At 39.0% G+C, this 71,721-nt stretch overlaps 5 protein-coding genes and 1 long non-coding RNA gene across 12 annotated transcripts in view; 3 read left to right on the forward strand and 3 right to left on the reverse strand.

Moving 5' to 3' along the window:
* The first annotated feature begins 6,070 nt into the window (after positions 1–6,070).
* On the forward strand, positions 6,071–10,332 carry FLS2 (Leucine-rich receptor-like protein kinase family protein). 4 transcript variants are annotated; one of them, XM_088975208.1, is made up of 4 exons: positions 6,118–6,439; positions 6,558–6,686; positions 7,191–9,008; positions 9,619–10,332. In XM_088975208.1, the coding sequence occupies exons 2-4, from the start codon at positions 6,656–6,658 to the stop codon at positions 10,002–10,004; spliced, it is 2,235 nt and encodes a 744-aa protein (XP_088831334.1). In that variant the 5' UTR covers positions 6,118–6,439; positions 6,558–6,655; the 3' UTR covers positions 10,005–10,332. The 4 variants fall into 4 exon arrangements, with proteins under 4 accessions (XP_088831333.1, XP_088831331.1, XP_088831332.1 ...); XM_088975207.1 differs by having other exon boundaries at positions 6,071–6,439; positions 6,558–9,008; XM_088975206.1 differs by having other exon boundaries at positions 6,104–6,686.
* A 9,577-nt stretch (positions 10,333–19,909) lies between these two features.
* Positions 19,910–21,108, reverse strand: LOC148866963 (chlorophyll a-b binding protein, chloroplastic). Its single transcript, XM_088975627.1, has one exon. The coding sequence runs from the start codon at positions 20,896–20,898 to the stop codon at positions 20,095–20,097; it is 804 nt and encodes a 267-aa protein (XP_088831753.1). The 5' UTR covers positions 20,899–21,108; the 3' UTR covers positions 19,910–20,094.
* A 1,159-nt stretch (positions 21,109–22,267) lies between these two features.
* LOC148866964 (chlorophyll a-b binding protein 40, chloroplastic-like) lies at positions 22,268–23,290 on the forward strand. Its single transcript, XM_088975630.1, has one exon. It carries the CDS (start codon positions 22,326–22,328, stop codon positions 23,127–23,129), a length of 804 nt encoding a protein of 267 aa, XP_088831756.1. The 5' UTR covers positions 22,268–22,325; the 3' UTR covers positions 23,130–23,290.
* A 341-nt stretch (positions 23,291–23,631) lies between these two features.
* Positions 23,632–53,422, reverse strand: LOC148866965 (putative starch synthase 4, chloroplastic/amyloplastic). 4 transcript variants are annotated; one of them, XR_016109375.1, is made up of 17 exons: positions 53,122–53,422; positions 51,521–51,743; positions 50,123–50,204; positions 48,891–49,983; positions 48,610–48,661; positions 41,751–41,873; positions 41,570–41,645; positions 41,190–41,374; positions 40,852–41,046; positions 39,468–39,539; positions 31,720–31,929; positions 29,449–29,530; positions 29,115–29,240; positions 26,954–27,103; positions 26,661–26,722; positions 24,449–24,524; positions 23,632–24,302 (listed from the first exon to the last, which is right to left on the reverse strand). XR_016109375.1 is itself a non-coding variant. In XM_088975628.1 (16 exons), the coding sequence occupies exons 1-16, from the start codon at positions 53,256–53,258 to the stop codon at positions 24,126–24,128; spliced, it is 3,039 nt and encodes a 1,012-aa protein (XP_088831754.1). In that variant the 5' UTR covers positions 53,259–53,422; the 3' UTR covers positions 23,632–24,125. The 4 variants fall into 4 exon arrangements, 2 of the variants coding, with proteins under 2 accessions (XP_088831754.1, XP_088831755.1); XR_016109374.1 differs by having other exon boundaries at positions 29,115–29,530; XM_088975628.1 differs by lacking the exon at positions 29,449–29,530.
* Positions 53,423–65,697: 12,275 nt separating this feature from the next.
* LOC148866966 (uncharacterized) lies at positions 65,698–68,738 on the forward strand. Its single transcript, XR_016109376.1, has 4 exons — positions 65,698–65,859; positions 65,951–65,985; positions 67,698–67,763; positions 68,397–68,738. It is a non-coding gene; the product is annotated as an uncharacterized LOC148866966 (long non-coding RNA).
* A 2,937-nt stretch (positions 68,739–71,675) lies between these two features.
* Positions 71,676–71,721, reverse strand: part of LOC148866967 (26S proteasome non-ATPase regulatory subunit 14 homolog) — an 8,714-nt gene continuing 8,668 nt past the window's right edge. The window contains exon 6 of the mRNA XM_088975631.1: positions 71,676–71,721. This exon is cut by the window's right edge and continues 444 nt beyond it. The gene's annotated coding sequence lies outside the window, so the exon portion shown is untranslated.

Below are 71,721 nucleotides of genomic sequence, written 5' to 3' on the forward strand. Positions count from 1 at the left end.
ATGTTAGTGTGCTTCTGACACTTGTCGCATTTTCTGACGAGCTCGACAGCTTCTGCCTTCATCGTTGGCCAGTAGTATCCTTGTCGAAGTTCCTTTTGGGCGAGTGCTCTGCCCCCCAAGTGTCCGCCGCACAGGCCTTCATGAGTGTCGCGGAGTACAAACTCGGCTTCAGTAGGTCGCAGGCACCGCAAATAGGGGAGCGTGTACGACCGTCGGTATAACCGTTCGTCTATTATGACATATTTGGCCGCCTGACGCTGCACCCTTTTGGCGGCATTGCGTTCTACAGGGAGGGTTCCGTCTATCAGGAAGCTCGCGAGTGGATCGATCCAGCTCGGCTCTGCTTCTAAGATGGGAGCGACCTCCTCTGTCCCCCCGAGAATACTAGGCCGAGGTAAGTCCTCTATGTACACAGTTCTCATATTGTTGTGACTCGTGCTAGCTAACCGGGACAGGGCGTCGGCCTCAGTGTTTTCGGACCTCGGGATTTGCCTGATGATGTGTGACCGGAAGTTGAGCAGGGCTTCTTTTACTTTGGCCAAATATGCGATCATGGAGAGATCGCGTGCTTCGTACTCGCCGGTAACTTGGTTTACCACGAGCTGAGAATCGCTGCAGATGACCAAGTGTTTTGCCTTAAACTTTCACGCTAGGTCCAGCCCGGCGATTAGCGCTTCATACTTTGCCTCTTTGTTGGATGTCGCGAACTCAAAGCGTAGCGCGTACTCTACTTTTGTGCCGCTCGGGCCGCACAAGACTATTCCAGCTCCGCTGCCCTGCCGATTCGAGGAACCATCCACGTGAAGGATCCAGGGCTCCTCATCCCAATTCGCTCTTCGCCTGATCAGGAGAAATGCCACACTGGATGCTACTTCACGGGGTTCGAACTCTATGGGCTCAGGAGCTCCGGGTTCGCCGCAATTGGGGACCTCGGGCTCAACCTGTGGGGCTTCGTGGCTGAAAGTGCACTCGGCGATAAAATTTGCCAAAGCTTGGGCCTTGATAGCGGTTCTCGATTTGTACTGGAGATCGTACTCGCTGAGTTCGATGGCCCATTACATCAGTCGACCGGAGACTTCGGGTTTGAGTAAAACTTGTCTGAGAGGTTTGTCAGTTAGGACGATGACTGTATGAGCCTGGAAGTATGGGCGGAGTTTCCGAGCTGCTATTACTAGGGCGTATGCTAGTTTTTCTATCTCTGGGTACCTTGCCTCTGCTCCCTGCAAAATTTTACTAACATAATATATGGGTCGTTGGACCCGGTCTGTTTCCTTTATTAGTACCAAACTGACCGCCTCGTCGCTCACCGAGAGGTACAGTTCTAAGACCTCGCCCACCTCGGGCCGGGCTAAGGTTGGCACACTAGCGAGGTAACCTTTTAGTTCATCGAATGCGAACTGGCAGTCCTGGGTCCACTCGAACCCTTTGCCTCTGACTGCCTTGAAGAAGGGTAGGCAGCGGTCTGCTGATTTAGATAAGAAGCGGCTTAGAGCGGCTATGCGGCCGTTTAGCCTCTAGACCTCTTTTACTTTCCGAGGTGGTTTCGTATATAGAATGACTTTTATTTTGTCCGGGTTGGCCTCAATACCGTGCCGATTGACAATGTAACCTAGGAACTTGCCCGAGGTGACGCCGAAGACACACTTGTTGGGGTTCAACTTCATGCTAAAATGTCGCAGGATTTGGAAAACAGAATCTAAGTCTTGTATTAACTCTTGTGAAAACTGAGTTTTGACGACCATGTCGTCTACATAGCACTCTATCTTCGTACCAATCAGGGGCCGAAATAGCTTATTTACAAGTCTTTGGAAAGTTGCCCCGGTGTTTTTTAGTCCGAAGGGCATGACTTTGTAGCAATACAGGCCGAACTCGGTAATGAAGCTGATTTTTTCCTCATTGGATGGGTCCATCCTAACTTGGTTGTAACCCGAGTAGGCGTCCAGGAAGCTTAGCAACTCGTTTCCCGAGGTCACGTCCACTAGGCGGTCAATTCTGGGGAGGGGGAAGCAATCTTTCGGGCAAGCTCGGTTCAGGTCGATATAGTCGACGCACATGCGCCACTTGCCGCTTGCCTTTTTTACCAACACCGGGTTGGCCACCCAGCTCGGGTAGTGGACTTCCCTTATGAAGTTTGCTGCGAGGAGCTTTTCAACCTCCTCGTCGACCGCTCTCCAGCGTTCTGGGGCTAAGTTGCGTTTCTTCTGTATAACGGGTCTGACTACAAGGTCAGTATTAAGTTTGTGATTTATCGGTCTGGGGCTAATGCCGGGCATGTCAGCCACGGACCAGGCAAAAATATCTAAATTTTGGAGTAAAAAACTTACCAGTTCGGCTCGTAGGGGATCTTCGATGGAAGATCCGATGCTTAGTGTGCGAGCTGGGTCCGTAGCTGAAGCCTGGATTGTGACTGTTTCCTCCGTGGGCGAAGCTCGCTCCTCACCTTGCTCCGCCGGCCGCTCCAGCTCGAGGTCGTCGGCCGCCTTGGTTTTTCCCTTTAGGGCGGCAACGTAGCACTTGCGGGACTCGAGCTGGTCTCCCCGCGCTACCCCTATACCGAAGTCCGTAGGGAACTTCATGGCCAAATAGTAGGTGGAGACCGCCGTTCGTAGGACATGCGTGATCGGCCGCCCTATTATGGCATTGTATGGGGAGGGGGTCGCGACTACCAGGAAATCATGGTTGAGTCTGACCGCACAAGGCCATGTGCCAACTTCCACAGGGGCAGTTATTTTCCCGAGGGGCCTAACTTCCTCTCCGCTGAAACCTACCAGGGGAGTGTTCGCGGGCTTCAACTCGCTCCTCTTTAACTGCAGCTGGTCAAATGCCGATTTGAAGAGGATGTCCGCTGAGCTGCCCGAATCTACGAGTACGCGCCTGACCTCGAAATCGCTGATCCTTAGCTTAATGGCAAGCGCGTCATCATGGGGGTAGTGGACTCCTCGCGCGTCGTCCTCTGTGAAAAAGATTGGCTCTTCGGTCTTTGGCCTCTTTGGGAGGTTCATTTCTTCGAGGGCCACTTCGCGAACTGAAGTCCGGGCTGCTGCCGAGGTACACCCTGCTACTACGGATCCTCCCACTATTACATGGATGGTTCCCCGAACTGACCTCTCTTCCGGAGGCTGCTTCTGCAACGGTTCGGCAGGTCTGTTGCTAGACTCGGGTGCATCCTTTTCTTGCTCCCCTTGCCGACCTGCTTTATTGTTATTGTTGTGCTGTACAAAATTTCTCAAGTATCCGCGACGGATGAGTCCCTCTATCTCGTCCCGAAGGTTATTACACTGTTCGGTGCTATGACCATGGTCTCTATGGAAACTACAATACAAATTCTTGTTTCTATCATTCGGATTTCCCTTCAGGCGAGGTGGCCACTTAACGTACGGAGCGTCTTTGATCGTCATTAAGATCTCTGTCCGCCTCGTGTTCAACGGCGTGTAGTCCGTCCGAACTGCTAAGGGGGCCCGGAAGGACTGGTTCGGCTTCGGCTCCCGGGTCGGGTTTTTCTACTCACCGGGTTGGAGAGCTCACCTTCTCTCTTTCTTTTCTCGTTCCCGCCTTCGGTTCGTTGGTTGATCTCTTCCTCAGTCCTCATGAACTTATCCGCGAGTTTGAGAAATTCGGCCACGGTCGCGGGCTGGTTGGCCACCATGTGCCATTTGAACTCTTTGTGCGTCACCTCTCTTTTGGCCGCCGCGAGCTGCACTGCGGGGTCCAACCGTGGTATTTGCAAGCATGCCTCGTTGAACCGCTTGATATAGCCCCGAATAGATTCTCCTTCTCTTTGGACCACTCCAAAGATGCTTTCCTCTGTTCTGGGGCACCGTCGGCTGGTGATGAAGTGTGTGGTGAAGACTTGCACGAACTGGGCCCAGCACTTTATCGACCCGGGGGCCAGGTTCCTGTACCAAGTGCGGGCTACCCCCCTGAGGGTGGTGGTAAAGGCCACGCACATGCACGATTCGCTAGCCCTAGCGATGTGCATTTGCGACTGAAAGGCGTCAACGTGGTCGTTGGGGTCGAAGGACCCATCGTACTTGTCTAGAGGTGGGAGTTTGAAGTCCCTGGGTAAGGGGACCGCCAGGAGTTCCGATGCGAGGGGGGAAGGAATTGAGAGAGCCGGGGTAGCCCCTACCTCGTCCGAGCTCGTGGCTTTGCCTCTGAGTTCCGACAAGGCGCGGGTGGTGGTCTGGCGACTTCGCCGGCGCCTTCGCCGTTGAGCGGGCCTTGTGCTGCCGCTGCTGGCCTCCGTGTTACCGAGCTCGATGGGCCCGGAGTGCTGGTAGTCCGCCGCCAGGGCACTGAATCGATTTTCGGTGAGCGGGAGCTCGGGCTTGGAGTGCCGGGGTGCCGACCTCGCGGGCGAGGTTCCCGACCCACCCGCGGGTTGCAAGGCAGGGATGACATTTCTCTCTCTTCGGCCTGGGGACGAGGCCTGGCTGTTGGGGTGGTTTTGGGGCCGGGAGGCCTTCGCCTGGCGGGGGCGCCCATCCTGCGGGGAGGCCTTGACCGGCCTCGGAGCGGGGTGGCGAGGTGGAAGTAGTGGTTGGTTCAGTGGTAGTTGGGGGAACTGCTGTTGGTAGTGATACTGGGAGATGTTGTGCAGCACTTGGTGCTGGTGTTGCTGGAACTGTTGCATTTGGGCTTGCATTGCCCGCATGCACTGCACCAGGTCCTCCAACTGGTCTTGGCTAGCTGCCAGGGGGACGGCAGTTGGTTCAGTGAAAGTTGTCTCAATGGGGAGAGGAAAGGGGACGTTTGTGGTAGGAGGGTTTACGGGTGCCACTGCTTGTGGCGTGTTCAAGATGGGGATCCCATCCGCCGAAAGGGGGATGGTGAACTGTCCAACGCACACTACGGGGACCTAAAGTTGCTCCCTGGTGGCGTTTGTCTCCGTGCCGCGTCCGGTGCTGCTGGAGGAGGCCATGAGTGTTGGGATTTTTGAAGAAGAAAGGGGGTATCGAAGTTTGGAGGGAGGCTTTTTGAAGCGGTTTCCCACAGACGGCGCCAATTGATGGAGCGCGATCCGGCTGGTCTTAGCTGTCTGCTGCCTTGCTTTCGAACGGGGTGGCAGGGATCCTGAAACGGGAGAGATGGGAAAGCTCCGAGGGGAATCCGGTGTAGAGGCTCCGAAGCTCAAGTTAGAATCTTTCAAAAGCAAGGTAATACCAGATAGCGCAAAGTTTGCATACCTCCGTTGTCAGGGGGCAGGGGGCTCTTATAGTCACTTCGCGTACTTGTCCCGAGGCCCTTGTCAGATCGGGTATGATTACCCTTGCGCTTGTCAACTCGGCCGTCGTCCTTCTACTGAGACAGAACCGTCACTGCCTAACCGTCTAACTGGAGATGGCGGCGTCAGTGGCGGTGGCAGGTGGCCGTTTAGAGTGTTGCTGCCAAAACGTCAGATCCCAAGTCAGTCAGGCGTGGCGCCCTCGGGCACGGACTTCCCTGGTGCCAGGCATGGTACGACTTGTTTGGCTTTGGTGCCTAGAAGATGATGTGAAGTGCTGAGCGAGGCGGTCTTGAGCTCGGAGGTATCCCGAACTGTAACAAGGTGGGTCAGTTCGGCGAAGTGTGTCCCGAACTGTTACAAGGTGGCAGTTTGGCGAAGTCTACCCCGAGCTGTTACAAGGTGGGTCAGTTCGGCAAAATGTACCCCGAGCTGTTACAAGGTGGTCAGTTCGGCGAAGTCTATCCCGAGCTGTTACAAGGCGGCAATTCGGCGAAGTCTACCCCGAGCTGTTACAAGGTGGTCAGTTCGGCGAAGTCTATCCCGAGCTGTTACAAGCGGCAATTCGGCGAAGTCTACCCCGAGCTGTTACAAGATGGTCAGTTCGGCGAAGTCCATCCCGAGCTGTTACAAGGTGGAATAGTTCGGCGAAGTGTGTCCCCTTGTTCCCGCCTAGGCTTGACCCCTTTTGCCGAGCTATCGTTTCTGGCACGTGTCTCATAATAAAGAGGTCGGGCCAAATCTTCCTTCATTAGGTTTATTTTCATAAGTCGACATGATTAAGGGAATGGCGGTATGACGTTACGAGAGCTTTAGTATAAAAGTGGTCCGGATTTGACTGTCATTGACCGAATCATCTTATAAATCTCTGTTCTGGGTTAGGCTTTAAACTCAGGTTAAATTATTTTCGTGGTAGCAATGGCATTTCGGGATGCTGTCCTGGTGTTGGTTTTGGTGTATTTTTCTGTTGCAGCTGTAGTTCAGTCCAGTGAGTTGATCTCTGTTGTCGAGCTTGAGGCTTTGAAGGCTTTCAAGAGTTCAGTCACCCACGAGCCACTTAAAGCACTTGCAGATTGGACTGATGCAAATCATCACTGCAATTGGTCTGGTATTGGATGTGATTTTTCATCTAACCGGGTCATTTCAATTGCTCTTGTCGAAAAGAAACTTGAAGGGAAGATTTCTCCATTCATAGGAAACATTTCAACTCTCCAGGTTTTTGACTTGACTTCTAATTCATTTACAGGTTCTATTCCTGTTCAGTTGGGGCTCTGCTCAGGGCTCATCCAACTAATCGTTTTTGACAATTCACTTTCTGGTTCTATTCCAACAGAGTTAGGGAGTCTGAAAAATCTGCAGATATTAGATGTTGGGGCAAATCTTTTGGATGGAAGCATCCCTGAGAGCATTTGCAACTGCACGGCCTTAACTATGTTTGGTTTCAACTCAAACAACCTCACTGGTACTATCCCATCTAACATTGGCAATTTAGTTAATCTTCAGCAAGTAGTAGGTTTTACAAATAAATTAGTAGGTTCTATACCATTTTCTGTTGATAGGTTAGGATCTTTGGAAAATCTAGATCTGAGTCAGAACCAGTTGTCTGGAATAATACCTCCTGGATTGGGAAACTTGTCCAACTTACAGTATCTTCAATTATTTGAAAATTTTCTTGTTGGGAAGATCCCACCTGAACTCGGTCGTTGTAGGAAACTTGTATATCTGAACCTGTACAGGAATCAATTTACAGGAGACATTCCTTCTGAGCTTGGGCAACTGGAAAACTTAGAAACATTAAGGTTATACGAGAATAATTTATCTTCCACAATCCCTGCCTCCTTATCACAATGCAAATCACTAACTCATCTGGGTCTTTCGCGAAATCAATTAACTGGAAGGATACCTATTGAACTCGGATCCTTGAGATCATTAATAGTTCTAAACATGCACTTGAATCGATTGACAGGGGAGATTCCTTCATCATTAATGAACTTGACCAATTTGACAACTTTGCAAATCAGCTCAAATTTCATGGTGGGGAGGATTCCTTCAAACCTTGGATCACTGTATAACTTGCAAAAGCTGCTTCTGTTTGAAAACTTCCTTGAAGGTCCAATTCCATCTGAGATTGGTAATCTAAGTCAATTGGTGAACTTAGAACTAGGCGTGAATAACTTTTCAGGTCAGATTCCTCCTGAAATATCAAAATTATCACAACTTCAATTATTTTCCTTACCTGTGAATAATCTAGAAGGTGAGATTCCAAAGCCATTATTTGAATTGAAACAACTCACTTTTCTCCGGCTAGCGCTCAACAGATTCACAGGTCCCATTCCAGATGCTTTCTCAAAATTCAGGTTCCTTTCATACTTGAATCTCCAAGGGAACAAGCTAAATGGGTCAGTTCCGAAAACCATGGAGCATCTTAAGCAATTAACAGTCCTCGATCTTTCCCACAATCATCTCAGTGGCTCTATTCCCGGATCAGTGATAGCAAGCATGAAAAGCATATCAATATATCTTAACTTGTCACACAACTTTTTGGAGGGTACTATTCCAGATGAGCTTGGAGGGTTTGAAATGGTTCAGGCTATCGACATTTCCAACAATAATCTCTCCGGAAGAATACCTGTGACACTTAGAGGCTGCCAAAATTTATTCTCTCTTGATCTGTCAAGAAACCAAATCTCAGGTCAAGTTCCAGGTGATACTTTCTCTCAGTTGGATTTGCTAACAAGTTTGAACCTTTCAGGCAATATGTTAGATGGTTTGCTCCCAGAAAACATTGCATATCTTAGGCATCTTAACTATCTTGATCTTTCTCTCAACAACTTCAATGGCACAATCCCTGAAAGCTTTGCGAACCTTTCCACCTTGAAACATCTCAACCTTTCCTTCAATTGGCTTGAAGGCCCTGTTCCCAATGGAGGCATATTTAGAAACCTAGATGTGTCTAGCTTGCAAGGAAATGCTGCTCTCTGTGGAACCAAATTTCTCAAGCCATGCAGCAATAGGAGTCGCTTGACTGCCTCCCATCACTTCTCCAAGAAGTTTGCTTTAATTTTGATAGTTATTGGATCTGTTTCTGGTCTTATAATTCTGATATTTGCGATCTTATCTCTTTACCGATGCATCAAAAGGGAAAAGTCAGAGGGTGATGGATGTCCAGAACCAGAATATGCTTTAATAGCCCCTATCCTGAAGAGATTCAATCAAAAGGAATTGGAAGTTGCAACAGATTTCTTTTGTAAAGATAATGTGATTGGTACCAGCAAAATGAACAGTGTTTTCAAGGGTAAACTTGAAGATGGGAAAGCAGTAGCTGTGAAGAAACTGGACTTGTATCAATTCTCTGCAGAGGTTGACAAGTGCTTTGGTAGAGAAATCAAGACCCTCAGCCATCTAAGGCATAGGAATCTAGTTAAGATAGTTGGTTATGCTTGGGAGAGTGGGAAGATAAAGGCTTTGGTCCTTGAGTACATGGAAAATGGGAGCTTGGCAAGCATTATACATGATCCTCATGCAGATCGATCAAGGTGGACAATTTCTGAGAGGCTGAATTTATGTGTTTCTGTTGCAAATGGGTTGGTTTACTTGCACTCTGGTTACGACTTCCCCGTCATTCACTGTGATTTAAAGCCCTCTAACATTCTTCTCGGTGGGGATTGGGAGGCTCATGTGAGTGATTTTGGAACAACTAGGATGCTGGGTGTTCACCTCGAGGATGAAAGCAGCCTTTACTCATCATCAGCCTTTGAAGGCACTATTGGCTACTTGGCACCAGGTATTTTCTGTGGTTGATTTTACAACTCTATATATTTAAATATGTAGCACCAAAATGGTCCCTCTTCCTTGCCTTGTATATTTCCCCTCATGCAGGGCGAAAATTACATCCTTCTCTGTTCTGTCTTCTGGTTGGTTCTGTTCTTGTTTATCATATTTCACATTGGGTTAAATATTTAACTCCTATTGCATCACATGAGTTCTTCCCTTTTGCTTCCAATACTTAAATGATATTTGGGGACTCTTCAACAAGTTGTTTTACTTAAAACATGAGATGTAATGATGCAGAATGAATGTTATTTTTTAAAAAGTTCTTATTATTCACTTGCAAGGATAAGCGTTATTTGAGTTTTCAAAGAAAACCATCTTAAACCAATAGCTGAGAATAAATTTTTCATTTCAATTAAGAATGTACAAATCAGTCGCCGTTTCAACGGACAATATGAAGCACTCTTATTTGACCTTCTCTGTGAGTTGCCTGTGAGAAATCTCATGATGTTTTGAGCATTTTCTTGCCTCCTCTAGGACATGTTATCCACTTCAGACTTTACTGTTTATTGTGATCAAATGCATTTATTTGCTTCTCTTATTTTTTTAATCTCATTCTTCAGAGTTTGCATACATGAGGAAAATTACAACTAAGGTGGACGTTTTCAGCTTTGGAGTAGTGGTGATGGAGTTCCTAACCAGAAGAAGTCCTACTGGGACAATAGAAGAGAATGGGCTTCCAATTACTCTTCGTCAACTGGTGGAGAAGGCTCTAAAAAATGGAGCAGAAAGGCTTTTTCAAGTGATTGACCCAGATCTAGCTCTCACTATATCCACCCAACAGGAGCAAGAGAAAGTATTCGAACTTCTTGAATTGGCTTTGTCTTGCACCTGCCCAGCCCAAGAGGATCGGCCAGACATGAATGACGTGTTGTCTGCCCTTTTGAAGATAAAGCAGGTAAAATTGGACCCAAGCCATGGTCCTTTCTTGCTGAAGACTACAGGGTGAGAAGGTTTAAGAGCCTCTAGACCAAGATCATGTGAAATCATTCTATTGATGCTATCAAAGCTATGAGCTCAGCAGTGAGACCTTTACAATCTACCAGCATTGGTTGGGATTCAACCATCATTAAGATCAGAGCATATCAACAATTGTACAGGATTAATGATCTTCATGCTAGTTTAATACATTTTGTTGTAATGGATTTGAAACTTGTAATCAACCAAGTTTCTTAAAAACTGCCTTTCATAATATTTGGAGGAGCACAAAGGTGATGCAGGCATCTTAATGCTAGAAATTGAAATCGATCTGATGAGATCAATTTTTAACCTTGCAATCAACAGACTGCTGCTTCACTTTGCAAACAAATACATAAATGATGCAATTACATTTATGCCTGATAAAAAAAATCATTCTCTCACATACTGCAGAAACAAACTCATCTACAGTGTGGGAACTCAAACACTCCAAAACCACTATAATCTTCACCAGCACAAGCTGCTTCATTCAAAAACAAGTGAACCAATCTTAAGGGTTCCTTCCTTTCTCCATTGTCATCACTTAAGTACTTAATCACCCATCGAACCTCTTCATTTCCTTCACACACTTGGGCCCCCTTACCCCAGCAATCTTTGAATAAAAACCCTTCATGAAAGAAAAGCAAACTTCACTCGCTCTTTATTTCCGCATATCCTTTTCTACATCTTCATTTTTCTACGGTGTAGTTGACAAACCCAGGAGTTCAATGGGGGGGTGGGTCAAATACTAACGAACATAGATTAGGGGGGGCCAAAAGTTAATAAAACAAGGGTGAAGGGTTGAAGTATAAATGAATCATCAATGGGGATTGTGGGGATTTTCAAAGCATAGGGGGGCAATGGCTCCCCTCCGCCAACCCCCTGGCTCCGCCCCTGCCTTGTTTTTAGCCTCTCCAATGACATTGGTCTTGTTTTTCAACATTTGGTGGAGTGGGTCTTCATGGTCATTGGGGAGTAGGGATGCAATTGAGTTGAGCTGAACCGAACTTCTGTTTGTCTTGGCTCGATTCCACTAAAATATTGTTAAGCTTGAATTGACGACTTTATTTGAATTTTATTTCTTGATTTGAGTTCATTTCGATCAAATATTCCATGAGCTTGAATTCGACTTAAAATCTTGTAAACAAATATATTTTTATATTTTATAAATATATATTATATAGTATATTTTTATATTATATAGAGCGTAAATATATATATATATATATAGATATATATTAATCAAGTTTGAATAATTAATCAAGCTTGCCTTGAAAATTGTACTCGAATCAAGCCTAATTGAACTCGAGATCGAACTATACTATTAGAAATCGAATCAAAGGGAAAGTCAAGGGACTGGCAAGATAAACTCTTGGAAAGGTTTGCTGTCATGGATGGCTGATTTGCTGTTGTTGGGTTGTTGATCATAATGAAAGTAAATAGGAGAGCTAAGAGGTCATTGTGATTAAATTGTTCCTATCACCATTCATAGGTTGAACTGCTACTTGTTTCTATTACAATTGATGAAGAACCACATCTAGGAACCTGAGATGAACTTTGTGATTTCAACCTCTCCTCAACCTGTTCAGATGTAAATTGTGATTACAATGCAACAAAAAAGAAATGGAATTTGATGGTGGGGTCTGATGAAGATCAAAAGTCGTTGACTTGATCGTCGAAGTTACAATCCCGGTGTATTACCCTAGGCCCTTTGACTTTGCTCTCCCTTGCAAGTACTCCACCAACCTCTGAGCTGCCCCAAGTCAGCCAATGCCTTTGATGATGCTGCCAGGTGGTCACTCCGCGTACATGTGGTAGAGCTTGACTGTGCTTTTTCTGGTGCAACTCGCCTTGGTGAAGTGTGTTCTCATCACACATACCCATCCTATTAATCAATGGGCCCCGAACTTCCTCCACAAAAGCTAATATGATTACATAAACACCAATCCTAATAAATATGATACATGATTATAATATAAGGAATTCTATTATATATCAACTATAGAATACATAATTGGGTATCTAATTAACTTATATATTCTATCATGAAAAACTTAGAGTATAATGAATACAAAACAAAATATACATTTTAAATTGGGCTCGTCGCTCTTTCATCAAGTAGAAATCATCAATAATCATGTCTACCGTGAAGCTTTCAACATTTTTCCTCTCAATATAGACAATCAAATAGTCTATGAGAAAGTCATTTTTCATTCTATTATGAAGCTTGATTTAACAATTTTCATGGTTGAAAAAACTCGCTCAATAGTTGTTGAAATGGGAAGAGTTTAAATAAGTCCAATCAATTTATCAATTAAATGATAAACTTTTGGCTTTCTAGTTTCCATTAATCATAGACATAAATTAGTGATAGTAGGCAAATTCTACAAATTTGAATGGTTGGGCACATCAAGTTTATAGTGTTGTAATTGATATTTCAACTGATTTTTGAAAAAATTGTAGAATTCATCTAATGGACGCCATGAAGGGTGCAGAATGGGTGGACGAATTTCAAAAATTTTCCTACCTTCTCTCAATTAGGAATTATATTCCCTAAATTTAGAATACAATATTCAATGATTCTACTTGAACCATAATCGAACCAGATTTGAACCAAAAGGAAATAGGGAGGATTATACCTAATCTAGAGAAACAATATCTCCCAAAGTTGGTGTTCACGCCCAAAGAAGACACCAAGATCCGCTCTTGCTGAAGATGACACAGCTGTGGATGGAACGAAACCAGTAGGGTGCATCCTACACACAGGATCCTTCGCAAGAACCCACTGGAAACTTCGAACACCGAATCATTTTCAGTCTTTTCTGTAAGACTGATGTCAAGAAATGATTTCTTGACTTCTTTATTCTGCAAAGATCGAATCTTGCAAGAGGGGTAGGTGGCGGCTGGAGGAGAACTCCTGGGACGAAGATGGCTGAACAGCTTTTCTTCTCTCTAGAGTTTTGTGAGATATAATCTCTGTACACAGAAGACTTTCTTCTCCACTGGAAAAACTTGGTTCGAAATCTGGTATTTTCGAATTGGTTTTCTCATCCTTTCTTCTTGATTAAGAAAACCTCCTAATTAGGAGTTATCCCAATCCAAATCAATATTTGGATAGGGGATTATCTTAATCCTATCTGCAGATTAAGTTAGTTTACTCCTGATCTTATCAGGAGGTTACCAAATTCAAATCTGATTTGAATTTGGTCTCTCAGAGTGGATAAGGTCAAAAGCCCAATCCTTTTACTAACATTAATCTCAGATTCACCCCATAGATGGGTGATCATATTAGCCCAACTCATAATGGGCTTTTGGCCCATTAAGTGTTTAGTGCTTAACTAGCTTCCAACCTACTGCCCAGTTGGGCTTCTTTGTATGGCGTGGGACCCAAGCATTGATCTACACACCAGCCACATGGGTTCGGCCCAGCCGAATTCACTGAAAAACCCAGTGACCCCTTGAGCCCATCACATGGACCCTATGGGCCCAACACTTACATTAAGTGGTCCTTGGGCCAAGCCATCTTATAAAAACCCAGGGACTGTGGGCAGGTGCAAGATTAGCCCATCAGGTATTATTCTAAATGGTCTTACACTTAACATCTTAGCCCTTAATGATCAAGCACTGCCCGACAAGAGAGGACCTCTCCCTCGGCTACAAGGAACAGTGTCGCACTCTCTACTCACATGGATCCCGGGAATTAAAACCATTTGCAAATCTTTTGAAACTGTATATATATATATTAATTTTGCAAAACAAAATTCTAACGATTGAAATCAGCTGCCGGCAGTTTGGTTTCCATTAGAGAGAGTGCATTCCCGATCATTACCATTGTCCGACAAAGGGGCTGATTTTGTCACTATGATCACTCACTCAGATGAATTCTCAAACTGCCCCAACATGCCTAGGTTTTAACCCCCGCTAAGGATCTCACTGATTGACATATCAAAAACAGCTTGATCCGATACCTAGTGAAGTGTCATAATCGAGTCTAGGGGTCAGGTGTAACTTTCCAGTTTTGCCCATCTGTCTCCAAGGTCCAGGGCAATACTAGAAATCTGGTCCGGTTCAAGGATTCAAGTAATCCCACACTACATACCCCGGTGGCCAAGACAAGCCATCCCAACACTTGGTGGCACACCAGTATCAGCCTTGTCAGGATTAATCTCCCCAGACTTATTCAATGGCTGTGAACATTTAAAACTAACACGAGTCTCTATAAGTGTCCAGTTTTAGGGTCTTACACAGAAATAGACCAAACAAATGAATCAAACATGCACTTTATTTATTTACACTAAATGTCAAAAGTACATCAAATTGGATTGAAGCTAAGGGCATACAAAACTGTCTAACAATTTTTTTCTTAATGATGAAACTTCTCAACCAAATTACATATGTCATCAACTTTGAAGGATTTATAAGCATCCTTAAGATCAAAAGTCGTATTTAAAATAAGATGCTCTCTTGCTTGTTCACTGAATCTACTATTTAACTCTTGCAATTGATGATCTATAGTGGATGTAAATATATTTATTTAACTTTGAGAAACAAGCATTCATATCAGGAGCTTGAATATCTTGATGTTGACAAAAAGATGTCACACTCTTTAAAAGAGCTTTTCAACCATCATCTCTCAATTTTTGTATCAACAATTTTGTTGTAAAGACTAAATGCATAGCATTAAAAATGTCTTGAGTTTTTTTTTTTTTGTTACTCTGACAAAGTACATCAGTGATTCTCATTATTTTCTTCATCACATGTATAATAAATACAAAATCAAATGACTAGTATTTCACAACAAAAGTAGCATCTCCACGTTGAGAATATGTGGATCCTTTAGTAGATATGTTTTTGAGAACTGAGAATGTTACAGTAAACATCTTTATTAGATTGCAAATTGAATTAAAATGGGAACTCCACCTAGTATCTCTAAGTTGTTCCAAAGTGCCAATTTAATTAATCCATCTTCTAGTTTCAAGATCATCAATTACAACCAAACATGCAATTTCAACTGCATGGATAGTTTGCAATTCATCATTATGCTTACAAGAAACATTAATAGTGTTAACAATAGATGTTAGGTTTTAAAACAATGTTAGCCACCGAACAATATCTATTGAAGCTTTCAAGTATAATCGATTGTTCAAAACTTGTTCTAAAGATTGCTTCTCTATCACCTTTTTTAATATGACATAGATGATTCTTTAAGTTCTCATAACACCTAAGAACATAGTTATGGGCTGAACCAGCATCTTTCTCCATATGATTTAAGAAAGGACAATCCTTATCACTATTAACTTTTCTGCAATTTTTAAATCATTTAACAGTGAATGTATTTGATACAACTTTTCTAATTGGTTTCTTTGCAAAAATATAGCATTGAAAACAAAATGCATCATTTTTGTAGGGGAATGCTTCAACCAAGGAAAACTTTTTAACCATTCAGAGCAAAATTGACAATGATGACTTTCTGAACCAAATAATAGATACTCAGATTGGAGAAACTAATATGACCCAAACTTAATACATGACCTTCAAATTTCATCTTGTTGATTAACCGGGTGGTCTAAAATTTGTGGTCATAATCCTGAATCACGAATTAAAGAAGCAATATCCACATTTTATCATTCAATTCTTAGAGTTGAAGAATTGTGATTGGTAGGTGGTTGCTCAAGATACTAATATTAGATGTAAGAGTTGGTTCACTAGATTTTCTATAATTGAAAAACTAACACATTATGCTATGGAATAAAAGGATATAATATTAAAAACAATTAAACAATATTATAAATGTACAATACAAATAAGATATGAAAGTCTGAATCAATAGTTGGAATTAATGAATTAGATAAAGAACAACTAAATAGGAGTATTTTATTTTATTTTAAATATATAAAATTTTGATTATATAATTAATGAATTAATATATTATAAAAATAGAATGGAATTTTGTGTAAATAGAGCAACTTTTAGTTGCTCTAGGCTTTTAGTAATATTGTATACACAATATACTTGTTTTGTTGTCCCTACTATTTTGCATTATTCAATATATGCTTATGTTATATTCAATTCGCTTCTACCAAACCACTCTTTATGATTATTGTAATGTCTAAGAAGTGAAAAAAATCAATTGCAATTGCATTCTTCACAATTCAGTGAGTTCACTCACTATTAAAGCTTCAAAGTACAAATTCCACTGATCACTTTGCTAGTTCGGTAGTTCCACTATTCCAGTCTTCCAAGATTTCTTCACACGACCAAGCTTCAACCATTAAAGTGTTCTTTTCTTATCTCTTAATCTTCCTTTAGTTCTAATATATTATAAGCAAGTGGGTAGGGCCCCTGACTCCAGGTGTCTTGTCCGATCTTTAGGTGTCTATCACCTCTCTGACACGTATCCCTTGGCATGAGTGCCCAAACCTATTTTGATGGTTAGTTTTGTATTCATCAGATAATTTTAGCCTCATTAGTTACAGACTTTCACACCTCAGACAACTCAATTTTCATTGACTTGCAGGTACTTTGCCACCTCCAAGCTTCCCCGAGTCACTGAGCAACTTTTGATATTCATCAATATTGTGAACATCTTCCGATCAGTGTTTAGAAAAGTGGTGACTGGCCGGTTGGAATAGTTGCACTGTGACTAGGGAGGGACCTTAGTCGGTTCGGTCATACCCACCGCAGTTGATAAAAAACCAATGTAAACTCGCCCTGGTTTTGTGAAATTGCTTGGATCCTTAATAATAGAAATTTTAAAATGTTCTTAATGATACTTGAACCCATGACCTCTAATTTCTATATATTGCTTAATTACCATTAACCCACCTCTTTATTTGACTTAATTAAGGCACTTTAACCCTTAGTCATTTGCTTTAAAAGTCAAGGAACTTGCCATCTGACATATTTAAATATGTTATATATAGTATTTAATATTTATATGACATGTAGTATATATATGTATATACCATGCCATCATGGTTTGACCCGGGTTGAACCTCTGACCCATGAATCTCTCCCTTCTCTAGTTCTATGCCCTGTCCAATTTTCTGAAAATTGCCATCTCCTTTTAGATGTCGTTTCATGTTTGGATAGAAAGTCTGCATTGAGATCTGCTGTAAGACACATTGTTTTAAAAGGCTTAAGCCGTGAGGCGTGTCACATAGATTTTGCCTCAAGGCTTAAGCCTCACAACTTTGATGTAAGGGTTAAGTAGGGTTGGCAACAGGGCGGGGACCATATTCTCCGTTCTCGACCTCGGTTTTGAAATTAATCTCCATCCCCATCCTCAACCCCTGCCAAGGATTAATAGGAATGAAAGTTATACTGCAATTCAAATTCTTAGTAAGCTTAGAGATAAACAACAAATTCGAAGCAAAGGTAGGAACATGAAGAGCATACTTAAATGAGAGATTCTTGTTGAGGTTTAGCTCTCCCATTCTAGAAATAGTGGAGAGAGAACCATCAACCACCCTCACCTTATCTTGGTCCGACAATAGATGATATGATGCAAATAGAGAGGACATATGTATCATATTGTTAGTGGCTCCTAAATTAATTACCCAAGAACTAGAATTTATAGGACTAGTAACACTATGAGTAGAGATAGTGCCTATTTTGGCAAGGGAAGAGGATGCAAGGGGGTTGTTCCTCAACTAGACCATGGCTTGGCTAAGGATTTCAAACCCAACCCCAATTGGAGATTCCTATTAATCCCCACCCCCAACCTCGACCCCGGTCGAGGATTCCTATTAATCCCCATCCCTGCCTTGCTAAAACAATCCCTTTCCCCACCAAGTCGGGTCCCCAACCCTATCGGATTGAGGCATAAGCCTCAAGGTGTGAGGCATAAAAGGGCATAGGCCTCATATCTCAATGATTATTTAGTGATTTAATTCTAAAAAAGTATAAATTTTATTATTTAAAATATATAGAAAAACACTTCAATAATTATAGGCCAAATAAAAAGTAAAACAAGAAAAACCAATAAGGCAAATCAAATTCTATTAGTTTTTCTTATTGTTTTAGGAGAGTTCATGCAAAAAGGACTAATTAAGTTTCTTAGTCTCTTTTGGATAATTTAAGTAGGATTTTTCTTATTGTTCTAAATATAATGTCATAAGTTTGTTATTTTTCTCACTTCTATTAATGGATCTTTTTTCCTTTTAATAATAATAATAATAATCATATATAATAATATTATTATCATTATTATTATTATTATTATTATAGATCAAATAACTAAGTTCTTTCCTTTCTTCTAAATTGTTTTTTCTATATGAAGTGTAAAATGTTTATAATTGTTAATTGACTAATTATTATTTTATTTAATACTTAAATGCTAAAATTTATTACTTATAAGTTTCTAGTTTGTGGATATGTGTACTTTCTATTATTTTAATTTAGTATTTATATGTTATTTTCATGATTTTACAAACTTTAATTAATTAGGCTTGGGCCATTATGCCTTAACTACACTTTTAACCCTTTTAAAACCTTGGTAAGACGATCTGCTGTCTCAATACACGAGTCAGCTGTCCCCTTGTGCGGGACTGTTTGGACACCGCAACGGTGGAAGAGGGGAAGAGAGAGTCAATTTGGAGTTTGGATTTCTTGCGCACCAAAACCCTGCTCACGTTTATCATGCAAGGGGAGATGTTCCCACTTAACGGGGTAGTGTGTTGTGAGTAAACGTGGGCAGGGTTCTCGTGGATAGGAGATTCGAACTCGTCACTTTGGCTGTTTGGAAAAAATAGCCTATGGGTGCCTCTACATGTGACACCTCGGCTAATTTAGGTTACTATTTTGCCCACACTCATTCACAGCAGGCTCTCAAAACAGCCATACAGCTTGTCGGCGGTGAGCAGGGTGCAGCCGCCGTCCACGGCGTTTCAATGTCAGGAAGTCGAGCATCAAGCTTTTATCTTGACGCATTTAATGGCGGGGAGGTTCTTCCATCATCGTACAACTCGCCTTCGACGAATTCTAGTGTATTTTCGCTTGCACCATTTCTCCGAAGAAAAAGGCGAAACAGGAATGAAAACACGAAAAAGAAAAGGAATCGATCGAATGGGAGAGGGATAAAGAACACAGAAATTGAAGCAATCGAGCAATACTGTGGCCATTTGTAATTCCGTTCCACACAGAGCATCAGGAGATTACAATTCCGTGTTTTCGTTCTGCCGTATGCTTCCCTCCGAGAATCGCATACACGAGGAATCATCTTTCCGTCAATGACGGCAGTAACGTAGAACCCATATTGGTGCTCGGGGCTGTAGGCAACGAACTTGGAAACTCACCGGTGGCCTTTCTTCTTAGATTTCAGTTGTCTTTAACTTGCTGCTTCACTGCCGAATCAAAATGTAGATTTGAGATCATCTTCTCAGGTATTACTTGGGTGGTAATCCAAGGACAGAGACGATGTAAAGCTGTTTGAAACAATGCTCCGGCTTTCCTCCTTGGATTCATCTCTCTGTCAGTGATACTCCTTCCTAGTCGTTCCTTTGGAAACTCTGCTCAATTTGTTTTACAGTCCTTGCATTAGACTTCTTTAACTCAATCATCGGGTATCGGTGGCTTTAGAATCGTGAATCTATCAATCTGTCTTTTGGAATTTTGATTGTAAATCATTTAGTACAAGAATCTAACAGTTTCTTAATTTCACAATTCTGCTTCTGTATCCAACTTAGTAGAAGAATCTAGCAGTTTCTTGACAGCTTCGGAAAGAAAACTCAATAAAGAAACCAAAATGAAAAATTCGATGGCTTAATCTCTTGGACTTGGGATCCTTCAATCCGGTTGCCTCCTGTTCTTTAATTCTTTTGTCAGTGACTTAAAATTAGCCCAGTTAAACAGCTGCCCATAAAAGAAATTAGATCAGAGATAAAAAGTAGATGAATATTTGAGAATGATGGCTAAACTTTTGATTAATTTGAAAAAGGGCCACTCCTACTACTACTACTACATATAATTCACACTTTTGTGCATCAATTTAAACAATTTACATCACACGCACCAAGTTCATCAAATCCACACTGAAATGAGGAGGACCGTCTCATGGTCCAGAACTCTTTTTTCTTTCTTGCTCACTTTCCGGGGACGAAGTTTGTGGCGTAGGCCCAAGCGTTGTTGTTAACAGGGTCGGCCAGGTGGTCAGCCAGGTTCTCCAAGGGTCCCTTGCCAGTCACAATGGCCTGAACAAAGAATCCAAACATGGAAAACATGGCCAGTCTTCCATTCTTGATCTCCTTCACCTTAAGCTCAGCAAAAGCCTCTGGGTCATCAGCAAGGCCAAGTGGGTCGAAGCTGCCGCCGGGGTAGAGTGGGTCTGTCACCTCACCAAGAGGCCCGCCGGCGACACGGTAGCCCTCGACGGCACCCATCAAGATAACTTGAGTAGCCCAGATGGCCAGAATGCTCTGAGCGTGAATCAAGCTTGGGTTGCCCAAGTAGTCCAATCCACCCTCGCTGAAGATCTGTGCGCCAGCCTTGAACCACACGGCCTCGCCGAACTTGACACCATTCCGAGCGAGCAGCTCGGGGAAGACACACCCAAGAGCTCCAAGCATGGCCCATCTGCAGTGGATGACCTCGAGCTCACGGTTCTTGGCGAAGGTCTCAGGGTCAGCGGACAGCCCAGCAGTGTCCCAACCGTAGTCACCAGGGAATTCACCAGTGAGGTAGGAGGGAGGCTCACCGGAGAAGGGACCCAAGTACTTGACTCTGTCTGGTCCATACCATGGGCTACCGGATGAGACGGGCTTCGGCTTGGCCACAGTCTTTCTCATGGTGATCCTGCCTTCACCGAGAAGCTCCGACGCAGAGGGAGCGAGCTTCACGGCCCTTCCGGCCAAAGAGGGAGAGGAGAGAGCCATTGTAGATGCAGCCATGGTAGAAGAGCAGAGTGAGAAGAGGAATGAATTAGTGTGAAGATGAAGAACAGAGAGAGATGGGTGTCTGTGGCTGCTGTTCTTAGATTTGTATTAATAGCAATAGAGAGCCAACTGGTCCTTATCTTTGGAGATCTGTTCCTTCCTTCTCATTGGTTGATACTATCATGAATCTAGATTTTGGTTGCTCACTTGGCACTCTGGAGGCCACCAATCAATCCCGAATACTTGTCAAATGAGTACTGCCACTCTCCAGGTCCTACCCATTTGCTATGCATATCAAGAATCTCCTTTCATGGCGATGAGGCTCTTGTGTCAACCAATTGGCTTATGCCAACTGCCCTATCAGATTATACAATATCTTTTTTTGATAAATTATACCCTACTTTCAGGACCACCAAGAAGGTAAATGCCTACATACATTACCCATCCTCTTTCAATCAGGACTGTTTAATGGGTGGACCAGACTCTCACAGTCAAGATACAAGAGAAGTTGGATCGGTTGACCAGGAGCAAGAATGTGAGCATGACCATAAAGATAAACTACAATTAAAACACATTCACCCCAAAACTGAAGAATCCTGACTAGTTCAAGAATATGTTTATGTTTATATTCAACAACCTTAGTTTGTTTAGGGGTGAAAATACAACTCCACTAGTGAATGACAACGTTATACTTAAATTTGTTTTCCAAGGAAATAAGCTCAGTGCCATTATCAATCCATGGTTTTGTGTCCATCCGATTCGAATGTTTGTTTTAGAATTTTAAAAGCAATTATTTTATTCACCGTATAAAAGGATTATGAAAGAAAGCAATTTGTTCTAGTGGGACCCATCAAATCGAAGTTCCAAAATGTTGCGAAGTTCAGACTTCAGACTTCAGAGGGACTGATGGTCCCACTCCCACACCATCCGGTCAGGTGCACTGGCTCCCCTCAATTAATGGTAATTGATAAATGATCCCAGCAGCATAAGTTACACATCCTAGGACCCAAATCAAACGGCTATGATAGATCACTGTATTAGATAGATGACCATAGAAGCTGTCACATATGGATGTGGAATTGTGGATCCCACACACAAACTTACACCCTAAAATTAATTATAGAGCAGTAACAAGTAATGAAACGTGGAGTTTCAACCTTATCTCTGCCACTTGGGATTCTCAACGGGAAGGCAGGAGAAATTATCTGAGCAACTGGTGGTTCATGGAGTGCCAGCTGGGATGGGAAGATATTCCAAACAATCTTGGATCCCAGATTCAGAATTCTCCAATGGGAAGAGAGAAATGGATACCAAAAGGATAAGACACTTGGCGGTTGGTTATCTCCGTTCTTATTAATACCAACCTCTTTGACAACACTCTCCCACCACTCTCTTCTTGCATACATTTCCTACTTATCAGAGGCAATCTCCCTTTCTCTGCAATGGCTGCCTCTACAATGGCTCTCTCCTCCCCTTCTTTGGCCGGAAAGGCCGTGAAGCTCTCTCTCTCTGCGTCGGAGCTTCTCGGTGAAGGCAGGGTCACCATGAGAAAGACTGTGGCCAAGCCAAAGCCCGTCTCATCCGGTAGCCCATGGTATGGACCAGACAGAGTCAAGTACTTGGGTCCCTTCTCCGGTGAGCCTCCCTCCTACCTCACTGGTGAATTCCCTGGTGACTACGGCTGGGACACTGCTGGGCTGTCCGCTGACCCTGAGACCTTCGCCAAGAACCGTGAGCTCGAGGTCATCCACTGCAGATGGGCCATGCTTGGAGCTCTTGGGTGTGTCTTCCCTGAGCTGCTCGCTCGGAATGGTGTTAAGTTCGGCGAGGCCGTGTGGTTCAAGGCTGGTGCACAGATCTTCAGCGAGGGTGGATTGGACTACTTGGGCAACCCAAGCTTGATCCACGCCCAGAGCATCCTGGCCATCTGGGCTACTCAAGTTATCTTGATGGGTGCCGTCGAGGGCTACCGTGTCGCCGGCGGGCCTCTTGGTGAGGTGACAGACCCACTCTACCCCGGCGGCAGCTTCGACCCACTTGGCCTTGCTGATGACCCAGAGGCTTTCTCTGAGCTCAAGGTGAAGGAGATCAAGAATGGCAGATTGGCCATGTTTTCCATGTTTGGTTTCTTTGTCCAGGCCATTGTGACTGGCAAGGGTCCATTGGAGAACCTTGCTGACCACCTTGCAGATCCTGTCAACAACAATGCCTGGGCCTATGCCACCAACTTTGTCCCTGGAAAGTGAGTGAGAGTGGGGAGAGAATTATTATTTCAAAAGAACAAAGCGTGTAGGAAGCTGTTGAGAATGTGAGATTATTAATGCTGGAGTAAATTGGTGAAAATTCATGCAAAGATGTGGATTTTGTGAATTAATGCTGAATACTTTCTTGTGTTTTGATTCTTCAATAACCTCTAGCAATCAATCTCTTCCTTGCCTGTTGTGAGTTTTTGGTTGGGGAACTTTTTCTTTCAAGGCTGTCTTTGTGACCATGTACGAGCAGATAACAAACCTTCCTCCGTAGCAGGGCTGAAAATATAATTAAAATTTTTCAGTTTGAACAAGTTTTCTATCCCTTCTACAATGAAACAAAGGGGGCTTATTTGAAGCCACAGTTCCTAGGCTCATTGTTTTTGTTGCTCTTCTGCCTATAAATTTAAGCAAAATAATCAATCAAAGAATATAACCAGTAATTTGGGAAGAACGTACAAGATAATTCAAGTTTTTAGAAGAGAAGGAAAAGGATACATTTTACATGAACATCTAATTGAGTATCTATTAACAAATATCATCCATATTTAAGCACTTATATGATTTAAATGTACTTTACATTGATTATCAAAACCTTACCTGTTGAAACAGAATATAACAAAGCTAGACGACTTTCTTCAGGTGCAAGAAAATTGCTTCAACAGAATATAAAGGGAACACATATACATTGTTATTGTTGTTGTTCATCAAGAACAAAAGAATGGCTTGACCTAACTCCAAAAATGTAAACTGCACTTTATTTAGGAAATCAATCTCCATCTACCTTTGAACTCCACTCAGAATCATCAGCTTCAAAAAATTCTTTCAATGCTACTGCACCTTTTTTCTGTCCACGGACAAAAATTAAGGCAAGCTCTGGATGTGCTTCTTAGAAACAACCAACCACACACAGTTCCGTCAGCTGTGCAGGTGCATGGGTTTTGGAAAAAACACACCACCTTCTACTGTAACAAAACAAACTCCAGACAGGGATCAAGTCCGATGTGCCACCCTTGCTCTAGCCACAGACTTCTCATAAAGCTCTTCATATTGTGATGCTGAAGAATCCCAACTAAAATCAATTGTCATGTCTTTTTGAACAAGTTGCTGCCAACTCTCACCATTATTGACATAGTAGTTAAATGCACGATCCAAAGCACTGTTTACTCCCTTTAGAGATGTTTGCAAAATCAAAGTGATGAATGGAGAGGAGAAAATATTTAAATGGTTCAGAAACATGTTTCCCACAAAGCCCACAAAGGAAAATTAATAAAAGAAAGATGAGTCACAAATTCTATTATAGGCAGCTTCATTACCTGCTCATCAGGTGTCAAAAATGTAAATCCATTGCGAAAGCAAACTGGAACCATATCATCATCAACATCAAAAACACTACAAGAAGAAGGATTTATGGAGAACTTAGTCAAGATAGAAAGACCCCTAGTCTTTGGAATAAAATGTTGAGCAATAAGGAAACCACATGTCCAAAAATGATTATGGAGAACCAGAATGCTGAGGGGGATGAGTGGGAAACTAGAGAGGATAAGATCAGAAGTGGACCTATTTGAAGAACCTAGGAGTTGCTCTAATAGGTGATAAAATGAGGGAAAGTATAGTAGACTACTAAGGTGTTGTTCCTATGACACTGACCTCTCACATTTGAGTTGGAGAACCAGAATGCTGAGGTGGATGAGTGGGAAACTAGAGAGGATAAGATCAGAAGTGGACCTATTTGAAGAACCTAGGAGTTGCTCTAATAGGTGATAAAATGAGGGAAAGTATAGTAGACTACTAAGGTGTTGTTCCTATGACACTGACCTCTCACATTTGAGTTGAAGAACCAGAATGCTGAGGTGGATGAGTGGGAAACTAGAGAGGATAAGATCAGAAGTGGACCTATTTGAAGAACCTAGGAGTTGCTCTAATAGGTGATAAAATGAGGGAAAGTATAGTAGACTACTAAGGTGTTGTTCCTATGACACTGACACATTTAAGTTGGAAAGCACTGAAAACAGTGCTTTAAAAAGAATTGCCTTTCTGCTTTTGTTCTAATACCCAAATGCAGAAAATATTGCTCTAATACCCAATCTATTTGGTTATTATATTTTTTACATTGAAATATTATATATTTGGATTTTTTTACATAATTATAAATTCTTAAATTAATAATCAATTCATAACAAATAAAATAATTAAATAACTATAAAAATAATGACTTATTAAACAGGTAAATAAATATTTAAATAACTAGCTAACTATATAATAAAAATTTTATCAATAATTAATTATTTGATTTGCATATCAAAATTATTAATTAACAAAATAATAACTACATAATTTCAAATTTCAATAAAAAACGTGTAACGATCATTAAATTATTATTGATTCATTAATGAATGAATTGCTATAATTTATTAATTAATTATTTAATTAATAAATAAAATTATAATTGCTAATTTCTAAATCAATTAATTAATTAATTAATTCACTAGTAAAATTCATAATCAAAATAATACAATAATATGAAAATATAATAAATAAATAATACGTAATAATTAAATCAATGAATTTATTCATCATTAAATAATTGATGAATAATTAAATTAGCAACTAATAACTAATTAAACCATAATAACTAGTAGTGAAATTATAAATTATTTACTTATTAAAAATATTTAAATTACCATTGAACTATTAAATATTAAAATAATTTATTATTCAATGAATGACAATTAATTATGAACTTAACTAATGGCATAAATAATTAACAATGAAATAATAAAACAATAATTAATAATAAAAATTAGTATTTAAACAATCATTAAAATTAATAAATAAATTATTAATTACTTTATTAATAAAAATTTATTAAAGTTATTATTTGATTACTAATTAATATTTTATAATTAAATTAATTAATAAATCGATGCATTAATTAATTAGCTAAAAATTCATAATATAAATAGTAAATGAATAAGTAAATATATTAATAAATAAATAGTTGTTTATTTATTTATTTATTTATTTATTCATTTGTGAATAATTTATTAAATCATGATAATTAATAGCAAAGTTATTAATTAGTGAAGTTACTATTTAATTATGAAATAGTAAATTAATTATATTTATAAATGAAATTAAATAATCATTTAATTCAGAATTAATTAACTAAAATATTATTATTTAATTAGATGGTTTGGGCACATGGAGAGGAGTTCGGATGGGTTCCCCACATACACATCCAATCGTTAATTGGGAATACCTCCCATACTTGTCATGGGGAGATGTTCCTAGTGCACGGTTGGATGTGCACATCCAACAATCGACAGCACCAGTTATCTATTGGAGCTGAAGGGGCTAGAAGAGCTAGGGACAGGCCAAAAAGGACATGGGTTGAAGTACGGTAAGAAATGATTTTAAAGACCCACAACTGAACAATGGATATGCTGCTGAACAGGACAGGCAGAATGCAGAGAAAAGGCTCAAGTATAAATGTCAAGATCATTTAAAAGAGACTCTAGAACCAACCTGTCATTTAAACCACCAGTTTTTCTTGTAATGGGCACAGAACCATATCTCATTGCTATCATCTGTATAAAAAATTAGAAGTTCAAATATATAATAAACTTAAATGAATGAGAACCTTTCTCTATCAAAGATCTATTCATCTGCAGGCATTCATGCACTCATAGGATGATGATGGTTTCGTCATACATCTAACACACTGGTAGTGATGCATCAGAAAGTATTCTCAATAGCTCTGTGCAGTGAAACGTTCTATCCTCATTTAAGCAATTTCAATCAACAAAAGGGGATAATACCTGTGTAAGGCCACATGGCTCAAAGATAGATGGGATAATAAACATATCAGATGCTGCATATATGGAATGTGAGAGAGCCTCATCATACTTCAATATCAACCGAATGTGAGGGTGACTCTGGAAATGGTTTGCCATACTCACAAATTCCCTCTACATAAAATATTATCTACATCAGTAAAAAGAGATTTTCCTGACAAGTATGGCACATTAAATGTAGAAAGCACATTTGAACCTTATGGCATGCTAACAACACATGAACAAGAATTACTGTATACACTCTATTAGGAAAGGTTTGGCAATTTCACACCCACTTTTTCTGTGTTTCGATGAATCTATGTGCATGTAGAAGGAAGTGCTCTTATCTGAACCGGTATAACATTGCGATTATTCTTCCTGTCAATTTGTGACCCCTAATTTAGTGTCAATTCTAATAAGACACTTGAAATAAAACTTCGCCAAGAGACAATGAGAGTGTTTTCTTGGGTGGTTATGGGTTTGCAAAGTTGGTCTTCAATCAATTGAAGAATAAGACTGGGAAAATCTTAGGCCACTGATAGAAAATTTCATTGGATGGATAGTATTGGTTATGATTAAGGTCTTAGCCTCTTATGCCATGAGCTAGTGAAACTGGGTGTCATGAGAGGTACAGGGAAGCTTGACAGAATGTCAGCCAATAATGTGAAGGGCTTACACTTCAGTCCTAAGTGAAATGTCAGCAATAGTTTTTCCTTATGTTTTTCATGAAAGAAAATTGAGCATATGGGAAATATATTTCTAATAGTCAAGCATATAAGATAAATTAGCCCTCATTGATGCAACGTACTCGTCAAAACACATAATCATAGGAAGATGATGCCTCTATTGGGTGCAATTCAAACCTAACCACCGAAATTTACTCATTATCACTCTTCTCCACAGAGCTTCACTTTCTCTACCCAATCCAAACCTCTAAATCCATTTACCCAGGCACAAATCTTTGTTAAATGCTCTAATCTTTGTAAACCCCAGCAGCCTAACCCTCCAATTTTTTTGATCCCAATTTCTTGGGTCTACAAGCCTAACCTCATTTGACAAGGTGAACTTTCTTCCAATTCCCGTCCCCCACCCCAAAAAAAATTTACAATTTCTCCACTTTCTCCACCATAGAAGATGGGACTTTTCAAAGTTTTTTTTTTTTCTGATAACTTTAGAAGGGATAGATAATGAATCGGTAAACTGCACAAGAAACTTGATTAATGTTGTCCTACCCCCAAGAGACAAATACCTACCACATTACCAATCTTTTATCAATTCTATCCAATACCAATTGGTCCTTGGGACCCTTGGGATCTTTTGCCATAGAGGTGGGTGTACAGTTTAGTGTTGTACAACTGGTCCTTTTTGTTTGCCTTTCCCTTCCTGCTTATCTTTTCTTTTCCTTTTTTTCCTGTAACATAGAGACCTAATTCAATGGTATTTGCTTATTGGTTCCCAGTACATAAGGAATTACTGGGTGTAGAGCTTAACTTATTTTTTGATAGGTTACACTGCTTTCATGTTAATTTCTAACAGTAACAGAAACTTTGTATAGTTCCTTTTGGCTGTACATGAGCTATAGTTATCAGCTTTTCATTTTTGATACAAGTCAAAACTTCGCTATTCTCAACCAAAAGAAAAAATAGAGATCAATGATTAAGTCTGTTTGGTTCCAGTTTGGTTAACAATTCACAATAAAGAACACGATTTTTGGGGATAGTGGTTCCTTTTCAAATAATACCATTTTGAGGTCTAAACTTTATTAGTATTACTAGTTCTATTATTTTTTCTTAAGAAATTTTTTAAGAAGGAATATTTTTTATATATGATAATGTCCTTATTTTTGCTAATTTAGCTGAGATGAGGAAAAACCAGTCCCAACTTCAATACACTTCCGGAAACAAAGGAAAGTGACATATAAACAAGTTTTATAGGAACCAATCCTTGATTTTCCCCTTGTTGAAAGATTTAGGTAACTACAAGTCAAAGAATTAAAAAGAAAGAATTCAGATATAATTTTTCATAAAATTTTCCAGGAAATTATTAAATTATTTTTCACCTAAGTCTCGATGGAACACTGCCAACTGCATTTATCCATAAGCATCCAAACATGAGTGCTAAAGTTTTGGGCATAGAAAAACATTACTTGAATTTGTGAGACAGGGCTGGAACCCAGAAGTATGAACTGGCCTCCAAGTTCCAATGTCCGATGTATAGCATGTCTAATAAGATTCACACCCTTTTGTGGAACCAGTCTTGTTATGCAACTAACCTATTTCAGAGAAGACCAAAGAGTTTTAAGTTAGATAATGAGAAAAAATAGCTTCATACCACCAATTAAAGGCTATCATTAATTAGACTGAATTCATTTGCAAGTGGCTTTCCTTATCACAGATTCACAATTAGGGTGGTTACGAGATAGATTACACTTCAAATAGTTAATTTCCAGTCTTCATATTCATGAATGAAACAGTACATACCTGGAGTAAAAAAGATCCCACAATCCACAATCCAAAAAAGGAAGGCACACCTCTCCAGAAACAGGCTATTCACAGCATTCGGCTGTTAGAGAAAAAAATGTTTGCACCAGGATGATTTGAGTTTTTTTTTTTCCTTTTCCAGTGAAAAAAGTAGGTTCCAAGTAAAAGAATCACGATATGAAAGTTTTTTAGCCCAGAAGTGTTCTGATACCATGTAATACAAGAAGAAAAAAGAGAAAAGAAGGAAGAGAGAAGAGAGAAGAGAGGAAGGGAAGAGGAGAAAGAAATTGAGAAAGATACCCAAAAATCTAGCTGGTGGCGTCCAGTCTTTTATTTATATTATGGTGACAGCTCATAATAAGAATAAAAGAATAAAAAGACAAAAAAAAAAAAAAAAAACACGACAATGTACTAACAGATTTACAACATAACCTATTCAGACTTCATTGCACATGCCCAGGTCAGAAACTTCAGTATCATCTATAAAACTTGTCCCACAACACAGAACAGACTTTTACCAATCACCACAACTCAAACAAATGATGTAAAGGACTGCCACATAGCAATCATCATATACTCCAGGTAGTCAACACTCTTGTCTGAATAGAGAGAAGAACAAGAATAATCTTAGAGGTGTCAAGAATGAATGACCCCCACCTCAAAGAGTCTCTTATATATTAAAAGATATGTACAATTACAAGAATGCCCATATAGGCTGAAAGAGAAAAGAAGAATAAGAAGTATATGTAATGTACAACAAGGACTATACTAATAAGATACATCAAGTTATAGAGTCTCCACATAAAATAGATCATACAATCTGAAAGAAAACTCAGAACTGACGCAAAATCCCTGCTACACAGTTCTAATCACCAAAAAAAAATAATCCTTTACCACATGTCTCAGCACAGGAACATCAATTCTTTACCAATAGAATTAAAGTCAGCATACACCATTGGCACATAACCAACTTCATGATCCAAAACTGTCACAGAGAAAGCACACTGATGCCTTATCTCTTCATTCCAATCACTCGGTCACCCAAAAATTTGATTTCCTTGGTGCTATGACCAAGGGAAAAGGAAAAACAATGAAAACAATGGTCTGAAAATCAGTCCAAGTCTTCTCTATGCAGTCACCACCCAGAAAAATAAAATTTAAGAGAGAAAGGAGAAAAAAATATTTATGGATTATTGTATCTGTTCTGATACCATGAAAAACACAGGAATCAGATTTGTATTAGCAGAAAAGTCAGAGAAGGAAGAGGAGAGAGAGAGAGAGAGAGAGAGAGAGGAGAAAAGATAAGACAATATGTAGAGAATGTCAGAGTAGATTCACATGGAAGAGAAGAATGAGAGAGAACTGAATGGGTGTGTCTCAACTGACCACCCACACCCAGAAATTGATAAGCTCCCAAGATACAAAAATAACAAAAGACAAAATTAACCCTCTTTGTCTCTAGACTCCCCCTCATACTGATGCCAGGGAATGAGCATCAGTTTGTCCATGAGAAAGATGTTCAATTCTCTTGTACAAAACAACAGCTGTTACGGGGGTATGTTCATTTTTTATACTTTCAACTCTTCAAGCCCTTTCTATGAACCAAATAATATAAATATACATCAGCTGTTACAGGGGTATGTTCATGTACAGAACATCCTGTACCACAGAGGTGGGGGATTGGAAAACATCTCTACCAGTGAAATAAGTAATATCAACCATCAACCAATTTCGATATTTAAAATCAGGGTCAGATTGACAGCTGTCTGAGAAGCAAGCATTCATACTCACTGTGTTCATACTTTTATGGGACTTCTCATGGAATTAGGATCTTCCCAATGCCATTTGGCCTGCTGTATTCAACCTACAACACTTTCTGGAGGGAGAAGAATATATGAATGAACTAATTTTCCACTCAATTCTATCCTTGAAAGGTACATCCATGTCCCTTTTATCAAAGGGTAAAGGTAAGATACATTGACAGCTATCAAAACTACATCTAGACTTTCTCTCTCACCATGAGTGCAGTGTCTCATGCACAACTCCCCAGTCCCCTCCAGTTGGTATAGCTTATCAGTCATGACCACTGGATAATTATATCATTTCATCAAATCCAAATCTCCTCCAGAGGGCTCAAATCATCCAAGATCAGTTGATCTCATGTATATGACAAATCTCCTTTTACACGACAGCAATGCAGTGCAGCAAGATTTCTGTATTGAAGATCATGAGGTTATTTTTTGGAATTCTAATAAGAGAATAGAAATTTACCAGCGGTTGCTTGGCATTGTCACTCAAGAGGCCTAGCTGCTTTCTTATAGATATTTTATTTTCTAGTTTCCCTTGAAGATCAGCAGCATTATACTGTACTTTTAGAAAACCATCAGTTGCAGGATTCCAAACATCGGTATCAATTCCATTAAGAATTCCAACAAACTTTTTGGAGTGAGAGTTTAGTGTAGTTTGGAGCCCCCTTCCTCCCTGCGAAACACCACAACTTGGTTACAAACTGGAAAAAAAAAAAAGGAATCGTGCACTTATACCAAGGGATAATATTTCACCAGTGTAATTGAACTGATGCATGAAAAATATCACATAAATATTATCATCATTGTAATGACCTAAACCGAACTACTTGAGGATACTAGGAAATTTGTTCCTCGAGTGATTGCGAAAATGGTAAATGAAAATAAACTACTTAATATAGAGAATAATCCTTCAAATGCAATTAAAAAGAACAATAGCATTATGATATTAAGTCATTGGCTGTACTTTTGTTTCTTTGGTAAACATCATTGACAGTACATTTATGTTGAGTAACACCATGTAAGAAGCTTATATATAAGACTGCTTCATGCCTATTTAAGACCAAGTAAATTTCTCGGTCTCTATGAAACTACCCCTTTTCATTCTTTGTTTCTTTTTGTTATGCATAACAAAAAAATTTACATGAGAGAGGGAGAGAGGAGAGGAAGCAAGGACTATAAGAGAATCCACATAGAAAAGAAGCTGTTAGAAGCTAGTTCTTATTCTATTTGTTAACAGGTTTACGCAGCAAGGGCATAGAGGTTTTTTCTTTCTTTCTTTCTTTCTTTTTTTTTTTTTTTTTTTGAGAGAGAGAGAGAAGGCGAAGTAATGGTTTGTATTAAGTATACAGTAAGCACAGAATACAAGTGTATTGAAAGATCAAACATGTACAGCCAGGAAATATACATTAGAATTCACAAAATGATCCCCAAATAACACCGAAGGCAGGGCTCAAGAAGCTGATCAGCTTATCTGATTAGCCAAAAAGGATGCTGTTGCACCACCTTGTCCAGAGCCCAGCTCTCCTTCTCAAGAATCCTTCTATTTCTCTCCTTCCACAGTCCCCAGCAAATGGCATGGGGGACTGTACTCCACAAAATATTTCCTTTTTTATTTAAACCCAGCAGTTTCCAGGACTTCAGAGATCTAACAAACAACCTTGGTTGGCATCACCTTACATTTAGCAGCTCACAGACATGATTAAATAAGAAACTTGCTACTTGACAGTGCAAGAAAAGATGATCTGAGGATTCTGCTTCCTGACCACATATCACACAAGCCAAAGAATTCAAAGGCATACCCCTTCTTGAAAGTTGTACCTTTGATCAGCACTTACCATTTACAGCTGTCCACATGAAGAAATTTATCTTAGAAGGGATATGAGAGACCCAAACCTCCTTCCAAGGAAAATCCAAGGGGGGTGAGTGAACCAAATTCTTATAGAAGGATTTGACAGAAAAGTTTCTGTCTTTGGACTATCTCCACAATCTTCCATCCTTCTGAGTCTGATCAGGTAAATGGGCCTGAATGAGTTGGAGAAGGCTTACCAGATCAGAAATCTCCCAATCATTAAGTTTCCACCTAAAGTTGGGCTCCAAACTCCCACAGTTCCAACCGAGTCTATCTGATCTGCAACCAGAGCATCTCTGTTTTCTGCTAACAAAAATAGGGAAGGGAATTCATCCATCAAATCACTATTGCTACACCAGGGGTCAATCCAGAACCGAGTTCTTCTACCATCCCCTACCATTAACTTAATTCCCTAGGTGAAGCTTGAAAAGGATTTCTCTATTCCTTTCCACACTGAACAACCAAATGAAGAAAAGATAATACCTGGGTCCTAGCCATTACTATTCAAACCAAACTTCTCTTCAATTAACTGCCTCCATAAGCTAAGAGGATGAGCATTAAATAGCCAATACCACCTCCCTAGCAGGGCTATATTCATCTTCCTCAAGCTTCTCACGCCCAGTCCACCTGCTGCAATGGGTTTATAGACAATCCCCCGCCTCACTTGATGGACTTTCTGATCACCTCTCTTACCAACCACAAGAAATTCCTCTGCAATCTCTCTTAACTTATCTGCTACTTCAGCTGGAATAGGGAAAAATAGAAAGAAATAGGTACGGTGGTTTGCTAAGGAGCTTTTCAGAAGAGTTAGCTTTGCACCTTTGAAAAGATATTTGGCCTTCCAAGTGGATTTAGAGGTACATTTGGCCCCATTGGATCCCAAATGGATTTAGAGGTACATTTGGCCCCTATTGGGAGGCCTAGAAAGTTAAAGGGGATGTTCCCCATTTTACAGCCCAATTCAGAGGCAAGGGAGGAGATATTCTGAACTTCACCAACCAGGAAGATTTCACTCTTCTGGAAATTGACCTGCAGACCTGAAACCAAGGTTCAAAATATCAATACACAGTATCGATAGATTTTTTTGTTTTTTTTAGTTTTTTTTTTTTTTTGAATCTGGTTTAGAGGGGCCGGTATAAGGTCCGTCCACCCTCTGAACCAGTCAAGACCCCGAAACACCCCCTGTAGGGGCGTATCAGGAAGCCCCCGATACGATACGATACATATCAGTCGATATGGCCTGATATGTATTGATACTTTGAACCTTGCCTGAAACCACTTCAAACCAAGCAAGAATCAGCCTAAGATAGAACAGCTGCTCTCTCTCAGCTTAAAAAGAATAAAGTATCGTCTGCATACTGAAGTAATGTCACCTCTGTACCCCCTGGCAGACCTTGAAGCCTTCCAAGGCCCTGTTGGTCATCCTAGTTAGAACTTCCACTATGCAAATGAATAGTAAAGGGGAGAGAGGATCTCCCTGTCTAAGACCCCTGGAACTCTTGAAGAAACCAGTAGATTTCCCATTAAATAGGATATAAAACTTGGTTGCTGTGATGCAAACCTTAACCCAATTCCTCCATTTCTGGCCAAAATTCATTCTCTGGAGAACTTTGTCAAGGAAGGCCCAATTTACACGATCATAAGCCTTCTCAAGGTCCATCTTGCACACCACCCCTGGACTACCCTCCCTAAGCTTGGAGTCCACTAATTTGTTAGCTATCAAAAACCCTTACAGCATTAGTCTCTCGGGTATAAAAACACCCTGGTTAGCAGAAATAATACTTGAGAGGAACTTCTTCATTCTATTTGCAAGGGTCAAGGGTCTTGGCCAAAATCTTATAAAAGCTGTCAACCAAGCTTATTGGTCTAAATTCTAAGATTTGGATGGGTTGCACACTTTTGGGATCAAAGAAATGTAAGTATCATTCAGACTCCGGTCCAGGGAAGCTCTTTCATGGAAGTCTAGCATCACCTTCATAACATCTTCAGAAACGCCCAACATTTCTTAAAGAATAGGATAGTGAAACCACCGTGGCCAGGGATTTTCTCCCCTTCCAGCCCCTCTATTACCTCCCACACTTCCCTTTCTGAAAATGACTTCTCTAGATTGAGATATTCTTTTGTAGTTAATGCATTTTTATTTTTCTTTTGAAGTATAGCGACTTGGTAATTGAAATCATATCAATGTAGAAGGCCAGTTATCCAATCACCAATTCCCTACTGGTTTTTTTAGGAAAATATTTTTAAAAAATTATGCTGATTTTAATGAAATATTGAAATACTGCTGACATATCAGCAAAATATAGGGGATATTTGAAAAGAAAAAGATTCCCGGTAGATTCCGTATCTCCACCTAGCAAATGGGGATATTTTGGGGTGCTGTACTTTATTTAGCTAACTTAGCAGCCATATCATGGTTGGATAGTACAAATGAGCAAATGGGGATATTTTGGGGTACCATACTTTATTTAGCTAACTTAGCAGCCATATCATGGTTGGATAGTACAAAAGCTGGTATGCTGGACTGTTTGGGAGGAGAGGAGCTCACGGATATTCTCAGAAAAGGAGAGAACCTTGGAAGTAATATTGGAGGTAATCCATATTAGGGTGATACATTGGCTGAAAACTTTGGCCTTGTTTGCAGACTTCTCAGTAGATGAGATGGTAAAAAACTGGAAGGAAATTGCAGAATTAGCTTCAGCTAAGAAAGCATCATTCTCTTGCTGGAGTCCCCCATCTAATGGCTTTCTTAAACTAAATTTTGATGGCAGCAGTATGGGTAATCCAGGTCCATCTGGAATAGGGGGAGCAATAAGATATGAACATGGAAATCTGTTAGCTATGTTTTCAGGACCAATTGGGGAATGAGACTCCTTGAGGGCTGAGATTCTTGCAGCCCTTGAAGGGGTTCGAAGAGCCAAGGAGATGCAAATTAGAAAGCTGATTATTGAAGGAGATTCTGAAGTGGTGGTGAACTGGTTAAAAAAAGATAACTCAAGGATGTGGAAGTACAGAAATGAAAAACAAAAATTTAAGTGGCTGGCTAAGGATGTTGAAATTCAGTACAAATGGGTTAAGAGAAGTGCAAACTCACTGGCAAATGGTTTAGCTAGGCAAGGGGTTAATAGAACCTCTTTGTTTTGGGCTTTATTGTAATTGTATTTGATGCTCACAGACTGTTATAGGGAGATAAGATTGTTTAGCCCCCTTGCTTTGTAATTCTTCTTAATTTTAATGAATGCATTTCACAGTTATTGATCAAAAAAAAATAGTACAAAAGCTGGTAGGCAACCCCAACCCAAGGAAAGGGGAGTTTTAGTATGTGGGCCCATAAAGATAAAAGTTACACACTGGGTAAAAACACCTGAACTCTTCCAAAGATTCTCAGTAACTGATATATTAAGGGCGTGGAAAGAAGTAGCATACTCCTCTAAGAAGAAAGAAAGAAAGGTGATGGAATGGAAGCCCCCAGCTCCTACAAAATCAAGCTGAATTTTGATGGGAGTTCTATAGGAAACCTGAGACTGGTAGGCAATTGTGGTGTTTTTAGAGGCTCCTCAAGAAAAGTGTTGGTAATGTATTCGGGACCTTTAGGGGTAGGTGAAACAATAAAGGCTGATCTATTAGCACTGCTTCAAGGGGCTAAAACTGGCCAAACAAACAGATTTTAAAAGCTTGGAGGTTGAAGGGGACTCAAAACTGGTGATATCATGGATCAACACCATGGGTAATGCTCCTTGGATTTATAGACATTCCCCAAGGGAGATTGAAAGCATAGCATGGGAACTCAATGCTTCTTTCGCATGGATCAGAAGGACTGCAAATGGAATGGCCGACTCACTAGCCAAACAGGAAGTCTACAGGCAGCAGTTTTTTGGGGCTTTATTGTAGTACTATGTGTTGCATCAACTGTGTTTCTGCTTTACTATAATACTGTAACTTTATTCTCTTAATTTAAAAAAAAAATATATATATATATATATATTCTTTTACCATAATTAATAAAGATCAATGTTACCTATAAAAAAGTAATGAGAGGAAACTATAGATAACAAACCAAATTAATCATTGTTATTTTACTTTGGGCCTATTAAGTAAGAAGACTCCATCAGAGAATAGAAATTCCAGAGATAATTAACCTGTTGAATCTTTTAAAAGGCACCAAAATTTTATTTTGTTATCATTATTGTTATTTTTTATTTGTTATTGTTATTTTTCTTTTAAAAGATTCCAAAACTCTTTATTGTTGGTGCAAATCCCAAAAGATATCCAAAAGAGCTGCACAGCCTTCAAAAGATACTCCTCATTAAGGATGGTTGTGCTTAAGAACAAAATACATCTGACCAGCTCTAAAGAGAAAACTCAGAAAACAGTGACAAATCCCTGTAGTACATGTTTTTCTTTCCAGGGACAAAAGCACCAAGTCAATCATCTACCCATTTATTATGAAGTGTCAGAACTTTGTAACCACTTTCTTATGGATGGTTACTCATAGGTATTCAAACTTTTCTTTTGCATAACACAAAGCTTTTGTATATATTCAATTAATATGAAAAATGACTTCTACATTTGCAAGGGCAATATATATTTATAGCAACATTATAAAATCTACAATAGACGATGAACGAGAAGTAGCAAGCAGAGCAGCTCCAATTCCCAACCCATTTTCTAAAATCTTAGGGACGACATATGGAACAACCTCTTCCCCTAATATCTGAGCCATAGGTTGTTCCATGTATGGAACAATCGCTTCACCCTCCACTCTTAGTTCTTACACTCTTTATGCCACCACTCCCATCCCTACCAATCTTCTTCAAGATTCCTACAATACCTGCAGCTACCAATCAGGCAGCCCTCCTTGTCACAATGTTACATATTATAGGTTTTCAGACTCAAAATTAGCAAACAAACAAAATGGTTAAGAAGCATCTTGAAAATGTGTGCACTCTTTGGAAGCATCCATATTATACAGTTCCATGGAAACCTTATTTGCATGTATTTAATGTTGTGAAAAGAATCTAGGATACATTTTACTGTAGGAGTTTGGAACACTGTAACAATGGACTCCAGATCCGCTACAAACAAGGAGCTTACAATGGGCTACATAACCCAATCACAGGTAAACACATCAAGCAACTCATATAGTTTCCAGATGTACCAGCAACTGACATGTTTACTTATCATTGGGTTATGTAGCCCATTTTACTTGTCTTGTTTGTACTTTGTAGCAGATCCAGAGCCGTGACAAGGGTATTGTTGTAATTATAACATGTTTTTGGTGGTAAAATGAAATTTCATTAAAAGAAAAAAGTACAGTTATAACATAGCATATTTTGAACAAAAAATAGATGGATAGGTGTTACACAACATCCTCACATCTAATGACCTTAAAGGGAATGGGTGATATGCAATTTTTGCAAGAACCATGCATAACACACAAATCTACCCTTGTAGATGTTTGAAAACTATCAACAGTAAATTGAGTAAATCAGACCTAGCTTACCAGTATCAATGATATTAATTTCATTAAAAGAAAAAGGTACAATTATAACATGACATATTTTTAACAAAAAATAAATGGATAGATGTCACACAACATCCTCACATCTAATGGCTTAAAGGGAATAGGTAATATGCAATTTTTGCAAGAATCATGCATAACACACAAATCTACCCTTCTCCTCTGGGTAGATGTTTGAAAACTACCAACAGTAAATTGGGTAAGTCAGACCTAGCTTGCCAGTATCAATGAGATTTCTAAGAAGCATCATCATCCAAGCCCTATCCCAACTATATGGGGTCAGCAGATTTCCAAGAATGCAGGAGAGAGAGAGAGAGAGAGAGAAAACCCAAATGCTTCTTAAGACTGAATGGAGAATGTTACTCCAGAAAATTTGAAATACTCCACTCTTTTATAGCCTAAGAAAGACTATGTAAAGACCTTAATGTTAGTCATCCTGCTGTAGACGCGAAATCTTGTAAAGTTGCTTGGATTCCCTTATTTTACTTCTGTAATCTAGAGATGTTTCCTTTATTAATAAATTCCCCATATCAATCAAAAAAACAAAAACCTTCAATTAGTGTCAACACCTCAAAAGCATGCATAAGTGCACTATGTTACTATAAAGCAACTGCCTGGCAATAAATTGCATCATCTATTTTATCTGAGGAATGAGATAAATTGCATTGATATCATAAAGCAAAGTGCGTTAAGATCTTTAATAAAATGTTATTCCAATCACCAAAAATTTATTCATACCATGATATCATAAATAAATGTGGTAGAAACTAGAAGAAACTAAGAAATCATTCGATGAACAATAATAAACTAAAAAGAAAATTTCCACAAGTATCATTCATACCTCTGCTGTACACACTTCTTGAGCATATGTTGGTGATACTGTTGTCACAATGTTAGAGAATACAATTGCACCCTGAATAATGAGAACACATAAAAGGGAGAAAAGAGATTAAGAAAGCTATTAAACTTGGTTATCGATGAATCATTGAATTCATTGGGCTTTGCTTCTTTTTGGACCCTACCCTTTCAGATAGTCAGGTTTGGATTCCTAACCTAAGGGACTCTTCTCTTGTGCTTCTTTTTTCTTATCCTTGTGCTTGGATAATCCTGCCCCTATCTTCCCCTTTAAAGAAGTCTGGTCAAAGCCTATTCCACCCAAGGTTGGAACTCTGGGAGCTTGTCATGGAAAGTTAAACACTTTAGACAACCTACAAAAAAGAAAACCCATCCATTGTCCCTCTCCCAATTGTTGTATTATCTGCAAAGCTGATAGTGAGAGTTGCTACCATCTTCTAATCTCTTGCCCTGTTGTTGCAGGGCTTTGGGAAAGGTTTTTTTTCCCTTTTTGGTTGCAGGTGGCCTCTATCTTTGCAGATTAGTAGTCTATTCGACCTAACAACCTTAAGATGGCCTAAGAGAAGGGGCAAGATCCTGTGGAGATGTGCTAGGACTGCCCTTGTGCGGACAACATGGGAGGAAAGAAATGCTAGAATTTTAAACAATAAGGAGAGGAATGAGAAGTCCATCCAGGACTGCATTTAAGTAGGGCTATCCATTGGGCTAAAATTATGGATATTTGTTCCCTGTTTTCCTTTGATGATATTTGGAGGAACTGGGGAATCGTAGCAAGGAGCTCAAAAATAAAGGTAAAGCTGGCTATAGCCTGGGTTCCTCCTGAAGAAGGTCTCATTAAGCTTTACTTCAATGGTAGGAGCTTGGGGAATCCAGAACCCACAGGAATTGGGGATGTTTTAGGAAATGCAGATGACAGTACAGTTGCTTTATTTTCAGGTCCTATTGGTGTTGGGGAATCAATTCAAGCTGAATTCCATGCTGTTTTGCAGGAGCACAACTTGCTAGAGGGTTGAACATTGATAGACTGCTAATTGAAGGGGACTCAAAAAAGCTGATAATCGGGTAGCTAAAGGAATCCAACACATTTGGGCCTGCAAGGAAGCTATGAAAATATTCAAATGGTTGACTTTCAACATGACAGTAAGAATTCAATGGGAAAGGATGTCAGCTAATGGGATAGTTGACTGTTTAGCTAAGCAAGGGGTACATAGGGATCATCTTTTCTGGGCTCAATTGTAATTCGGTGCTTTTTGGGAGGCTGCATCTCACGCCTCCTTATGGGAAGTTCTTTGTATAATTTGCTTCTGCTAAACTATTAATAAAATCTTTTCTATTACTTATCAAAAATAATGAATCATTGAATTCACTACCTTAACAGGATTGACTCTGTCACGGGCCAAGTTGTCTTGCATCCTATCTGGTTTATTTAGCTGATGAACATCAAGACCACAAGATGCCAAGTCTGAAGCAGGTGCTGCCCCTTGATACTCAAAATTGTGGCAGGTGAAACATATTTGAGCTGAATTAAGACCCTTGTGGATATATAGATCCCAGTACAGTGGTGCCTGGAAATGCAAAATTTGCTTATTACCTTAGATGACTATGGAAATGAAAAATATTTTTTTTTGGATAAATTATGGAAATGAAAAATATTCTCATTTTGAGTTTAGAAGACGAAGCCTGTATTTAAGATATAATATGTCCCTACAACAAAAGCCGTCTGCCAGTCATGGCAATGGATTATATCTGGTTTCTTGCCCGCTTGGAGAATCAACTCAAGTGCCGCACGGCTAAAAAATGAGAAACGTTTGAAATCATCACTCTCCCCATAATACTGTCCTCTCCAGAAAAATTTATTCGGATGATGAGGCTCAATAAAATAGACAGGAAGGCCTGCATTATAGAATTCAAGTGAGCAAGGTCTACTACAATGTTCCGGCTATCTTCATTTTGATGTACAAGAATTGGAATACAATGAGTTCATCATAAAAAAGATGGAAATATAGCTAAAATACTTCAGAGTGAAAATATTCCACCCCTTCAGAATTAAAAAAGTGGAGAGTAAAAATAAACACTGGAATTCTCAACCTTCAACTGTCCCAACCCAGACTTTATTTATGAAAAGCTGGCCATCAAAATATGATTCTACAACCACATCTAGAGCCTGCATGAATAATTAGGGTATGAAAAAAGGCTTATGCTTTAACATGGAAACCATATCAAGAACATTGATGAAACCTTTTTCACCTCAGGCAGACAATTAACATACCCTTAAGTCACCAATATAGTCATATTTCAAGCAATCATATTTGGGAAGTACAATTTCCACAAGGTGTCCTTTCTTCTGCAATGCTTTACTAAGACCAGTCACAACATCCCCCAGGCCACCAACCTTTGAAGCAAAAAATAAACAGATTATCATCTACATATTGAAAGAGGTAATGTTACTATTTTGATAGACTTCCAACCAAAGATAAAGTATTTCATCAACTTAAAACAGTTAAACAATTCAGAGAAACAAAATAAGTAGGCATGACAAATGTGGGCATCAGAGATAGATATACTGACACTAAACCTTCAACAAACCCAAATTTCCAAGATGTTGAGTAGTTTAATCATGCAAGGGTGAATACATATAACAAGTTTATCCAGATAATAAGTTCCATGAAAGTTATATAAAGAGGTTATAAGTAACAGCTTGTGAATAATGTGTTGCATGAATCAGGCAAACAAGTACAAGACTGCCTAAAACACTGATATACTTCAGAAAAGCATGCCTTGTGCCTTTGTCCAGGTAATAATAAATAAGGAAAAGAAAAGACCTTCAGGATCCAGCTTGCATAACAAAGCTCCAGGATCTAGTTTGTATATTATACCAGAATGAATAAGGCAAAAAGAAAGGTTTAAACCCCACAAGAAGAAACCATGCAAAGACAATTATGACAAAAACATATTCTGATACAGTTGAAAAACAGTCCTAGAAGTAGGGACTGTGTTTGAAACAAAGAAAAACTAGCAAGAGAAGATTAGAGAAGAAGAGAGAGTTGCGGCAAGAAGAGTTAGAGGATTAGAGGTTCGAACATTACCTCCCTCTAACTCTCTAATACACTTTTATTAAGTTAATCTTTTAGTAATTACAAGAGAGGTCCTTAGTTGGACAAGAAATTACAAAAGAGGAACATAAAAGAGTACGGGCCCAGAATAAGGCCCATTACAGAGAAGAACATAAAGATAACATATAGTAACAGCCTATGGGCCATTCGGCCCATCTTCTCTACACTTCCCCTCAAGCTGAGCATAGATGTCAACCATGCCCAGCTTGCCAGTGTCATGATGAAGTCTTGCCTTGGAGATGCCTTTGGTGAGAAAGTCTGCCAATTGTCCTTCAGAGGTAACGAAGGGAAGGCACACTTCTCCGGAGGAGACTCTTTCTCGGATAAAATGTCTATCAACTTCAATATGTTTGGTTCGATCATGTTGTACCGGGTTGTGAGCAATGTTGATAGCAGCCTGATTATCACAGTACAACATCATGGGTCTGTCATGATCAATCCCAAGTTCTTCCATTAAGGACCTTAGCCACAACAATTCCGAAACCCCATGTGCCATGGCCCTATACTCTACTACTGCAGAAGATCTGACCACAACAGATTGTTTCTTACTCCTCCAAGAGACAACATTACCAGCCACCAAACTACAATATCCTAAAGTAGATCTTCTGTCATCCATATTTCCAGCCCAATCAGCATCAGTATAGGCTTCAAGTTTCAAGTGGCCATGCTTGGTAAATAGGATTCCTTTCCCTAGAGAGCCTTTCAGATAGCACAAAATCCGTTCTGCTGCTGCTATATGAGTATCTCTAGGAGCATGCATGAATTGGCTAATGCAACTGACAGCATACGCAATATCTGGTCTAGTCATGCACAGGTACAGGAGCTTCCCAAAAAGTCTCTGAAAAACCCCTTTGTCTTCCAATAGAGTTCTATCTGTAGCTGAAAGTTTGTGACTCATATCAATAGGAGTTGCAGTTGGTCTTGCACCCAGTTTTCCAGTTTCAGACAATAAATCAAGAACATATTTCCTTTGGGAAATAAGGATCCCATCCTTGGATATGGCAACTTCTAGGCCAAGGAAGTATCTCAACTCCCCCAGATCCTTAATCTCAAATTCTGTACGAAGGAAACACTTAAGAGCCAGAATGCCTGAGGCATCATCACCAGTCACTATAATGTCATCAACATACACAATAAGATACACTGCCAAAGATCTACTTTTCTTCACAAACAGAGTATGATCCGACTGTGTCTGAACATAGCCGAATTTAACAAGTGCAGCTCTAAATCTCTCAAACCAGGCTCTAGGAGATTGTTTGAGACCATAAAGAGATTTCTTCGATCTGTATACCTTTCCTTGCATATCTTTCCCATACATCCCTGGGGAAAGGCACATGTAGACTTTCTCATGTAAGTCACCATTCAGAAATGCATTCTTTACATCCAACTGATAGAGAGGCCAATCAAAGTGAGCTGCCAGAGATAAAAGAACCCTCACAAATGTCATCTTGGCAACAGGGGCAAAAGTCTCCAGGTAGTCAATCCCATATGTCTGTGTATAACCTTTTGCAACAAGCCTAGCCTTGTACCTCTCAATAGTTCCATCAGCCCTGTATTTAATGGTGAAAACCCACTTGCACCCAACTGGATCCTTCCCTTCAGGCAAATCCACCACCTCCCAAGTACCATTTGCATGTAGAGCATCCATTTCGGTTTCCATGGCATCTCTCCATTCTGGAATCCCAAGAGCTTCTAAGACAGACCTAGGAATAGGGTTAGAAGCAACAGAAGAGAGATAGGCAAAGTATGAAGGAGAAAGCAGGTCATAAGAAAGGTGTTTGGAAATGCAGTGTGCAGAACATTTCCACTTCCCTGTTATCTCATCTGTGATTGGGAATGTATGAGCTTCATCGGTTGTAAAGGAAACCACTTGCTCATTCATGGATCTCTGCCTTTGATACACTTTGGGATTATGGATAGGGTGAGGGGGTAAGGGAAAAGGGTCCCTGGGACAAGAGGTATGAAGTGATTGATCCTCCTTTGACTCATTTGGTGAGGATACAGGTTTGTCAAGAGACTCAACTGGGACAGGAAGAGGAAGAGCAAAAACTTGTGACAGACTCTCCCCCTGTGGACAAAGTCCATCCTGAGAGGAACCATAAAAAGGAAAAAGTTCATTAAAGGTAACATCCATAGAGACATGTCGGGTGCCAGTCTTTGGATCAAAACAGCAATAACCCTTTTGTGTGGGGGAGTAACCAAGGAAGATACATTTGTGGGCTTTCGGTTCAAACTTGTGTCTTTGCACACTTGGAATGTGAATATAGCAGGTACAGCCAAACACACGAAGAAGAATTGGGAAGATATCCTTGTCTGGATGAAGAAGACTGAAGGGGGATTTAAACCATAGAACCCTGGATGGCATACGGTTTATGAGATAGGTAGCAGTAAGTATAGCATCACCCCAAAATCTTGTGGGAACATGTGAGGCAAACAAAAGGCTCCTTGCAACTTCAACAATATGTCTATTTTTCCTCTCAGCAACTCCATTTTGTTCAAGGGTTCTAACACAGGAGCTTTGATGAATAACCCCCATGTCTGAAAGATACAAGGATAAACTCTTCTCAAAATACTCTTTTGCATTGTCAGATCTGAAAATCTTAATTTTGGTACCAAATTGAGTTAGAACAAGCTCATGAAATCGCCTTACAAGTCTTGGGACTTCATCTCGGGATTTCATTAAGTATATCCAGGTGAATCTAGAGAAGTCATCAATGAACAAGATAAAATATCTGTAACCCCCCATAGAGGATAAATGGTATGGCCCCCACACATCATAGTGCACAATATGAAAAAGAAAAGAGGATCTTTTATTGCTCACAGGGTAATTTTTTCTACAATGCTTTGACAACTGACAGGACTCACAATTGAGACTGGACACACTGACTTCCTTAAACAGTTTTGGAAACAAATGGCTTAAAGCAGAAAAAGGTAAATGACCCAACCGACAATGACTCAACATAATTTGACTAACAGACTCTAAAAAAGTAGAACCAAAAGCAACATTCTTGGGATGATCAAAGCATTGGCCAGGGGTGTCGAGCAAGTATTTTCCATTCGCTTCATGGCCACTCTCAATCACCTTCTGAGACTTCAGGTCCTAAAACAAACAGTGAGAAGGGAAAAAGGTTACACAACAATTCAATGATTTTGTCTGGCTACTTACAGATAACAAATTGGTATTTAATTTAGGCACATGAAGAGTGGAAGATAAGAGTAAGGAGTCTGTAGCCTTGACGGTTCCCTTGCCGGAAATAAAGGCAAGAGAACCATCAGCTAAGGTGATTTTGTCACGGCCAGGAAGTAAATCATATGAAACAAATAAAGTGGAAAGGTTAGTCATGTGATCAGAAGCACCTGAGTCTATGATCCAAGGGGTTTTGTGTTTACCTGAGGTAGATGCATGGTTAGTGGAAGCCCTTATACCTGAGTGAGCAAATGCAATGGTGGCTGAACTTCCAGAACGGATGGATGATGAAGATGCACCTTCAAGCTGACTGATCATCTTTCCAAACTTCTCATATTCAGCTTTCATGGCTGCCAACTATGCACTGGTAGATTCAACCTCTGTATCTGTGTCTGTGGCTGCATGTGCACTTCCTGTCTTTCTACTATCATTCTTCTTCTAGAATCTAATAGGTACAAGATTGGGATGCAACTTCCAGCACTTGCCCTTTGAATGTTTCGGCTTCTTACAATATTCACACACCACTTCTTTCCTTCCTGTGCCACTGTGAGCTTCTGTAACCCCTTTGGGTTTAATTCCCATATTTGCAAAATGATCATTAATACCAACTCCTTGAACCTGCACTTGTCTACTACTTTCTTCACTGCTGACCAAAGTATATGCTTGTGACAATGAAACATCTTCCTTGGACAAGATGTTTTGCTTTGTAATATCATATTCAAAATTCAGCCCTGTCAAGAACTCAAACACCCTATTCCGTTCAACCAATTTCCTATATGTTTCAGCATCCTTAGGGGTATCCCAAGTCATTGCCTCTATCAAATCAATCTCTTGCCATATAGATTTTAAGATTGAGAAGTATGCTGCAAGTGACTTCTCCCCCTGTCTTAGATTTTTCACATCACTTCTCAGTTTGTAAGCTCTAGGAACATTCAACTTCTGGGAATAAGTCTCAGCAACACTATCCCAGATCTCTTTAGCCGAATTCATCCACAGATAATGTTGATTGATCTGTGGCTGCATTGAGTTCACAAGCCACCCCATCACAGTGTAGTTTTCTTGTACCCATCTCTCATAAGATGGATCATCCTCTAAATGAGCTTTTTTGCTCCCAGAAATAAAACCCCATTTTCTTTTGCTACAAATATGGATTTTCACTGATTTTGACCAAGCTAAGTAATTGGTCCCATCAAGCTTGACTATAGTTACAGCTAGCATAGAATCGGTTGGGGTTCCCAAAATCTGCCCATATTCAGCAGTATTCTTGTTTTCAAAGTTTGAGAAATCCATCATGCAAAGTCCGGTGATAGTTCTTTCTTTTCTGTTTCAGCCTCCAAAAAGACACCCAGCAACCTCCAAACACAAGGTATTTCAGATTCTAACAGCCGATGTCCCAAAGAGGAAGACAAAAGATTACAGTCCTTTGAGAGACCTTCTGTCGAACACTCAGTGTGCAATACTTAACAGCCCACTGTTTACTGTTTCAGCCTTCAAAGTATATGGCACTATTTACTATTTCAGCCTTCAAGAAGGGGTTGGAATGAAGATGAGACTAGTACCACTTAGTTTTAATAGTCTCAGCAACTTCCCAACCCAATAATCAGCCGAATAGGACCTCCAAAGCAACCCAGAAATTTCTGGGTAGGAGCAGTCCAGCAACAGTGGCCGAATGAAGTAGTCTCAGCAGCAGTGATTCCAGGGGGATTTCGGCTACTTGACAGTCCAGAAAAGAGATAAAAACAACCAGAAATATCTGGATTAAATCAGAATAGAGGATAGCCGAATAGCAGTACTGTTTCCAAAGAAAATTCGGCCCTTTTAACAGTCCAAAACAGTGAAAAAATAACCCAGAAACAACTGAGCAAAGACTTACAGTAAGAGAGTCTCTGGTTTGAACAATAAACCAGGCTGAACACTTATCCTCTAGGATGATTTCGAAAACCCTTTTTTCTGATTTTAAATCAGGCAAAGCAACTTGTTCTCTGATTCTTCCTGGTCACCGAACCCTTCTCCAAGTGTGTAGAAGCTTGGGAACCCTCCAATGACATCCAAGAATCAGGCGGATGACTGTAAACTCTCGGCCCTAGAACCTCCTCATGTAGTTGGCTGGACTAGAACCACATGAGGGACACGCCAAGCAGTGGCCTGCTCTGATACCAAGTTGAAAAGCAGTCCTAGAAGTAGGGACTGTGTTTGAAACAAAGAAAAACTAGCAAGAGAATGTTAGAGAAGAAGAGAGAACTGCGGCAAGAAGAGTTAGAGGATTAGTGGTTCGAACATTACCTCCCTCTAACTCTCTAATACACTTTTATTAAATTAATCTTTTAGTAATTACAAGAGAGGTCCTTAGTTGGACAAGAAATTACAAAAGATGAACATAAAAGAGTATGGGCCCAAAATAAGGCCCATTATAGAGAAGAACATAAAGATAACATACAGTAACAGCCTATGGGCCATTCGGCCCATCTTCTCTACAGATACATTTAAATTCTATAAGACATTTAAATCTCAACTTTCCACTTTTGACATGCTTTGACAAGAAAATACATATTTTCTACAAAGTACAAGATATTTTAAAACTTGATGTTCTTTACACAGAAAAAAAATAGAACATGAAGCTGCAATTGTAACTCAAATTTCTTGAACGCAACATGCATTATTCTATAATCATCATTCTGAAGTCAAAAAACATGTTGTGAATATAATAAACAGAAAATAACAAAATCAAATGAAAAATAAAAAGAGTAAACATATCTACATTTTTAATTGTAAAAAAAAAAAAAAAAAAAAAAAAACTTAAACAGTGTCAGCAACAAATAAGAGTATACCTTTGCCACAGGTGCCATCTCTGCAGCAATATGGATGATATGAAACCCTGGACTGCAATGATAAAAAACAAAAGCAAGGGCTATAATAGAAACTAATGCTTAATTTGGAAGGAGTGCAAATACATACAAAATACAAGATTTTGTACTCTACAATCTTTTATTTGTACTCCTTCCAAACTGAGCCTAAGAAAATATATGGGAACACCTACATGTATAACCATAGGGAATGCCTAAACAATTTCTTGCAATAACAATTAAAAAGGAAAAGCAAAAAGCAGTACCGTGTTGGTGATGTAGTAAGCCTGAGAAATGTTGCCACAGTTTCGTGCTCATTTTTGTCCTTGCAAGTCAAGTATGCATCATGAATACGTGCATGTCTCTTCCATGCCATTTCTCTCAATATCTTTGCATCATGTGATGATATCTTCTTCTCAAGCAACCAACCATCTACAGTAAGCAATAAACGACTCCAGAACTCCCAAGGCATATTGTCAACAGGTTCATCCATTGCCGTTTTCTTTCTTTCTTCTGTAAGACTAGTAAGTATATCTTGGAATTCCTTCACAGATTCTTGATACAACTGAGCATGAGAATGTATCTCTTGGTCAGATCTTTGAAGGCGCTTTTCCAAGATTCCTATTTTCTGTTGCATTAGCTCATTATATTGTCGCAAATTTTCTGATGATAACCTATATGCATCCACTTCTCCCAGAGTTTCTTCCAACCTATTAACTTTCCTTCGGATATCATGATTTTCCTGTAACACTGAAGTAGCCTGATCCGCTTGCTTGGTTGCCTTGTCAAGCAATGCTTGCAAAAGTCCCATCTTCTCCCAAAGGTCCTTGCATTCAGATTCAATGGTAGAAATTTTTGAAACATCTCCCTGAGAAACTGATAATCTAGAATCCAACTCCTTAAGGGAAGCAAGCAAAGATGACCGTTCTTTCTCCAGTGCTAACACACGTTCATCTGTTTCCTTGACCTTACTAAGTTCTGCCCTAATTTGCCATATATCATTTTTCAAGGAGGTGTTCTCCATCCTTAGTGAACTAAGCTCCTCATTGAGTGAACTAAAGCTATTATCATGAAATTCAAGGATTTTTTCATTCAACATTTTATTTCCATTGATATGTATACCATTCACACTCCCTTCAACACCACCCCTCTCAAAGAGTTCTTTTTTCAGTATCTCCAACTGACCATCAAGAACATCGACATGTATTTTTTCTTGGGTTGCAACTTTAACCCAAGCATCAATTTCTGCCAACCTCATCTGCAAGATGCTTATTTCGCCCTGCAAGACTTTCTTTTCACCAAGAATCTTGTCAAGATCATTAAGTGCACGAACTCGAGCTTGACTAAGAAGCAAGATATCTAATAAACAATCACCGAAGAAAAAGGAAGGGATAAGTAGTCTTCAATAAAATGACTAACAATTAGAACGACAACAAAATATGTGTTTATAAGCAAGAAGAAAGAAGCATCTCATCAAGACAGCACAGGAATTGCCTACTCGTTTGAGTATTCCTAATCATGCCAATCAAATCCTCAAGTTGAACATTTGAAAGCTGTTCTCCGCCATCAGCATTCTCCATCTATAGGATAAATGCATTCCTTATTAGGATTTTTTTATGATAAAATATGAAACCAAAAGATAAAAATCAGATGAGTTTCTGTGGTTCAACCAAAAGATAAATATAAGAACTACATAAAAGTATAGAACTTGCATAAAGAAATCGAAAAAAAAAAAAAAACTAAAGAATATGAATTTAAAGTTATAGGGACACTGAATGAAAACCAAGCATTTCCATGTATTAGACTTTTCATGATACTGACATGCATAGAACTTACCTCTAACTTTAGTTGCATGAGAAGATAGCAAATACTTGAGTTGGCAAAAAGCCAAGGAAATGGGAATCACAAGGTTGATTGTTGAAGGGGATTCAAAAACAATGACTGGGTAACTGAAGAAAGAAGAGGGGGTGATTTGGCAATACAGGAATGATCTCAGGTAGTTCAAGATGTTGTCAAGATATATTAACACTCAAGTTAGATGGGTAAGAAGGTCCACTAATGGATTGGCAGATGGATTAGCTAAGAAAGGTGTGCATAGAAATCACTTGTACTGGGCTTAATTTAATGGGATGGTGGGGTTCTTTTGATCTAAAGGGAATTCAGGTTTAACAACTTCTTGTTGTAACATTTTTCTTAATTAGTCTTAACAAAATTTTCTTTGTTGCTGATAAAAAATACTTGAGTTGGCAAAGATAAATAAATGAAACATTTTGAATAATGATAACATAACCCATGTGAAAAATATAAAGAAAAAAAAAAGAAAGAAAGAAAAAGAACAGAAAGAACAAGAGAAGATTCAAAGCTATTCCATACAAGGAAATATGAAAGTAGTTAATATTATCAAGTAGGAGATGAAGACTTTAACCTTAACTCTTAAGTATGCAAGCCCATGACAGACAGATGCAATTCTTTGGAGTTTGACAAGTAATGGTGCACAAATGGAAGGTTGAAAACCATGTACAACAGTCTGTAGGGGGGAACATTTGAATAAGCATAACTAAGGTGTCCCTCTGTCTCATCCTTCCCATCGATACTGACAATACCCTGTCACATATATCTAGAAAACAATACAATGTTCTCGATTTCATAAGAAAAGATATGCATTGTCTTATGGGTGACGTTGCCTTTCTGTGACAGCTAACCAATCCGAGTTCATAGAATTTATGATCATTGAGAATGTTAATTTCTTAGAGTTATCAAAAAAAAAAAAACAAATACAGTATGTTTACCATACACCCAAACTTTTTGTATAATTGTCGATTTACAATGTAAATTAAAAAATAAAAAATAAACCATCCAGAAATAACTATATAGCAGATATTCAGTTGATGCATACCAAAGACTTCTCTTCTAGAGGACATGAGTTGCTAAAATCTGTTGTCCCAATCTTTTTGATGTTGATACTAGTGTCAGTACGTGATGTGGATTCCTTATCTGAATCAAAGATGCTATCTGTAACTTGAATTTCATTGCTTTCATCCTCATTTTTCTGGGTTTCTATATTTGCGGGTGAGTGTTCAGGAGAAACATTCTTTGGCCGTTGTCTCTTATGCCGGGAACTGCACAAGTTACAACCTTTGTCAATATTACAGGCAATAGTTACAGTGCAGCATTTTCGAGCCGTATGAAGTTCACAAAAAGGGACTTAAGAAAAGGTAAGGAAAATTCATTTAAGTAGCTTCTTTAATTACCAAAGATATAAGAAAGTTTGAGTTGAAGTATGTTATTTCAGTTGAGTTACCACTGTTTGATGGCCAAAGTCATAAGCAGATATTTACTTTAAATACAACCTAAAACTCTCCTTCTAAATTGAATAAGCTTTCTATATACACTTACCATATAGTGACTGGAATGACCTGCTTTGAGTTCTGATCACTGAAACAAAAAAATCTGCTTTGTTCAAAATTTTCAAGTTTTAGGTTTACTTGAGGAACTTATGCAGAGACCTAATTTATTTATATCAAGCATGTCCATCTGAGGAGACAGTGAAGGAGAGACAGTCGATAGGAGAGCTATTAATTTAGACTATTAAGTAATCATAATTAAAATTGCAGCAACAATAGTTAAATTCTAGATTAATGATGGCATTACCAAAAACAAAAAATACTGATGGAACAGATAATGCAAACATTTTTGAAATTTGGGATTGTCATAGCTGACACCATTGACCAAACTAGGTACTAACAATGAAACATCTGGGGATTATAATCAATGCTCAACCTAAGAACTTGAGACTAGTTTTTTGGATTGACATGCAGCACCCTCATCATGAAAACATGCAACATTCCTTCCAAATATATATATATATATATATATATATATATATATATAGTGGGCAACATGAACCCTGGTCTCTAGGGTCATACCTATCCCCTAGCATGAGCCCAAAGGCCCCAAAACACTGAGAAAAGATTAATGTAAAAGATATCCAAAGGGATATAAAATGCAAACTTCAGAGTGCTGATTACATAAACTTCACCTTTATCTTAGGCAAACTGGAAGAGGGAAGCGTGAAGGTGGGCATTAACTTTAATGCAAAACACCAAACCCCAAACTTTAAAATCACAATTTTACAAAGAAACCCCTGAAATGATGAACTCCAGACAATTCATCATATACTTCGAGGAATAATCGGCAACCTCTACACTTCCAACATAAACAGGCCCATTCATGATTAAATTTGATCCATGGAAAGAAAGAAAGAATGGAAAAAACGTCAAAATACAGGAATCCCGATCCGGGATAAGCTTAAGATTCAAGGAGGACAAGACAAGACACCACGAGTAAATATATAATCTTTTCTACAAACCGATCATTTCCTAGTAGACAAAGTTGAAGCGAACTGAATAGCAGATCAAACAAGAGAAATAAAGGGAACAGCTTGCACTACTTTTGCAACATTCTCAAGAAAATTCTGTACTGGAACGACTGAAGAACCTTAAATTCCTCTGTCGCATCCTGCAGGAGATTGTCAGCAGGCGAGGAGAAGGTAAAGGCAGCCGTGAATGCAACTGTCTGCAGTTCAGGCCGCGACAACCAGGCCCGACAAAGAATGTGGGTAGCTTCGTCGCCATGAAAGCTCTGTAAATGCAAAATCACAAAACCAGAGAGAGAGAGAGAGACAGACCGTTTTTTCACTGCAACTACTAATCTTTCTGTGTTACAGCGCAAAATATCTTAATCAATCTTTCTGCTCACTAATCTGAAATAAAGAAATAAAGAGAGAAAGAAACAGTGCAGAATAAACCGTTGGATTGGGGTCTTTTCTACATCAAGGAGAATATTTCGAGATGCGGTTTTATTCCTCTACGTGGAGCATGGGATTGGAATTTTATATATCAATCCAATGCTACATGGCAAACCCACACTGTGGACCCTGTATTTGTTCCTATAAAAAAGTAATTATTTAACGGTAAATAGCGAGATTTTATTCCACTGCATGATTTTACAGATGCTTTGACTGTTGACTCTTGTTGATCACGTGACCTAAGAGCAGGTCACGTGACATGCCTTTTGGCCCATTGGGCCGGTAAAATTGCCAACGCATCGCCCAATCATCGTATGAAACGTACCACGAGTAAAACAAGCAATCGAGTCTGTTTTTATTTTTTATTTTTTTTCCTTTTTTTTCTTAGCTTTTAGACTTGAAGCCCAAAGCCTCAAAACTTCCTTTTCCTTTTTACACACTCTCTCCACATGTGCAAATGGATCGGATCATCATCCTATTGGGTCGGATCATCCCTATTCGGATCTTTGTATTGTATTTGAATCACCCCTATCTGATCCGATGTATATTTTATATTTATAAATATATAATATATATATGTTATTTATTTTTTATAAATATATTTATTATATTATATCTTTATAAATTTGTTAGCTATTTATTTTTTATAAAATATATATATGATAAAAATAATTAAAAAATATTTGTATTTTTGTTTTTACTTTATTTAAATTAGTATATTTTATTTTTTTTAATAGTTTATTAATTTTTAAAGAAAATAAGTCGGATCAAATCAGATTCGAAGATCCAGCTTACCAATAAGCAAGGTTCAAAATATTGATACGTCCGATACGTTGGTATGGGCATATCGGGCAAATCGATACTATTTTTTTTAGTTATTTTTTTTAAACTGGTTTAGGTCTCCATCCCCTGAATCGGTCAAACCCCCGATACACCCACTATAGGGGCATATCGGTGGGGTCCTAGAACGATACATATGGGCCGATATGTGTCGATACTTTGAACATTGTCGATAAGATTTGAATTCAAATCGAGTCCTATCAAATCCGATCAGATCTTTAGACCGGACTGGGTCCAACATGAACAGTATCATGTCGGATTTAAATATACCTTGATTCAAATCCAATCTGATCCGTTTGCATCCCCCCTTTCTCCCCTGAACCGATTTTACCTCCACTCTTTTAAGCAGTTAAACCTAATATTTTGTTTTTATCAGATATTATCTAAAACTCACCATGAATCCATTACTTTTTAAAATTTCAAGAAGAGCCCCTAGTCACTGAATTTTATCGTCCAAAATTCTACTTCTGTTAGATTTTCCTTAAATCACTGTAATAAAAGTTGTCAACGTAAGCATGAGTCTTTTACATGACCAAATTATCCCCAACCCCTGCCTAGGTCCACACCAAGCTCAATCTGCATATATTTAAAATGTATATTTTAATAATCTCAGCTTACCATTCAGGGTTAGTTTAATCATGCAAAATATTTAAATACTTATGATAACAACTTCTATTAATAATAATTAATAGTGATCTAACGAAAATCTAACAATAAAACTCACTAACAATGGCTCTTTGGAGGTGTTGAAAAGCCATGATGAGTTTAAGAGAAATATGAAGTCATAATGAATTTTAGATAATATCTCTACTTTTATTGAATAGAATTTATATTAAAATTAAAAAACTCAAATTACATTACTTTTTTATCTTTTTTTCAAAGGGTTTGACTGTAATGCCAAAAAGACATGAGAAGGAAAAACTTATAACCAATCAAGTGGGTTTTCATCAAAATTCAAAGAGGATTTTGATTTGATTGGTCAAAGCCTTTCTGGTATGAGTCAGGATCCACTCCCAACAAAATACATTCCAACAACTTCCAACATGATCAAACACCACATACTTCATATATGGTGGGTTCCAATCTCATGGTAATATTTGTGATGTCCAAGCATGTTAGAAGTGTGTTGGAATGGGCAAGGATTAAAATTCTGTCACAAATCGGCCCGTATCGGCCAATACCCTATAGGGGTGTATCAGGTCAGGCCATGGTCACAGGGTAACCGAGACTTAAACCGACCCCTATAAACCGGTTTTGAAAAGAAAATGAAACATAAAAAAAGCACCGATATGCCCTGTATCGATATTTAGAACCTTAGGAATGGGTTTTGTTGGAAGCAGATTCCAACTCTTCGAGGATCATGTTTTCTAACATCATACATTCTTCTTTTTTTTTTTTCAAATCCATGCTTCCTTTCTACCACTTAACTCAGTTTTTCTTTTCTCAAGAATCTCTTTTATCCTTCCTTTTTTTATTACCAAAATCCTTTTCTTCCTGAATTTTTTTATCTTTTATGATATCACTAATTTTTTGTTAGTCCTTTGAACAGATCCTATTGAAAAAAAAGCAGGCAAACCGATCTTAGTTGGGTTGAAAAAAGTTTCATTATATCCATTCATAACAAATTAAATATGATGTAAGACTTGGGCCTGTTAACTAGAATTTTTAAATCTTGTACTGTTGGAGGATTCAATTGAATGAATTACGTTGGGCTAATAATGTTTAGTTTCTATTTCTTCCGTCTTATTTATTTGTAATACTTGTTTTGGGTGTGGGTGAGTGGGAAAGGATGTATTCTTCTTTTGTAGGTATTGGGGCAAGGCGGGCTACGTCGTCTCCTATACTTATGCTTCTTCTTTTGATAATGGTTAATAAAAATTACTTTCAGACTTTTTAAAAAACGCAAATAAAAAAAAAAAAGACCAAATCAAATATGATTTGGCTTCCTAATTGATTTCAATGCCTTGCATTGGTACAGGTAGGGGTGGCCAAGAGCCGAACACTTCACGAGTTACTCGAGCTCGAATATATATATAATAAAAATATTATAATTCTTAATTTTTTAAATATCAAATAAAAAATATTTTTTATATATAATTTTTATTTTTATAAAACATTTTTTCTTAACTCGAGTCGAGCTCAAACTCAAGGTTCTAGCTTGAACCAAGCTCGAGTCTTGTACTACCTTGGTGAGCTGAGCTTGAGCCTTGTACTATTCGGCTCAACTCGACTCGAATCCACCCCTAGGTGCAAATATGTTAGTAGTGGATCCCAAATAAAATACGTAGAAATAGTCTCCCCCAACTTAGTATGGGATAGCCAATTTTTTTTCAAGGCAAAAGGCCAATCAACAATGTGTTGAGGGTCATATTCATTAATAATTCTGCTCGGGATTACAATCAAGTAACAAAGTATCCCTCACTCATGGGCATGAGGAACTTATAATCTTCGGTGCTGTTTCTAATTCTCCAAGGAGGAATGAAATCAGAATGCAACAAACTCTGAATAACTGTTAGAAAATGAATCGGAATATGATAGCAGAAAAACATATAACCAATCAACTAGCATCATAAAATTAAATTGGTAACCAATCAAGTGGTTTTTATCAAATTCATAGGTGGGGGTTTGATTGATCAAAGCCCTTTCATATCATGTTTTTATCATGTCTTTCCCAGAATCATAGTTTTATCCTAAGGCCCCATTCGTTTTTTAGTAAGTTACTTATTCGAGTAAATGCGATTACCTAGGTAAGTTTTTCTTTGGAAATACTTACCCAGGTAAGTGTATTTTACCCACGTAAAAAAGAAAATGACCATTTTAGTCATAAAAATTCATTATTAAATGGGGTATTTTTGTTCCATTTAAGTGTTGGAATTTTTCCTCCAAGGTGGGAAAGTTATTTACCCATATAGGAGAGGGTAAGTGATACCCAAGAAAATAAACTTTCCCTGGTCCCCACATTAATATGAAAAAATAACATGGTATTCTTGGTCAATGGGAACCAAAATCCCATTGACCAACTTTGCCCCCTCTCAAAATCCAAAAAAAATAACGCCCCCTAAAAGAAAACAAAGACATTCTTTGTAAGTGTGATGCATGGGCTGCTGTTAAAAGGCCCAAGTTCTCCATGGGGGTGATTACATTAATTAAAAGGAAATCGAATTTGCGGGTAAATTTAATAGCACATGTTTATGTTTTTATTTTTTTAATTAAAAAAACCACAAAATTTGTAAGGAGATTGAGGAAAGAGAATAAACTAACATAGACAACCCATGCAATGCATGGGCTTTCTCAGTCCAAGTCCAACTCAAGATTTATCTTTTGGGTTATGTCTAGTTAGTCTAACTACAATCCAAGTTGCACCCTAATGAAAATGTCCCAAATTTATATTAATTATTATTATTTTTAAATAAAATTTAAGTGGACTTCCGGGATAGGGACATAACCAGTGTCTTAATTTGGAGGTTTTTTGACAACTACATGCTTCATGGGCATATAAGATTAGCATTTATCTTTTTTCTTAATAATAACACTTTATAAAAAACTATGTTCATTGCCGAAAAGACATAATACTAGAAGGGATTTGACCAATCAATCCCCCACTCCCACGAATTTTGATAAAAAAAAACCACCTGATTAATTACCACTTTTATAATGTCAGTTGATTGGTTATAAGTTTTTCTGGTATGATGTCTTTCCAGCATCATATAGTCAAAATCTTCTTTATAAATGTTTCATCTTTGATACTTTTCATGTTTTGGTGGAATAAGTTTTTCCTTAAATGGTTCTAGGCATGGCCCACTATGTGAAAAGAGAGAAAGAAAGAAAGAAAGAGAGAACGAAATTCAAAATATGATAGATTTAAGAAAGAAGACAAAACTTGTTGGTCTGTATTGATTGTTAGAATTGTAATAATAAGACCATCTTGTGATGGGAAAACCATGCTTAATTTTGTCTAGTCCAACTATACCTATAGTTCCTAGCAAAAAAAAAAAAAAATCTATAGTTTAATAAAATGATCTAATAGTTCAGTTGGTGATTCAATATTCCTTAGTTTGAGGACTTGCGAAAGGGCAGGTTTCTTTGTGTAGTGAATGTCGGTTGGCCCTTATCTACATCCCTATTCTGGGACTCAAAGCAGCATCATTATTTCTACCAAAAGAGCATCATGATCTATGTCCACACATCTCACCATAACACTGGGACCCATGATTTGTGTTTACAAAATTCATGAATGGTGAGTCCCAGTCTCATGGTGAGATGTACAGACACAAATATATCATGTTGGAATGGTGTTAAGACAGTTTTTGTTGGAAGGAGAACCCAAACATAAGATGTGTGGACACAACATGCATGCTGGAATAAATTGGGATGGTTTGGTTTTTTTTTGGAGTAGATCCAGATTCCATCAAATCATAAGAATTTATTGATGAATAGGATAAACTAAGATAAAAAATTTCATGAAGAATGGGTAAGTTCATGTAGCCAGTGGTTTGTCAAAAGGTGATGATTTGCTTATGTAGATGAAAACTGTTGGATGAATGAGAGAAATTATGAGAAACAAAAGAGCAAATTGCGTAAGTGGGGTGTAAGGGAAATCTTTCCTTTTTGAAAATTTTAGGCTGACATGTTACACTTGGGTGGGGGCATTGGAAATCAAGGGTCCATTTGGTTCACAGGAATAGGGGTTCGATTCCAGGCATTTGGTTGGGTGGAATCAGAATCCGATTTCCATTCCGAGCGAAACGGCAATCCCCCATTGGAGGGAATGGCCATTCCCAACCGCCCCCCCCCCTCAAACCAAAATGACAAAAGAACCCTCAAACCTCTCCCTACCTGATTCCAACTTTCTAACCCTCATTCCCTGTGATGTATATCCCAGAAGACACTATGGCCCATCCCATATTCATGGGGCACAGTAGGCGTTATAAGTTTGACAACGGCAAGGTTGCGAAGCCCAATTGATCCATGCATAATTATACATAAATCATATCCCGCCACCAGCCAACAACTTAGGAGGAATTACCTTATTTTTCTTTACAATTTTCCTTAAATAAAAACAATTGTAATCAAGTGGGATGTCAAGAGGACAAGAGAATATTCGAACACCTAGTAGGTTATTACAACAACATGGCCTATTTGTATCATCTCCTTTTTCGATGTGAATAAAATAGTTGAGTTTGTGTTTTCTTCATTATCCTCTAGAGCGGTGAAAGGTCTCACTTTAGCTCAAGGCTAACCACGATCCTCTTCTCTTCAGTGAGAAGAGAGCTATAATAATCTAGTACCAAAGCACCAAATCCTGAATCCAAACATGAAGGGATTGAAGCAATGAATGGTCGGGATCGAACGCCATTTGGAGCGTATCGACCAAAGACTTGAAGAGTTGTTTAATAGACTAAGTGATTTCTCTCCTTCTAAAGGAACTAGCTGTTAGGCACCACCCAACTTAAACTAGGAGAGACCGAATGGAGGAGGATCCCAGAATTTAGGCTGGGGATACTAACAGAGATTAAAGATGGATATTCCCCATTTTACTGGAACCAATCTAGATGGATGGTTGTTGTTGGTTCGTCAGTATTTCAAGCTTCAAGGGGTACCTGAAGAGCAATGGATCGTAGTGGTCAGCATGGAATTTGAAGATAAGGTTGTAGATTGGTACTACTAGTTCCAAGATTACCAGAGCAACCCAACTTGGAGGCAGTTTGTAGCAGCATTGGATAGTAGTTTCAATGGTCCGCAAAGCCAAAACATCTCAGGCAGATTATCCAAGCTGACACAGGTTTCAACAGTGACTTAGTACATTAAGGAGTGTCGGAGACTTTCAACCAGAGTTAAAGGATTGTTGGAGGAACATCTTGTGGGATGCTTTGTGGATGGCTTGAAACCCGAGCTACGGGCAGGAGTGGAGAAATTTGAATTGGTGACACTAACTCGGGCCATCAGATTAGAACAATTTGAAGAGGAGGAGTGGGGAGCTCGAAGGAAGACTACTACAACTATAAAACCCAGAATTGACCCGAACCAGGACTCTGGAGGAGGAGCCCGGATGCCGAAGGTAAAGCGCCTAACCCCAGCCAAAGTAAGAAAAAGGAGAGCCAAAGGGCTCTGTTACAATTGTGATGAGTTGTTCATCCCTCAACACTAGTGCAAGATGCAGAAGATATTCTGGATTATGGGACCAGATGAAGAAGATACAGAAGAGCTCGGTTGGTCAGAGGAACCCCATGACAGGTCGAGAGAACAAGAAATAGCCCCCAAAATCTCCTTACATGCTATCATTGGTACTAACTCATCTTAGTCCATGTGGATCCACGGTACTCTCTATGATAGACCTCTGTCCATTCTCATAGATAGCATATCAACCCAATTTTTTTCAGACCCACAACTAGCTGAAAGAGCTAAACTCTTGCCACACAATGACCAAACTTTTGAAGTTATGGTTTCTAGTGGACAAAATTTACAGGGCACGAGTAAATGCCTCAATGTACCCGTTAAGGCACAAGGTGTGACTATTGCTATAGACTTCTACTTATTGTCCTTACCCGGGTATGATGCCATCTTGGGCATGTAGTGGTTGAAAACCCTTGGACCTGTACTTTGGGATTTTAGTGCATTGTGGCTTCGATTCTTTGATAGTGACAGGCCCATAAGCTGAAGGGGACTAAGGTGTCCAAACCTAAGATAGTTTAATCTAAACGGGCCAGGAAGGCAATAGAAAAAGCCCACGAAATCTTCTTATTGCAGATGATCACTCTTAAATGTGAGGGGTCCAAACTACAAGTGGGCCCACAAATAAAGGCTCTGCTGGATAGTTATTCAGAAGTATTTACAAAACCAGTGGCCTACCCCACCTAGGGCCTAGGACCATGCCATTCCCTTATTAGAAGGCACCCAACCCATTGCAATGAGACCTATAGATATCTCCACATACAAAAGAGGGAAATTGAAATTCTAGTAAAAGAAATGCACACAAGAATCATAAGGCCTGGTACAAGCTCCTTCTCAGCCCCAATCCTTCTAGTGAGAAAAAAAGATGGGGGGTGGCGTCTTTGTATATATTACAGGGCTCTTAATAGTGTCACCATCAAAGACAAATTTCACATGCCCATAATAAATGAACTTCTTGATGAGCTATGTGGGGCCAAGGTGTTCTCCAAGCTAGACTTACAATCTGGCTATCATCAAATAAAAATAAAAAAGAGGACATACCAAAAACTTCTTTTATGACTCACGAGGGTCACTATGAGTTCCTAGTCATGCCTTTCGGGCTTACTAATAACCCATCAACATTTCAATCTTTAATGAACAGCATCTTCAAGGGACACTTGCGGAAGTTTATTCACGTATTCTTCGATGACATTTAGGGGTGTGCACAGGTCAGGTTGGGTCGGTTGTAGGCTTTTTGCTCAACCGAACTGACCTAGTCGGTTTGATAAACAATTAACCTGAAACCGACCAGTTATAAGGGAAAGCCGGTCCAAACATGAAGGGTCAGCTTGGGTCAATTTTTTGGTTTGGTCGGGCCAGTTTGGGGATTTATTGATTTGCAATCTCTTTTTCCTATATGACTCTTATTGGTTGATTTGTCTCATTGTCTATTTGAGTCAAACACCATCTTCTTCTATGTCTTATAGGTTGTTGTGTCTATACTACCAGAAATCCAAAGATAGTTGCAATTTTTGTGTAAGTCTCTTCAAGACTATTACAAAAAAGTAATGAATGAAGGGAGGCCCAATTGTCTCCAACTTCAAGACTAATGTGAAAAAAGTAATAATTAAAGTGGAGTCCAAACTATCAATATTTGTAAAAAGTATTGTGTAAAGTCTTAAAAGTGGAGAGAGTCTCATTGTTTCTATACCAAAACCAGAAGTATCAGACTTCTACTATCCATAGTCGGTTTGGTTCGGGTTGGTTTCGATTTTCAGATTGAAAATTTGAAACCAACCTGACCAGTCGAGTTGTTTACATTTAGAAACCAAGACCAACCAAAAGTTTTGAGAAACTGACTAGATCGGGTTGGATCAGATCGGTTTGGTCGATTTGATTGGTTTGACTCTTATTGTAAACACCCCTAATGACATTCTCATTTACAGTGACTCTCTTGAGGCCCACATCCAACATTTGAAGGTTGCACTAGAGATTCTTAGACATCACAAGTTGTTTGCTAAGCTAAGCAAATGTCGATTTGCCGTTTAAGGGTAGAGTATTTAGGTCATGTCATTTCGGCCCAAGGAGTGGAGATGGACCTAGAAAAGGTCAAGGGAATTATCACTTGGCCCATTCCCAAATCCATAAAAGGGTTAAGAGGTTTTCTCGAATTAATTGGGTATTATCGCAGGTTTGTAAAGGGCTATGGAATTATTGCACAACCCCTTACTCAACTTCTCAAAAAAGAGGAATGTAAGTGGTCAGAGCAAGCAATAGAAACATTTGAAGAATTGAAGTGAGCCATGGTGACTGCCCCCATACTGGCCCCACCTGATTTCTCTAAGAGCTTTACTATCGAAAGCGATGCCAATGGCATGGGTTTGGGAGAAGTTTTGTCTTAAGGTGACAAGCCCATTGCATACTTTGATCATGGCCTACAAGAGAGAAACCTGGGCCTTTCCACATACGAGGAGCTATTAGTCATTGTGCTAGTGGTACAGAAATGGAGACATTACCTGCTTGGTGCAAAGTTCATACTCTTAACTAATCATAAGAGCTTGGGCTTCCTTTTGAAGCAAAGGATCCATACCCCAGTTCAGCAAAGGCTCATCACCAAACTATTGAGCTTCGATTATGAGATAGTGACTCAGAAAGGAAAAGACAACATCATAATCGATGCCCTTTCTCGTAGAACTAAAGAAGAGTTGTTGGCTACATCCCAACACACTCCCAATTTGGTGGAAAAAGTGAAGGCTGAAACAGGTAATGACCCTTATTTACAACAATTTATCTCAGACTTACAGAAAGTAAGGACCAATCCAAAGAGGTTTGAATACCAAAATGGGCTTTTGTGGAGAAAGGGAAGAATAGTGATAAGCCCATATTCATCTATTAGAAGAATTGTATTTGAGGAAGCCCACGATTCCCCGTCCGGAGGACATTCTGGGTACATCAGCACAATGCACCGCCTTAGATGATTTTGCTACTGAAAGGTACACAGAGCTGAAGTTAAAAAATGGGTCCAACAATGTGAGGTGTGTCAAAGAAATAAAACTGAAAATATGCACACCCCTGGGCTGTTACAACCTCTATCCTTCCCTGAATGGATTTGGACAGACATTGGCATTGACTTCATAGATGGGCTACCCCCTCAAGGAAGAAATCCTCTATACTTGTAGTGGTTGATAGACTGTCCAAATATGGACATTTCATAGCCATACATCACCCATACTCAGCCCAAGACATTGCTAAGATATTCATGAAGGAGGTGTTCAGGTTACATGGAATGCCAACATCCGTTGTCAGCGACCGAGATCTCATCTTTACCAGCACTTTTTGGAGGGAGTTATTTAAACTACAAGGTACAAAGTTGTGTTTGATTTTGGCCTATCACCCCCAATCCGATGGACAGATTGAGGTATTAAACTGAACACTAGAGACCTATATGAGGTGTTTTGTCGGCAGTCACCCTTATCATTGGGCCAAATAGTTAGCCCTAGCGAAGTGGTGGTATAACACCACCTACCACTCATCTACCAAGCTGACCCCGTTCCAAGTTGTCTATGGCATACCACCTCCAAACCCCCTAACGTATGTTCTGGGGATAGCTAAGGCTTAGTCAGCAGAGGAAGAATTGTTAGAAAGAGATAAAGTCCTCTCTATGCTTAAGGAGAACCTTAATCATGCAATAAATAGAATGAAAATAATGGCGGATAAACACAGGAGTGAGAGGGAATTTGAAGTAGGAGACTACTGTTACATTCGTCTCCATCCTTACAAGCAAAGTAGCCTGACCCTGAGAAAGTCACAGAAGTTGGCAACCCATTTTTTTGGGCCCTACAAGGTGTTAGAAAGGGTCGGCCCAGTAGCCTATCAACTGGATTTTCCACCCAATTGCAAATTACACCCCAACTTTCATGTTTCATGCCTCAAGAAAAAACTAGGAGCCCATTGCCATTCCATGACCACATTACCCCCCCCCCCTAATAGTGTTGGGACCATACTACCTTACCCTACCACCATATTGGACAGGTGAATTATCAAGAAAGGGAACCGGGTAGGAGTTGAGATGCAAATCCAATGGGAGGGAACCCCTACTTCTAGTGCTACTTGGGAAGATTGGGAAGATTGGGATGATTTGAAAAACAAATACCCAAGTGCCTGCCTTGAGGACAAGGCTTGGAACAAGGGGGAGGGAGTGATATATATCCTAGAAGACATTACAGCCCAGCCCATATTCATGGGACCCACTAGGCGTTATGAGTCTGATAGTGGCAAGGTTGCCAAGCCCAACCGATCCATGAAGAATTACACGTAAAGCATATTCCGCCACCAGCCAATAGCTCAGGAGGAATTACCTTATTTTTCTTTACAATTACACGTGGGGTAAATTTTTTACCGAACCGGTATGTTCGGTTTTTACATTTAACTGAACCGATGCAACCGGTTAACCGATGGATCGGTTAACCATGGTTCGGTTTTTTGGTTTTTTTATGCCCTTAAAATTAAAAAAAAAAAAGGAAAACACAATCGAAGAAAACTGAGATGCCACTTCACTAGTGTCGCTGAGATGCAGTAGAGCTTCTAACCTGCAGCCAAGCCTCCAATGTCGCCGAAGCAGGAGGGATCGCCAGTGTTAAGGCCGTAGGTGAATCGGTCAGAGGGCGGAGCACCAAAGGTCAGAACCCAGAACGGAGAGTGAGAATTCGAAAAGGAGAGAGAGAGAGAGTCCGAGAGGCAAGAGAGAGAAAGAGCTCATAGAAAGAGAGTCTGAGAGGCAAGAGAGAGAGGGGGGGGAAGGGAAAAGGGAATAGGGATCCTGCGTGGCAGGTGTCAGAGTCAGATGACTCAGACTATCAGACAGGTTGTTCGCCAGTCTGGCAGCCTGAAAGTCTCAAACTATCAGTAGTCAGTTTGGCAGTTTAATTGTTTTTATTATATTTAAAATATATATAATACTATATAAAATATATACCAGTCTGTTTGGTTAACTACTGGTTTTTTTAAATGATTAACCGAAATTTTCAGTTTTTTAAAACATTGAACTGAAACTGAACCGACCGGTTCGGTTAACCGATTTTTCAGTTCAGTTTCGGTCGATTTTTTCGGTCGGTTCGGTTTTTTGGTTTTTTTTTCTCACCCCTAGTTAGGAGGACAAGAGAATATTCGGACACCTGGCAGGTTGTTACAACAACCTGGCCTATTTGCATCCTCTCCTCCTTCTTCGACATCAATGAAATACTTGAGTTCTTATTTTCTTCATTATCCTCTGGAGCGGTGAGAGGTCTCACTATAGGTCGAGGCCGACCACAAGCCTCTTCTTGCCAGCGAGAAGAGAGTGATAACACATTCCCCTTTCTCTCTCGTCACCCTCTCCTTCGGCAGCTGAAGTTTGAAGTATTGATCTGAACTAAAACTCTGGCAACGGTGACAATGAGGTAAATCACCATCAAATTTTTTTCTCTCCTATTTCCTATTCTTCTTCCTCTCCTTCTCTCTCTCTCACTTTATTTTTTCATTCCTCCCCAGTTTTTCCGCTGCATACCAGACCAAACCACAGCAAGGTATGTTGTCCTCAATTTTCCTTTCTAGCAAAGTATTTGTTATATAGATCTTTAGTAGAAGGTCTGAAATGCATGTTAAATTTAGTTGTTTATACTTGACCTCGAAATACATGTTAAATTTAGCAGGTCTTCTTTCAAATATCAAATGTGTTTTAATTTTTTCCCAATTTCATTTTGCAATGCATCCTTATGTGAGTAGAGTTATTTAGTCATTAGTTCTGTATGGTGTTTGAATTTTTCTATGTTTATTCTATTGTTTACCTGATTCAGCTCTATCTTTGTAGCTAATAAGTCTGAAAGATCTCTATCAAGTTCATCAGAGTACAATAACATTCTAAACTAATTTCAAATTGGATAGCAGTCTGATTAAACAAGAAAATTTACAATTAATTAAGGGATTTTAGAGTTACAAGAAAGCAACCACTTTATCCCAATTTCTATCTGGATTGGTTAATAGGTTTGGTGTCATGTTTATTCATATTTAACAGTAGCAGCTGAGACGGGGCTCAAATGAGTCCACACATTTCTCTTTTCTTTCTTCTTTTCATGGGATGAGTTTCAGTCCAATGTCCTACTGACCAACAGAATTTGTCATTATCTTACCCTTCTATTTCTTGAAATTCAAGACAAGCTAGCTTAATAATCTTACATATTGAACTGCAAACAATTTTTAAGTCTAAGGTATTTAGATATATTGACTGATTCAAGACAAGCCCAATTCTAAGATATATCTAGCAGTCAGCCCAATAACTGACTGCAATCAAATTAACATTATTCATAATATACCTAAGGTATTTAGATAAAATAGAAAAACAGAAACAAAGTAATACCCACTTGACAACCTATAGAACTTTTAATAAACTAAAACAGATAAAAATAGAACTCCCTATTCATTCCTAAACACAAAGTTATTTTAAAAGACAACTTGGAACTTGCAAGAAAAAAAAGTACTACATTAGCTACCTCTTTCTTCCTGCATCAATTTTCTCTTTGCATCCACAAGTACCTAAAAATCAAAAGCCTGTTCTTGGATGTGTATTTGACACACCTAAAGTAAAATTATTCATAATATCTGTAATTGTATTTGACACAGATGACATATCAGTTAAAAAGCAACAGAGTTTTGGCTTTCTGTGCACACATTTATGATAATGTTGTAAGTGATGGAATTTGGGTGCATTTAAGGTCTTTCATGGACTGAAAGTAGACAAGGGCTTCATTAATTTCCTCTGTCTTCACTAGCGCATCAAGAATGCAGTTCCATGCGTACACATTAGGTGCCAATCCCTTGTGGATCAACTCTTCCATGATAAGATATGTCTCATCTATTCTACCGACCTTTCCAAAAGCATCAATAAGACTGCTATACCTTACTACATTCATGCCTACTCTTGATTTTGCTTCTCCAAAGAGCGTGCATGCTTCATCAAGCCTATCAATCTTGGAAATCCCATGAATGACTAATCCATATGTAACCACTAAGGGTTGGTAATCCTTTGTCTTCATTTCCTCCAGAAGTCGGTAACCATTCTCTCAAACAATCTGTAAGCATCATCAACCTTACCTTGCATACCCAAACATCTATCATAGAACAATGGCTGAGTTTAGGCAGTCTGGATCTTCAGCTCATAATGGCTATTTTTTGTTTATCTCTTTCTGGAAAGCATACATATTCAGAGAACTTTGATTTTTTTTTACTGTATATAATACAGGTGCACCAGCAAGGACAGGGGGGTGGCGTACACAAGTTTTCTGAAGGACCTGTGGGCCAATTCAGTGTAAGTAGCTTTTCCCTTTTGCCTATACATTTGTGTGTGTTATCATTATGTCTGTGTTCTAGCCAAGCTTCCAAGAAATAGTCTCAAAAGCTTGTTCGATTAATGTTCTAACAATTAATTTAACCTATGTAATTTTTATATAACAGTTTGGTAGCATATTTGTGGGGACTAGGAGTAGCCCCAGTAGGTGTGAGGAGGATGAGTGGAACACTGAAGCTTTAAAAATTCTAAAACGACAATCCGCTTTCCTCCCTGATTCTTTGGTTCTGCACAAATTTCAGACTTACTAACATTATAAGCTTTAAAAATTTCCCTGATAACTCTTTCTAGTCCATGTGTCAAACCCCTATTCCGGAATTGGAATTTCCATGGTATTTTAGGGATGGATTGTTGTTACCGTTTTCCTCTCAAGGATTCTGACCAACATCCAATCTGAAATACCTTTTACATATAAATGGTTAACTGTTTATTAATTGATTTGTTATTAGTGTAGATTATCACATCTTGTAGAAATGAGCATTCAACCTCTTCTATATTAAATTGAAATGTTTCAAATGGTAGCTAACATGCTTGTTAGTTCATCCAGATTCTTCACCTCATAAACTAACAATGGGTGTCGTGCTTCTGTTACAGAATGTTTACACAAGTAAAGAAAGTCATACAATCAGAGTCCCTTGAATGGAACCATCCATGTAGTTGCTGGGGGAGGAGGTGCTAGCCTTGCAGATTTCACCACAATACATACCAAATGGAGTTATTATAACGACCATGACTTTGGATTCATAAAGCTTACAGCATTTGACCACTCAAATCTGTTGTTTAAGTACAAGAAGAGCAGTAGAATCTCACGAGATTATAGGGACATTATGGCTTGCAGTGTTGACAGTTGCCCAAGCATGACATTAGCTTCTTGAAAAGAATACACTTGGGTATCTATGTAAATTTTTACTCATTGCAGTGGTAAATTGTCACATCTCTTTCATGTTCCACCCCAGAGAAACATAAATTCTAGTATCCTAGTTTTTGCAAACCAAGAGTCTAGACCATAAAGAAACAATTCGGTTTTCTGCAAAATTGTTGTAATTTCTTCATTTTCCTACAAAATTTCTGTATTTTTTATTTTTTAAATTAAATTTATGTAATTTTCTGCAATTTTTTTCAAAATTTCTAGTATTTTCATGCAATTTTCTACAAAACTGTTGTAATTTTTGCATTTCCTGCCAAATTCTATAATTTTATGAAATTTCTACAAAATTTCTGATATTTTCATGCATTTTTCTAAATTTTCTACAAAGTTGTTGTAATTTCTGCATTTTCCTGCAAAATTTTAGGTACTTTCATGCATTTTTCTGAATTTTCTGAAAATTTGTTGTAATTTCTACATTTTCTTGAAAAATTTCTGCAATTTTGCAATGTTTGTATTTTCTTCAAAACCTCTGCAATTTTTTGTAATTTCCGTAAAAATTTCAGTATTTTCATGCATTTTCCTGCAATTTTTGCAAATTTTTTGGTATGTCCATGCATTTTCTGCATTTTTTTTATTAGGGGCAAAATTTCCTACCTCTTAATGAACCAAACAGCATAAATCTAAATCCGATTCCAATTCCTGTTTGAACCAAACAAGCAGGGGGAATAGGCCATTCCAATTCCGATTCCAAGGGATTCTAATTTTAATCGCAAACCAAATGGGCCCCAAAAATTTTGGCTAATGGGAAGGAAATATTCTTTTGGGTGAAAGACTTATAACATACCACCATTCCAATTCCGATTCTAATTCTAATCGCAAACCAAATGGGCCCTAAGAATTTTGGCTAATGGGAAGGAAATATTCTTTTGGGTGAAAGACTTAAACATACCATAACTTTTCATAAATTGACTTAAACATACCCTGAATTTTGACTTGAGAATAGAGGAAGAGAGTAGGAATGCAGAGGAAGACAAAAAAAAAAAGGAATAGTCAACTTAGTTCAGATGGTGTGTTGAATGACGGCTAATACACATCTAGCTACACCTTTCCTTAATTGTCTACTTCTCGTAACGGAACAATTTGAGTTGCAAAATACAACTATTCTTTGTTGGGCTTTTCAAAAAGGAGATAGCTGAGTTTAATTTTGCTCTTTCATGGATGGAAGAATGCATCCTTATGAGTGCCTAGAGAAACAATGGCCAAAATTGAAAATATACTTCTTAGTTCCAAGATTTTGAGTTTCTTGTAGTTGAGCATCTGATCCAATGGGGGATCTGTCAAGCTCTTGGTTTGCAGATAGCATTAGGACAAACAGAGACATGAATTAACTTTTAAAAGAGTGTCAGAAATAAAAAGAACGATGAGTTGTGCGGCTAGTAGAATAAGTTAGCATTAATGATCAATGATCAATTGTGTTGGCAGCTAAGATGATTGGATGACAAATTTGCTTCTTAATAGCCACCAATTCACAGAGGCACCATTACTACATTAGACTTTGATGATGGGTCTTTGAAATATGAGCACATTGTTCAATCTCCAACACATTAGACCTTCCTCTCTCCTCTATCAGATCTCCCAAGCTAGTATCAGAAAACTTGATGTTATAAATATTCCATCTGGGAAGAGATCAATGTCTTCTTGAGTCAAATGATGTTCTAAGTATTCCTTGTTATTTTTTTGATCGATCTAAACATTCCTTATCATTGGCTTGTTGAACTATATTAATAGTACATTCAGTGTATTGTTCCTTCTTAGCTTTTATATATTAATCAATTAACACACTTGATAACAAACTATTCAATCATTACCAAAAACTAAAATAAAAATAAAAAATAAAAAAATAAAAAGTTGTACTACTGTTCATTTATGCTAGCTTGTTAAATGGTGGTTGAATTAATTTTTCAACTGGAACCCAATGTTTGGAATCACGAATGGTGTTTTGATGGTGGTGCTGATGTCGACAGTAACCACTTCCTTACCAGGATGTTGCATTTGCCCCAATGGTAAGAGAACATTGAATTGAGGGGAGGTGCAGCCTGATATATACCCACCATCCAGATTGAACAGTCGAAAGTTAAAGTTCTTTAGATATCTTTGGTTCTTCTATAAAATTTGAGAGAAAATGAAGGGTAAATAGTGGCAAGGTATCTTTGAGTCTTTTAAAAATTCAGAATATGTTATAAGATGATTTATAAAAACTTGGGGTATCTTTAAGTCTTTTACCCCTTTTCTTTTTAAGGGATTACAGAGTAAAAATGCACTAGCTACCAAGCTCAACTTTATTTATGGTTTGGGATGGCGATGCTGAAGTTTTAAAAAATTCACAGCAAAGCAAGGTTTAAAGTATTGATACATATCAGCCGATACAATACTACATATCATATCAGAGCCTTCCCAATAAACCTCTACAGGGGGTGTTTCGGGTCGGCAAGTGGTTCAGGGGGTAGACCGGCCTTAAACAGGCCCCTCTGAACCAGATTTCGAAAAAATATTAAAAAAAAAAACAAAAAGAATACCGATACAGGCAGGTGTATCGCCCTGTATGATACTTAGAACTTGGGCCAAAGCCTCATCACGATTACTAATCAACAACTACTTCTATACTCTAAAGTTAATTTTCATTAACAAAGATTATAATCATCTAGGTTGATGTGAATATTTCAAATCAAGATTGTGTAGATCTTTTTTTTTTCCTTTAAAAAGTAGGTAGATTATCCAGTTTAAGAAATGACAAAAGCAAGCTTCCGGTAAATTCCTTCCAACCAAAGCTAGCCTCCAGGACTGGTAATCCTACTCTCACCGAGTATAAGGTGGTGAAACTACCAAGACACCCCGATATTAAAATTTAGAAGACACAAATACCCTTGATATGGAAACCGGACACGTGTAAAAAGCAGTGATGATGGTAGACAAAAATCTATTCTTATGGAGTGAGACGCACTAGATAATACAATAAGAAAATATATAATTTTCAAACCTTGGACAAAAAGA

This window comes from Nelumbo lutea, chromosome 3, assembly GCF_056320005.1.
Source record: "Nelumbo lutea isolate HS-2025 chromosome 3, American lotus-T2T, whole genome shotgun sequence".
Lineage (NCBI taxonomy): Eukaryota > Viridiplantae > Streptophyta > Magnoliopsida > Proteales > Nelumbonaceae > Nelumbo > Nelumbo lutea.

What these genes read in the sequence shown, in the direction of transcription:
- FLS2 (XM_088975205.1), top strand. Translation starts at nt 6,143, where the DNA reads ATGGCATTTCGGGATGCTGTCCTGGTGTTGGTTTTGGTGTATTTTTCT. An exon ending in TATTGGCTACTTGGCACCAG is followed by an intron (nt 9,009 to 9,618) that starts GTATTTTCTGTG and finishes CTCATTCTTCAG; the next exon opens with AGTTTGCATACATGAGGAAA.
- LOC148866963 (XM_088975627.1), bottom strand. Translation starts at nt 20,898, where the DNA reads ATGGCTGCATCTACAATGGCTCTCTCCTCTCCCTCTTTGGCCGGAAGG.
- LOC148866964 (XM_088975630.1), top strand. Translation starts at nt 22,326, where the DNA reads ATGGCTGCCTCTACAATGGCTCTCTCCTCCCCTTCTTTGGCCGGAAAG.
- LOC148866965 (XM_088975628.1), bottom strand. Translation starts at nt 53,258, where the DNA reads ATGGCGACGAAGCTACCCACATTCTTTGTCGGGCCTGGTTGTCGCGGC. An exon ending in ACTGGCAGACGGCTTTTGTT is followed by an intron (nt 41,047 to 41,189) that starts GTAGGGACATAT and finishes TTGCATTTCCAG; the next exon opens with GCACCACTGTACTGGGATCT. An exon ending in AGCCATGTGGCCTTACACAG is followed by an intron (nt 26,723 to 26,953) that starts GTATTATCCCCT and finishes TTTTTTATACAG; the next exon opens with ATGATAGCAATGAGATATGG.